The sequence below is a fragment of the Perognathus longimembris genome, chromosome 2, assembly GCF_023159225.1.
Source record: "Perognathus longimembris pacificus isolate PPM17 chromosome 2, ASM2315922v1, whole genome shotgun sequence".
NCBI lineage: Eukaryota > Metazoa > Chordata > Mammalia > Rodentia > Heteromyidae > Perognathus > Perognathus longimembris.
This window is the reverse complement of record NC_063162.1, coordinates 82,652,816-82,713,763: the sequence shown is the minus strand read 5'-3', so window position 1 is coordinate 82,713,763 and position 60,948 is coordinate 82,652,816. Positions and strand designations below refer to the sequence as shown.

At 43.5% G+C, this 60,948-nt stretch overlaps 1 protein-coding gene and 1 pseudogene across 2 annotated transcripts; both read left to right on the top strand.

Moving 5' to 3' along the window:
- The first annotated feature begins 3,105 nt into the window (after positions 1 to 3,105).
- On the top strand, positions 3,106 to 35,055 carry Mturn (maturin, neural progenitor differentiation regulator homolog). Of its 2 annotated transcripts, XM_048339597.1 has the most exons (4): positions 3,106 to 3,404; positions 18,319 to 18,441; positions 34,002 to 34,101; positions 34,482 to 35,055. In XM_048339597.1, the coding sequence occupies exons 1-4, from the start codon at positions 3,243 to 3,245 to the stop codon at positions 34,544 to 34,546; spliced, it is 450 nt and encodes a 149-aa protein (XP_048195554.1). In that variant the 5' UTR covers positions 3,106 to 3,242; the 3' UTR covers positions 34,547 to 35,055. The 2 variants fall into 2 exon arrangements, with proteins under 2 accessions (XP_048195554.1, XP_048195553.1); XM_048339596.1 differs by having other exon boundaries at positions 34,002 to 35,055.
- On the top strand, positions 25,043 to 26,592 carry LOC125346765 (annotated as a pseudogene).
- Positions 35,056 to 60,948: the final 25,893 nt, after the last annotated feature.

Genomic DNA, 60,948 nt, shown 5'->3' with positions numbered 1-60,948 from the left:
CTGGGGCTTGGACTCAGGGTCTGAGCACTGTCCCTGGCTTCTTTTTTTTGCTCAAGGCTAGCACTCTGCCACTTGAGCCACAGTGCCACTTCTGGCCGTTTTCTGTATATGTGGTGCTGGGGAATTGAACCCAGGGCTTCATGTATACAAGGCAAGCACTCTTGCCACTAGGCCATATCCCCAGCCCCTATTTTGTTTTTTATCATAAGCATTTTTTACCCTTTTAACTGAGTACTTGTAATCTCACCTACTCTAGACTTGGAGATTAAAAAAAAAAAAAAAGATTCCAGATAGCCTGGGAAAAAAGTAAAAATGTTAGTGACACTCCCTTATCAACCAAGAAACTGGGTGCAGAGCTTCACATATATAATTTCAACTTTGCCAGGTGTAGGTAGAAAACTGGCTCCAGGCAAAAATAAGTAAATAAATAAAGCCTAAGTAGGAGAACCTATCTGAAAAACGAGCTCAAACCTCAGTACTAAAATACCAGACAAACTATTTTTACTTTTGTGCCAAAATTATATGCTAATTATTGCAAGGATGCTCACAAAACCTTGTGGGGCACCTATTTTTTACAGGTATTTTGTAACTTTGTAACAGCATGTGGAATGTGTGGGCTCTCTCTCGACTTCCCCTCGCTTGGGGGGGAAGGGGGTTGTCCGCCCCTTCCTGGGTGGCCCTTTATTGCTCCCACGTGGGAGCGATGGCCACAGGTAGCCTGGTCTCTCTCTCGAATTCCCCTCGCTTGGGGGGGGAAGGGGCTTGTACACCCCTTCTCCATTACCGCTCACAAGGGAGCGATGGCCACGGGTAGCCTCGGTGGCGTGTGGTCGCAGGGTGCCCCAAAGCCACCAAGAACGACACGGGCACGTGGGTCCCTGGAGAAAACCTCTAGGGCTTCTGTTTATTCAAATGAGGAACCTCCCAGATATACTCCAAAGGCGGGCACAAGAGAGGGGCCCCTGATTGGTCCCAAGGAGCTGTCCCTTAAGTGATGTCAGACTTCCTTCTCTTCCAGTTAAAGACAGGAAGGGGAGGGACAGGCTGAGGTCAGCTGTGGCCCCTTAAAGGTGCAGCTGACCCCAACATCATGTTTTTATTGTGTGCCTATTTCATTCATTGTTCTGTTAGTTTTATTACAGGAAAATGTAAGCAAACTTAGCTTCAAATAATACCATATTTTGGCTCACAGTTCTAACAGTCAATGATCCCAGCATGGCCATTAGGGTGTCTCAAGGCTGAAATCATGGTATCAGTGATTCTCGGTTCTTGTCTGGCTTTAGGTAAAAATCTTAAGCTCAAATCTTTCAGGTCGTTAGCGGAATACAGTTCCCTTCATGGTAAGATGAGGTTGCTGTTTCCTTGCTATTGGCTGGAGATTACCCTCAGCACCTAGCCATCACTATCTTGCCACAATCCCTTTGATGTCCAAAGCCATGAGTGGAGAACCTGACTAGTAATGATCCACTTCGTGCTTTGAGTTTCTCTCCAGGAAGAATCCAGTCTCTTTACAGATTGCCCACCTATTATAGTTTCTTTATCCTAAGGTCAGTTGATTTGGGACCTTAATTATGTCTTATAAAATCACTGACAGCAGCTCCATGATTTGTGGGATTGAATAACTGGGACCGTATTAGGATCCTCCCTATCTCAAACTGTAAATTCCTTAATGACAAAGCTAGGCCTAGTACACCTTTGTCTGATATCCAGTAGATGCTTCATATATGTGCAGTAACTAAATTATTTCAAAGGAAGGAAAGTGGCATTAGAACAGTGTTCTGCTGGAGTGAATTTCTAGGTAAGGAAAACTCCCAATAGGACAAAAATTGGAAAAGATGCATTGCCCAGGACTGCTTTGGAGCAGCTTTGGAGGAATATAGTTTTGATTCACATAAGAGAGTAAATCAAAAGAGAATACCTGTTCCAGAAATGTGCCAAGCAGACAACTATGCATTGTCTTATCTATTCTGCTGAGTAAAGAGTGTGTTCACTGAGTTCATGGTGTCATAAATATCCTTTGACTATCTTCGGTTCATCGAGGTGGAACTAGTTATTACTTGTATTTATAGCCCCAGTGCCATCATCTGGCGTCTGATCCAGAAGACATACTTTAAAGATAAATGCCACGAATGCTATTTAACATGTCTCTACTGGTAGTCATTTGAGTCTTGCTGGCAAGGACTCCATTGCATTTTCTGCAATCCAGTAATGCTTATCTTGTCTAGTATCCAGCAGCCGCTGACCATTCAACAGGTGCAATCTTCAGCTGTGTATTCAATGACCTGCTCAAAGGGCCAAGGCTATAGCTCTGTAGTGGAGGGTGTGTTTAGTTAGCACCCACAAGGCTCCGGGTTGCGTCCCCACCACTACCAAAGGGGGTGGGAACTTTGTCTTCCAAAGAAACAGTGAACTATTTTATACAGTATGAATTCAAGCTGAACGGTATAGCTAGGTTTCTGAGGCTTATTCCTAAAAAACAGATCTTTGTGAGGGGTAAAACTTCCTTTCTAAATGGACTGAAGTCCTATCAGTGGTAAACTTCTTTACAACCATAGTATTTTGGTTTCTGCAAAAAAGAAAAGCTCCCTTCCCTTTAAATTTCCCCAGCTTGTCCACTAGGAGCCTCTGAGAAGATTCGAGTTGTCTGTGCATCTGTAGGCTCCCCTTGCATTCCATGGAGGAAATGCTCACTAGGCTATCTAACTCCACTTGACCACTATCAGGGCGGGGAGCAGATTGGACCTCACTTCGCCGGAACCCACCCTGCTAGGCCTGCTAGGGGTGCTAGGCTCGCGCCGTGACGTCACGTTCCCGGGATTAGCTAGGGACGTGACGTCACGTGCCAGAGCTGCCAGGGTTGGCGCGCGGGGGACCGGAGGAGGGGGAGTGGTTCTAGGTACTTCAGCTAGGTTTCAAAATCAAAGAGGTCAGTAGGGGTAGAGTGGGAGGGGAAGGGAAATCTAGAGCCTTCGTCGCCGCTGCCCCCCACCCGGCTCCAGAAGCCCAGTGGGCGGCCCCAGGGGCGGGGAAGGCGGGGCCGGGAGGGCGGGGCGCAGGCGGAGCCGCGGGCGGGCGCGGCGCCGCGCGGTCCCGGCCGCCGCTCGCCCCCGTTACACACCGCGTGTAAACAGTCGCTGCCGGCGCGATCCGGGACCGTGGAGGAGCCCGGTCGCCGTGCGGCACGGCCCGCCCTGGGAGAGGCGGCAGAGGCGCGAGGGGAGGCGGGGGCGCGGCGCGCCGCGATGGATTTCCAGCAGCTGGCTGAGGTTGCGGAGAAATGGTGTTCGCACACGCCCTTCCAGCTCATCGCCACCGAGGAGACCGAGCACCGGATGGATTTCTACGCCGACCCCGGCGTCTCCTTCTACGTGCTGTGTCCAGACAACGGCTGCGGAGACAATTTTGTGAGTAGCTGGGGGCAGGAGACGAACTGTCGGAGCCTCGGCGGCGGCGGCGGCGCGGCTCCCGAGCTCCCGTGCGGTGGGTTGGCTGCGGGCGCCGGCTGGAGGGGCGTACCCCGCTGTCGCCTGGCGCTCCACGGCTGTTTCCTGGGTCTGGGAGGCTCCAGGCAGATCGGGCGATGTCAGGGTCCCAGTAGGCCAAGTAGGGGCAGGGGCGGTGGGAGGCTCCTTTAGATCTTGGGTGGGGGGGGGGATGAGGCGAAGGCGGCGGGGGGGTGGGGTGGGGGAGTGACGTTCCCAGAAGCCCACCCCTCACCACCGCCCATCCTCGCCTGCATGGTTTCCGGGGACGACACCCGGTGCAGTGCCCAGCTTGGAGCATCCTGGGACTGTGCCCTGCGTCGCACTTGGGGCGCACCGTTGCTCCCTTAAGATTCAGAGTCCTGAGCCTTCCACACCTGGGCGGCCCATCGGGATGGGGAATCCTGTGTCTCTCCCTGGGAGGCAGACACAACTCTCGAATCGCCCTCCACTCGGGATTGTTCCCTGCTTTGCCTGTTCGGACACACAAAGCATGTGTCCATTGTAGTGAATCCGGATCTCCTGGACCCTCCTTGCAAAATTACACCCTGGATCTTAAAAAACCGTGCGCGCGCGTACACACACACTTTCGGGCACGCCTATTTTTTTTTTCCTTGCACTTCCATTGCTTCTCTTCGAGCTGCCAGCAAGCTGTGTGTTGCCCGGGCAGCTTTGGTATGGCCAGATGTCTGTGGGTCTGCCGAACCCTCAAGCTTTTACGGAGGGTGGGGGGGAAGGGGGGGTGCGGGGGGCGTGTTTGTGGATTTCCCCCATCCCAGAAAAGTCTGGAACTGCAGTGTCCAAACTCTGCCTTAAAGCTCATGCTTACTTGGCGCTGTTACTCTAGGAAGGTCTTTTAGGGGGGCAAGGGCGTTGGGATGGGAAGTAAGGAGTTTGGCACTCCCTCAAGTGTGAATAAGCACAGAAAATAAATAAAGGCCCCAAATGTAAGATGGAGGCAGCCGTGGGCTCAGGCTACCCTGTGGTCCCAAGCCCGGAGCCCGCAGTTGCTGCTGCCACTTCTGCAGATGCAGGTGCAGCTCTGATTACATGGCCTGGTGCTGGATCCTCAGGTGGGGGGGGGGGGCGGGGGAGAAAAACTAGGCCTGGGTCCTCCCACCCCCAGGCTTCAGGCCTGGCCACCCATGGGACATTGGAGGAGGAATCAGAGACACAAGGCATTCTTTCTCAAAGGGAGGGGAGAAGCCCTCCCTAACTGACCGTGACTGTTCAAAAAAGCATGCTCCTCCTACCACCCCCTCCCCAACTTTCTTCCTATGTTTGCCACACTCTAGAAGAGGGATGGCTTTGAGTGACAGTCAGATATGAATTCTGGCTGTGTGGCTGGCCAGCTTGACTGTGCTCAGGTTCCACATCCATACAGTAAATTTAGTAGTACTAGCACCTAGCAGTCTCAGATGCAAGGGCTCCACACATTTGGGATTCAGAGACATGGTTTTCCCAGACTTTAGAACTTCACTCTCTGTAACAACCTCAGTTTTCTTACCTATAAAATGGGGGTATTCACAGGGTGCTTGTGAAGAACAATTTTGTAATCATGCAAGTACAGTTTGGCTACTTAAAGATAAACAAAGAATTGTTGGGAGGAATGGGGGTGGTCAGAAAGGGATTCACTGCATTGCAAAATTGTGAGAAAGCCCCAGGGGTATAGTAGAAAAGACACTAAAGTCACATGTGCGAGTGTGATTGAGAGCCCTTTCTGGGGGCTGGGAATATGGCTTAGCAGTAAAGTGCTTGCCTTGCATGCAGGAAACCCTGGGTTTGATTCCTCAGCACCACATAAACAGAAAAAGCCGGAAGTGGCTATGCCTCAAGGGGTAGAGTGTTAGCCTTGAGCAAAAAGAAGCCAGGGACAGTGCTCAGGCCCTGAGTCCAAGCCCCAGGACTGCCCCTCTTCCCAAAAGCAGCCCTTTCTGGCTCTAGGTCTCCCTAGAGACCCCTAGCTCCCTTCCCTCCCTACCTGAGAAGCAGGGCAAGAGTCATGAATTAATGGGCTTTATAGAGAGGGTTCCTCCACACAGTGAACTTTTGGGAAATGTAGGAGACATGACTTTAAAGAGGACACATAGGCTGAGGAAGACACAAACTATTTCCATTCCTGGAAGACATGCACTCAACCCCTTCAGAAGCATCCTTTATCTAGGCCACCCATATGGAAAGTGTGGACTGATTGTTGAAGTTGAACTGGTAAGGAAGAGAGAAGATAGATCAGATAATTCCTTGGGTGGATGAGAAATTTTTCAGTTTCTGTTGGCCGTAATGGAAAAGATGCCAACTGTAATTGTCTTAACCTAAAGGTATGTATTTAGCCCAAGTTCTTCAGTCTGCCCCAAATCATGTGCAAAAAGCTGCTGCTGTGTGTCTAGTAAGTGTTCTGATTTGTTTCCTGGCTTCTACCCAGGAAAATCTGCTATAGAGGAATTCTAGCTAAATGGAATCCCTATTATTTGAAATATTTGCTAGCAATCAGAATATTACATAGCATCTCTCAATTCACAAAGCATTTTCATGTCATCTTTTTCATTCAACAAACATTTTTAGCGGTTTATTCCTTGCTGGGTCTAGGCTATTTAATATATAAATAGCACTAATGCTCCAGGGATCATTTTACTCAGCTAAGAGATAGTAGTGGTTAGTGGCTAGGAGCAAAGACAAGTCAGACATCCCAGCTTCCCACCTCTGTGTGCCTAGGGAAGTCATTGAATCCCCCTGTTCTATGACTTCCATATCCCCATTTTTTTTAACCAGTCCTGGAGTTTGAACTCAGGGCCTGGGCTCTGTCCCTGAGCTTCTTTTGCTCAAGACTAGCACTCTACCACTTGAGCCAAAGCCCTACTTGTGGCTTTTTCTGTTTATGTGGTTCTGAGGAATTGAACCCAGGGCTTCATGGATACTAGGCAAGCACTCTACGACTAAGTCACATTTCTAGGCCTTCTACTTTCTTAATATTTAGTTTAGGTCAGGTGGTATCAGATGGTATCAGTGAGTATCTGGCAGGGTTGCTTGGGAACATAGCCATCTTGTTATAATATGATGTACAGTATTATATGCATATTGGCCTGTAATGCATATTATTACTACCATCTAGTATATGTTATTACTCTCTATTTGATTGGCTCTGGCCAAAAGTAAAGGAGACATCCTTAAGGCACTTTACTGTTTCCTTTGCCCAACGCATGACACTTCTGCTGGAGTCATCTCCAGAGCACATGGATCATCCAGTTCTCCACTCTCATATTGTCACACTAGTCTAAGCCCCCCTCACCTCAACCAGCCTCTGTCAGTTCTATCATCTGCATCTGTTTAAAATGTGATCTGCATCTGTATAAAATCGAAAATGTAAGCAGTGGTTGTGCTGGTGAAGATCTTCAATCTCACTCCCTACCCCACCCTGTCCAACTTCTCATTCCTTCTGCAATAAAGTCAGTTCCTCACCCTGACCTCAAACCCTCTTAGGATGTGTCTCATGCCATATTTGAGCTCATCTTGATTCATTCTCTCTGCTTGCCTTATTCCCACCACACTAGCTTTTCTGATTCTCATTGGTTCTGCTACTCACATTCCTCTCCCAGGGCCTTTTGCTATTCTCTGGAACACATATGCCTCAGAGCTTATATAGCTGACTCCTTTATGCTACTTCGGCTTGGAAGAAGACTTCACCTCTCATCTTAACTTTTCTTATTATAGCTCTCACTATACTAGGTAGTTTCTCTGTTTTATTTTTCACTTTGCTCACTGAACTCTAAGCTCCTTGGGAGATCTCACCATGGTGTCTCAGCGCCGTGTCAGATAAGTGACAGGTGCTCAACACAGGCTTTAAGAAAGAATGAGCTGAATGAGTAATAGTCTATTAAACTTACAGAAGATAGCTTTGAAGAATGACTACTTATGTCCAGCTTACTACATATCAGACACAGTTCCAGGCACTTTACATATATGAATTGGTTGAGTCTTAGCTCTATCCCTATTTTGCAGATAAGGAAACTGAGGCATATTGGGATTTACTGACTGTTTTGCTGCTATTCAGTGGTAAAGCAGCTTGAAGCTAGCCCTATACTGCACACATAGCGTCACATGCATTGCGACGGGGCACCCAATCCAGATACAATTTAAAGGTTACTTCGGATTGGTCCTCATAAAAATTCTATGAGGGGCAAGGATGTGGCTCAGTGGCAAAGCACTTGCTAGCAAATGCAACACCCTGGCTTCAATCCCCAGTACAAGAAAAGAAAAAGACAAAAAATATTTCTGTGAGGTAAGTGTTCTCACCTCCATTTTACATATTTATTTGGTGTGTATGTATTTGAGACAGGCTCTCACTGTGTAGTGCCAGGCTCACTTCAAACTCATCCTCCTGCTGCCTGTGCTGCTGGAATTATAGGCATGCACCGTCTTATTCCCATTTTACAGGTGAGACAACTGAGTTCAGTGAGTGAGGGATCATGCAAGACTTGATCCCCAGCCCAGAGGCCTCTTCCTCATCATGCAATGTGGTTGAAGGCAAGGTCAAGCCAAGAGCTTCATAGGCCCAGGAAAATGGACTTCTTTTGGTTGTCTACCTGGCAGCTCCTGGGTTCCTGGCACACCCTCTCTTCATGCCACCTCCTCCATACCACCCCACTTTCCAATCTGCCTCCCTGACTAGGGTCTCTGTGCATAGTCTCTTCCAGGATGGAGGCGCTGCGGGGGAAAGCAGACTCTGCAGGTGCAGGAAAGGCTCAGTGTCCCTGACAAAGGGACTGGCCACTCACAGACAGGCTGAATGTTCCCTTTTTCTGACACTCGGAAGTTTCTTGAAGGTTATGGGGACAAATAAGTGGGGTGTAGGCATATACTCATGTTCATGTAAATATATATGTGATTGTGAAGTGCACACATAGGCAAGGATGTTCTCATGGTGTGTTTTTAATATGGGACTACCAGCTGCTGTACACAAATCCTACTCTGTAATCACGAAGCCCAAGGGCTAATGATTATGGACCAGTTTAATTTTTTGTTAATAGCTTTTCTACGAACCCATCAGAAATGTGTTTGGATCCAGTTTTTTCTCTAGTTTCATCCTTCAATACAAAAACATAGACAATATTTGTGATATTGTTGAAGAATAAGTCTATGGTGCCAAGCACTAGTGGCTCACACCTCAGGAGGCTGAGATCTGAGGATTATAGTTCAAAGCCAGCCTGGGAAGATAAATCCAAGAAACTTTTATCTCCAACTAACCAGCAAAAAGTGTGGCTCAAGTGGCAGAGCTCCAGCCCTGAGTGTGAAAGCTAACCAAGAACGTGAAGCCTTGAGTTCAAGCCCAGGATTGGCATACATAAACATGCACAGATACACGCACATACACAAAGGCTATAGAAGAACTATATTATTTGACTTCATATATGTGTTTGTATATATGTATATAATTTCTCTATTATTTTTTAAATTTTTTATTTAGTTGTATATAGAAGTTGCCATTTAACACATCAGTTATTGAATACAATATATCTTTGCCAATGTCATCCTTTTCACTCATCTCAGCCATCCATGCCAACCCATTCCTTCCCTTACTCTTCTCAATTTTTTAGGATATACATTGGATTATTGTCTGTATTTACCCCCTCTTCTCTTCATTCATTTACTCCTTTCCCCTCGAACACCACACCACCCCTTTTGAGTACTCGCTTACGGGTGTTTTATTTTTCTGAATTTTGATTTTTCCCTTCTAAGGAACTTCACTATTTGAGATCTCCCTCAGATCTACTGTATTTCAGTTAATACATTTGTACATACCTGCATACCACCTGACTTATTTACTTATGAGTTTGTTAACTAAATCTAGTTTCCAAATATCAGGAAAACATGGGTCCTTGGTTTCTCTGGGCCTGATTTACTTCACTTAACATAATTTTTCCAAGTCTTTCCATTTCTTTACAAATGGTACAATATCATTGTTTTTAATGGACAAGTAAAATTCCACTTGGTCCATTGGTCCACCGAGGGGCCTCTGGGCTGGTTCCATGCCTTGGCTATGGTGAATGGTGCTTCAATGAACATGGTGGTGCTGATGGCTTTACTATATCCTGGCTTGTAATCTTTTGGGTAAATCCCCAAGAGTGAATTGATGGGTTATATGGTAGTTCTATGTTTAATATTTTGTAGAACCTCCTCACTGCTTTCTAGAGTGGTTGAACAAGTTTGCTTTACTATCATCAGTGTTGCTGAGCTTCATTTAGGCCACATTCTTCCCAGCCTCTTTTGTTGTTTGTTTTCTTGATAATGGCTATTCTAACTGGGGTGAGATGGAATCTCAATGTTGTTTTGATTTGCCTTTCTTTGGTTTTGAGCATTTGTTCATGTGTCTATTGGCCATTTTTCACTTCTCCTTCTGAGAAGACTCCCTTTAGTTCACTAACCCGTTTATTAAATGGGCTCTTGGTTTTATGAGGGTTTAGTTTTCAAAGTTCCCTGTATATTCTGGATATTAGGCCATTGTCTTATGTGTAGCTGGCAAAAATTGTCTTCCATCCTGTAGGCTGTCTTTTTAGTTTGATGTAGTCCCATTTGCCCTGTCTTTCATTGATTTGCTGTGCTTCTGGATCTTTACTCAGAAAGTTTTTACCTGTGCCCAAGAGCCCTAATGTTTCTGCTACTTTTTCCAATAATAGTTGCATGGGTTTCAGGTCTTATGCTGAGGTCTTTAATTTTTTTAATTGGTGCTGATACAAGTTGATATATAAGGACCTAGTTTCACTTTTCTACAGGTAGATACCAGTTTTGCCAGTGCAATTTGTTGAAGAGGCTGTCTTCCAGCCTATGTTTTTGAATCCCTTATTAAATATTAAATGGCTGTAGGTCTGTGGGTTTATTTCAGGGTCTTATATTCTGTTCCATTGGTCTTCAGGCCTGTTTTTGTGCCAGTACCAAGTTGTTTTCATTACTAGTACTCTGTAATAAGACTTTGAACTTTGGTATCATTATTCCTCCAGCACCATTCTGCCTGCTAGGGATTGCTTTTGCTATTTGAGTTCTTTTGTTGTTCCATATGAATCTTGGGATTGCTTCCACTATCTCACTGAAGACTGATGTTGGAATTTTGATGGACATTACAATGAATTTGTAGATTGCTTTGAGCAGTATTGCCATTTTCACAATGTTAATTCTGCCAATCCAGGAGCATAGAGGGTCTTTCCATTTTCTTAAGTCTTCTTCAATTTCCTTCTTTAATTTTTTAAAAAAGTTTTTACTGTACAGGTCCTTTATAGCTTTGGTTAATTCCTAAATATTTAAATTTTTTTGAGGTTATTGCAAGTGGAGTTGCTTTCTTGATTCAGTCTTGTTCTTCTTGGCATACAGAAATGCTACTGATTTTTGTGAGTTGATTTTATAACCCGCTACTTTACCAAAGTTTTCAGTAAGCTCTAGTATTTTGGAGGAGGAATCTAGAGAGTCCTTTAAGTACAGGATCATGTCATCTGCAAAAAGGAATAGTTTTACTTTTTTTCCCCATTTGGATCCCCTTTATGTTTTTCTCTTGCCTTATTGCTCAGTAGGATTTTCAGTAGTATATTGAAGAGGACTGGAGAGAGTGGGAAATTATTGTCTCATTCCTGAATTTAAAGGGAATAGTTTTAGATTTTCACCATAAAGAATAATGTTGGCTGTGCATTTGTCATACACAACCTTTATTATATTGAGGAATGTTCCATGCATTCCTATGTTCTCCAGAGCTTTTATCGTAAAGGAATGTTGGACCTTGTCAAAAGATTTTTCTGCATCTATTGAGATAGTTGTGTGGTTCTTACCATACTTCTGTTGATGTGTTGTATTACATTTACTGATTTTCCTATGTTAAATCAGTTGTGCATTCCTGGGATGAACCTTGTTTGTTCATACTGTATGATTTTTTTTTTTTTTTGGTTAGTTGTTGAATTTGGCTATAACGCCAGAAATTTTTTTTTTGAGAAGCTTTGTATCTGTGTTCCTCAAAGAGGTCTGTCTATAGTTCTTTCTTGGATTGGTCCCTATCTGTTTTGGGGATGAGTATAATGCTGGCTTCATAGACTGAGTTTGGTAGTGATCCTTCCCTTCCCATTTCATTAAAGAGTTCAGAGAGTATTGGTGTTAGTTCTTCTTTGAAAGCCTTAAAGAATTCAGCTCTAAATCTACCAGATCTGGGCTTTTCTTGAACCAGGAGGTCTTTTATTGCCATTTCATTGCTTCTTATAGATTTAATGGGTTTATATCTTCTTGGTTCAGTTTAGATATATTGATGGTCTTTAATAATACATCCATTTCTTCCAGACTCTCTAATTTATTGGTATAAAGATTTGCCTTTCACTTTAAGTTGATACTTGCTTTTACCAGTTAGATGTATCTTTTCTAGGCTGCAGATGGATGGGTTTTGCTTTTTTTTTTTTTTTTTTTGGCCAGTCCTGGGGCTTGGACTCAAGGCCTGAGCACTGTCCCTGGCTTCTTTTTGCTCAAGGCTAGCACTCTGCCACTTGAGCCACAGCGCCACTTCTGGCCATTTTCTGTATATGTGGTGCTGGGGAATCGAACCCAGGGCCTCATGTATATGAGGCAGGCACTCTTGCCACTAGGCCATATCCCCAGCCCGGGGTTTTGCTTTTTGATTCAGCCTCTATGCCTTTTCCCTTTTGATTCAACCAGCCATCCTATGCCTTTTGATTAGAGAATTGAGCCCATTAATATTAAGTATTAGAACTGAGTGGGATGTCTCTCATGTTACCCCTCACTGTTCTTATTATATCTATCTGCTCATCTGGTAGGGTCTGTTTTCTCTGCCTGTTTCTTGTTCATGTTGGTTTTCTGTATGTAGGACAGTATCTTCTGCAGTGCTGGACTGGTAGTGATAATTGTTTCTGTTTCAGTTTGTCATGGAATGTTTTCATTTGCCCCTCCGTTACGAATGGAAGTTGGGCTGGATACAGTATTCTTGGTTAGTAGTTGTTCACATTCAACACTTGGTATATATCATGCCAAGCCCTCCTTGTGTTTTGGGTTTCAGCTGATAAATTCTGAATGGTTTTCATTTATATGTAGTCAATCTAGGGTGCTGGGAATATGGCCTAGTGGCAAGAGTGCTTGCTTCATATATGTAGTCAGTCTTTTCTCTCTGATAGCTTTTTCTCTCCTTGTTTACCACTGAACCAGTTTGAATCACACTGTGATGGTGGGAGTCTGATCTTGTTGGTTGAGCATTCTAAAGGCCTCTTGTACCTCAATGGACTTTTCTTTTTGAATGTTTTGGAAGTTTTCTGCTATAATTATATTAAATATATTTCCTATATCTTTAGTTGTCTGCTTTTCTCCTTCCTCAATATCTATCATCATCTGCAAATTAGATTTTCTGATTGAATCCTGAAGTTCTTAAAAACTCCTTTCTGGTTGCTTGGTAGGTTTGTTTTGTTTTGTTTTTTAGTTGTTGTTGTTGTTTTGTTTTGTTTTGTATGGTTACCGTCAGTTTCTCTGTTATGTCCACACTCTCTTCAAACATGCTCAGAGACACTGGGTACTCTCCTTTAAGCCTTTATGCTCAAGACTTGTAACCTACCACTTGAGTCACAGCTTCACTTCTGGCATTTTGCTGTTTAAGTGGATATAATAGTCTCATCGACTTTCCTTCTCAGGCTGACTTTGAACAGATATCAGCCTACTTAGAAGCTAAGATTATATGCATGAGCCATCAGCACCTGGCCAGGTATATTTTTTGAGAATAATTTTGATTATAGGTAGGTTGGATCCATAGATGCAGAACCTATGACAATAGAAGGCTGACTACATTGTGGTGAGATAGAGGGTTTATAGCAGTGACCTTTTTCAGATTAGTGTTCAGCTAGGAGTCAAGTCTGTGTTCTTAACATTCATGAGAATATGGCCTAGTGGCAAGAGTGCTTGCCTCGTATGCATGAGGCCCTGGGTTCAATTCCCCAGCACCACATATATGGAAACTTCTATTAGTGAAATACTGGGAAGTATAATGGCATGCTACCTTGGGATTGAGAACAATGTGTAAACATAGCTTGTGCCCTCCCACATTACCTTAACTAATCCCAAATCTCAAGAAATTAGATATTCTCATTCCCACTATAGAAAATAAAAATGCTCACACTTTCCTATTTGCAGATTACATGGTTATATGATCTTAGCTGGTTCAATTTTTATAATAAACTCTGTTCCAACTTAACAGAATGGCCATAGATGACCTACAGTCACTTCCCAGTTTTCACTAGCCATCTCTAGTAGGGAAGCATAGACTCCATGTAGGTACAATGAAGGCCACTACACTGCAGTTTATACCCATGGGAGTGTTAGAGTTCGTTGTTGTCAGTAACGGCATTGCTTAATTCTTTCAGAAAGATATTTAAGGTGATGTCACCCTTCTCCCTCCTCAGCTCCTAATATGGAATTAGTCAAAAGATTACTTAGCGTATGGTTCTTAAACTTTCCCTAGATCCATAGGGTGATCACCACTGGGAATCTCTTGGAAATCAAAGTATTAGCACCCATCTCCTGAGGTCGGTCCTGGCCATTTGTGTTGTTGTAAGCCTCCAGGTGATCTAGTGCTGACCAAAGCTGAAGAACAGCTGTCCTCCACTTGCTGATGTCTGTCTTTGTTTCTCCTGCCATCACTGGGAGTCTGCAGCCTGCCTTTGCTCCAGCCACCATATTGGAAAGTATTTTCTGTACTTGGAGTCACCTTGGCTATGTTGTGCCATTAACAAGAGCAGAGGTTCTCTGATTCCTGCTAAAGTTTCTTAACAGGCCAAAGGGGCATTTGGTTATGCATGCTTGAAGTATTTTCCCATTTGAAGCCTAGAATCTGTGGCTTCAATCACCCATATGTTTGTGTATGAGATTAAATCCTAAAATCTGTTTTCAAGAGCTTTGGCTGTGTTTCAATATACTCTTTCTGCCACCTTTGGTTTTTAGAATTGGCCCTATTTCCCTAAAAGAATACCATTCTGCCCTCTGCCCCTTGCCTATTAATGTCCCCAGACATTAATGTCCCCAGTCTATTTTTCCTGGGGATACTACCCCACAGTGCAGTGCTGCTCTCTGCATGGGCTGCTTAGAAAGGCATAGCTCTGATCTGTGCTCTATCTGTAGCAAATGGCCAGGCCCTTATATCTTGTTTTGCTTATTTTTTCTCTCATTCCTGGTTTTATATCTTTTTTCCTCCCATTATTTTCATGTTGTTCTTTTTTCCCTCCACAACTGTGGACTTACTTTTCAGGTCTTCTGGTCTTGTGTTCTGGCGCTGTCAGCTACCTTGACTGGACTGGGGAAGAATCAGTTTTAATAAAATGAAATAATTTTTCTTGTAAGATGCGATGGATATAAAACAAATACCAGATAGTTAAGTTGTGTCTTTTTTTTTTTTTAATACCAGTTCTGAGGCTTGAGTTCAGAACCTTGGTGCTGTCCCTGAGCTTTTGTGCTCAAGGCTATTACTGTACCACTGAGCCACAGCTCCATTTCTGGCATTTTGCTAGTTAATTGAAATTAAGAATCTCACAAGCTTTTCTGCCTGGGCTGGTTTTGAACTGTGATTTCATAAATCTTCAGATTTCAGCCTACTGAGTAGGTAGGATTATAGGCATGAGCCACTGGTGTCCAGCTCTCTGTTGTATCTTTTAGGTGGCATGTTCACTGACCCCAAGCCTCATGTCTTTCCTTGTATCATACAGACAGTGATCTAGTTAAAAAATTAACTCATAAAGTCAGCAAAACTGAGAAGCTAGGTTGAGGTAGAGAGGTAGATGAAGTAAATGTAGAAAGTAGGAACTTTGGTAGGTTTTGTCTTTCTTCTACATTATACATTCATAGATGAGGTATAGAGACATGAAAAATCTATTTATGTGATTACTGGTGCCTAGAAACAAAACTAAGTAAGCAGTCTGATCACCAGGGGGTAGATAATGAGATTCTGTTATGGTTTAAGTGATAAACTATTCTATTTAGTTTGCAATCTAAGGCTTAAATACACTAAAAAAAATTCAGAATTTCCATGCCTCTGCGTGTTTCTGAGTTAACCTGCATCTCAGTTGCTTTGGAGAACATTCAGTATGAAGTCACCTTACCCTTGTGGCAGGCAGAAAGCCTAAGTCATCATTCTCCAGACTCATCCTCTACAGATACAAAAGTGATTTAAAAAATAAAAAAAGGTAGGCGTTTTTACTGTTTGCTGAATTAATACACACTTCCTGCCAAGCCTAGCATTGTGATAAGCTCTTGATATCCTTAATCTTTTCCTTTTCTCTGATCTTCACACTAAGTCCAGGAGGGAAAGCTTAAAAGTTGTCTAGGGCTGGGGATATAGCCTAGTGGCAAGAGTGCCTGCCTCAGATACACGAGGCCCTAGGTTCGATTCCCCAGCACCACATAAACAGAAAACGGCCAGAAGCGGCGCTGTGGCTCAAGTGGCAGAGTGCTAGCCTTGAGCGGGAAGAAGCCAGGGACAGTGCTCAGGCCCGGAGTCCAAGGCCCAGGACTGGCCAAAAAAAAAAAAAAAGTTGTCTGATGCTAAATGTTAATCCCAATCTTTAACTTGTATAAATAATTTGAAATAAACTATAAGTTTAGAAATTTGAGGGTAAAAAGGGTCAACAGAATTTACTCAAGTAGGTCTTTGTTGTTCTTCATGAGTTTACATTGGTTAAGAATGAGATGGGAGGGCTGGGGATATGGCCTAGTGGCAAGAGTGCTTGCCTCGTATACATGAGGCCCTGGGTTCAATTCCCCAGCACCACATATATGGAAAACAGCCAGAAGTGGCGCTGTGGCTCAAGTGGCAGAGTGCTAGCCTTGAGCGGGAAGAAGCCAGGGACAGTGCTCTGGCCCTGAGTCCAAGCCCTGGGACTGGAAAAAAAAAAAAAAAAAAAAGAATGAGATGGGAAAGTGGATATAAAAGTACTTTGTACTGTTAGACTGCCACACAATGTGACTATTGCATATGTGACATTTCAATGGCTTGACAGGTTTTAGGGTCTTTACTTAGTAGGGACAAGTATTTGAGCTATTCTTTTTTGTTTGTTTGTTTGAACTAGAAAGCAGAGCTGCTGGCTTTATGAGATCAACAAAGGGAAAGATCTGGACAAGTGTGCTGCAGTTTGAACAGAGGGTGTTGGAAATGGACTTTATACCCATGAAACACAGATAATGGATATGCAAAGTTAGCATATTAGCACCCAGTTATTCTTACTTGGATCTGAGCCATAGATCTAGTTATTGGAAACCTCACAATGAGAAAGAAGGTGCCAAAATGTGTTTATTGAGTGTCCAGGATAAAACTTCAATAAGAGACAAGCATCTACATGGCCTGTTCACCAAACAGGTTTTGGTTCCTGTCCTCTTGTCTAGTTCTTGTGGGTTTTGTTTTTTCCCAATTTGCTGAACACCTTTCTCTTCTCCAGGGTTCAGCACTATTTGGGCCAGTATTGAACTGTCCACAGTTGGTGCCCTCAGAGGAGATGGTTTACTTGACATGTACCACTATCCTTGAAGCCTAGTCCTCTGCCTGGTCAGATCTGCACAGCGAAGGTTTCTGTATCCAGACCACTTGAGCCTATTTCTTGGGTTTATTCCTGGTCCTTGAACATTATGGGAGTGGCTTGCTAACAGAGATATCCTCACATAGAGAAACAGTACCTAGCCGCAGGAACAGAAGGAAACCTCAACTTAATCTCTTATTCATAGGCATCATGTTGAGTAGAATGCCCTCTTTTTTTTTTTTCCAGTCCTGGGACTTGAATTCAGGGCCTGCATGCTGTCCCTGAGCTTCTTTGTGCTCAAGTAGTGCTCTACCGCTTGAGCCACAGAGCTACTTCTGGCTTTTTCTGAGTAGTTTGTTGGAGCTAAGACTCTCACTGACTTTCCTGCCCTGGCTGGTTTTGAACTGAGATCCTCAGATATCAGCCTCCTGAGTAGCTAGGATTACAGGCGTGAGCCACCAGCACCCGGCTAGAATGCCATCTTAAAGCATAGAAAGGGAAAGAATGCTTTTAGCAAGCCTTGTTTCTCAGTGTCTTGGTGACAACTTTGTGTGTTTTTTAAAGTTCTTTTCATTTCTAAGTGAATTTACCACCGACCTCTTGTTATTGGCTGATCTGCACAAAGAATACCTTGTTTCAACTTCATAGTTACAAACTATGTTTAGTTACTCCTATAGACATCATTGAAGACAAAACTAAAAAGCTTGAAGGCAAAGGCTTTGATTTCTTTTTCCAACTTTTTTTTTTTTTTTTTTTTTTTTTGGTGTTGGTCCTAAGCAGGACATCCTGCTGTCACTCAACTTTTAAGTGGTGCTCTATCACTTAAGCTGTACTTCCAGCCAGCTTTTTCCTGGTTAATTAGAGATGAGTTTCTATGGGCTTTTCTGCCTGGGCTGGCTTTACATCATGACCTTCCAGCTCTCCCCCTCCTGAGTAGCTAAGATGACAGGTGTGAATCACTGGCATCTTTAGCCTAAACTCAGTTTAGCTTAAACTATCTTCAGTCACCACGAGAAGGTGAACAGTGGAAGTCAGAAGGGAGGATTACTTTCTCTACTGCCTTCAATTTCCTTGGAATGGATGGCCAATGGAGCAGGTAAGATTTTTGTGTGGAAAGTTCTCTGGAGATTTGACATTTTCTGGTCCTCGACTGTATAAATTAAGAATGAATGCATAGATTTCATTATGCAACAATGAAAGATGCCTTCAACCTCATGTTAAGTTTTAAAAAAATGTCTGCATGGTGTTTGGTAATCATAGCAAGGGTCGTGACTTGTGTGTCTTTGTTTTCTCCTTGCCCTCCCGTGGGTGCACAGCACGTGTGGAGCGAGAGCGAGGACTGCCTGCCTTTCTTGCAGTTAGCACAGGATTACATATCTTCCTGCGGCAAGAAGACACTCCATGAAGTCTTGGAAAAAGTGTTCAAGTCCTTCAGACCTGTAGGTTTCCACTTGTCCCCGGCAGTGGTTATATTTGAATACCATGGGTGGTGGGAGATGGGCAGAACCTGGGATGACTAATTGTTTAACTTTCATGTACCCTGTGCTATAAAGATAGCAGCTAGTGTATGGAGCGGTTTAGTGAGGAGAGGATGGTTCTAGTTCTAGCCTTGCTTGAATTGAAAATCCATGTTGGGGTTGGAAGTAAACAGCCAATCAGAGATATTGGAAGCCTGTCTTGCACCTGTAACCCTAGCTACTCAGGAGGCTGAGAACTGAGAATCTTGTTTCAAAATCAGTCTAGGTAGGAAATTCTGTGAGACTCATCTCCAATTAGCCAGCAAAAAGCTAGAAATGGAGCTATGACTCAAGTGCTAGAGTGCCAGCCTTGATCAAAACAGTTAAGGGATAGTGTCTAGGCCCTTGAGTTCAAGACCCAGTACCTCCCCTCCCCCAAGAAAAAGACAGTGGAGTTTGTCAGAACCTATTTTTAAAGTTTATCCCTCCATGTTTGTGGGTGTGGACAAGGATGAAGATGGCTGCTGGTTTTATTCTTTTCTCTTAAGTAGAATTTGCTTCTTTCCTGTCTTGGGATTTAAGGATTTATATTTGTCTGTCAGACTGATAGTTTATTTTCAGGCTAACTGATAGACATGCAAAGTGAATATTAACCTTACTTTTGAAGATTTCCTACCTTCATTGGAAGTGTAAAGCCATTACCAGCATTACAACATTCCTGGCAACTTCAGTTCTCAGCTCACCATAAGTGCTCTGTATGTTCAACAGCATTTGCTTTAGAATTTGTGCTTATTTCTTAAACCTGTGTTGTGTGTGTGTGTGCACATGCATGCCTAGGGCTGAGGCTGGGGCTTGAACTCAGGGCTTGGGTGCTATCCCTGAGCTTTTTTACCCATGAGCCACAGCTCCACTTTTGGCTTTTTTTCTTTGAGTAGTTTATTGGAGATAGAGTCTCATGGACTCTTCTGCCTACACTGGCTTTAACCCCCACCCCACCCCCAATCCTCAGTTGTCAGCTTCCTGAATATAGCCAGGATTATAGAATCAACCACCAGTGCCTGGCTTAAACCATTATTAACACTATCTGCTTCTCCACTGAAATTTTCAAGCTTCTCTTAGTTGCATAGTGATAACCTACATCTGATTTTTCAGTAACTTGATATTTGGAAGCATGTTTGTTGTTTTTATTGGGTCTCAATCCTTCTATCTTGTTTTTCTTTGTGTGTTGTGTCATCTCTGGTTGTGGGATAGTGTACTTGAAAGTTTTGATCAATTTCAGTCTATGACAACAGCATGTTTATCTTGAGAGGACTACAGTTAGCCCTGCCAGATCTTGATTGGACTGTCAGCCAGAAACCATTTTCAACAATTGAAGAATGGTAATCTTTCAGATCATTCAGGAGATGACAAGCTATGCTGCAGATCTGGTCTCTTCTAATTTATCCTTGTCCTAGGAGTGTGGATCTTCGGGGAATCCCAGCTTAAATTGAATACAGTTTAGTATGGTTCTTTGGAGGACCCTAGGCTTTTGCTTTGGTCTCCTTGACCCAGACTGAAAAATCAAGTTCTTTGGCTCTTTCCTCTAAATTATCAAAAGCGCTCAGGATGAAGCAGCTTTTTGTGTTAGGCTTACTTCCACAGGTTTTAATTTTTCAATATGTTTAAGAAAGTATTTCTGATATTTAACTTAATACAATTTCTCTCATATTTTAGTTGTTCTCAGTGAAAGAATTAGCCATTAGGGGGAGGGAGGGGGGCATGAGGGACAAGGCAACAAACAGTACAAGAAATGTATCCAATGCCCAACGTATGATACTGTAACCTCTCTGTACGTCAGTTTGATAATAAAAATTTGAGAAAAAAAAAAAAAAGAATGTTAAGGGCACTGAAAAAAAAAAGAATTAGCCATTATAAAAAATGGAATTCCAGTGGTTTTTATCATAATGTCTGCTTTGTATCATTCATCCAACTAGTTCATTTTTTGTTTGCTAATTTTCTAAACTAGTTTGCCTTATTCAAAATTGACATGTGACTTTAAAGCACTTTTCTTCAGTAAGCCTGTACTGAGTACTAAGCCTGTACTATTCCTGTGCTGGCACCATTTCCTACCTTAGTCCTACCACTTAAACCAAACAGGTGAGCCTCTGAGATAGAAGAGAACTTGCTGTTACACAAACAAGTACATTGTATGCTGAGAAGGAAAGAAAGACATGTGCACTGGGTAAGATGCATTAGGGGGTCATGAAATTTATTTGATTAAGGAATCAGGGGAGATTTCTCTGTGTAAGTAGGATTGGAGTAAAACCTTGGGAAGTTGGGAATGGGACATGAGGAAGTCGGGGGAGAGCAGTGTAGAGAACTGAAGGCCTCTGAGGTGAGGATGGACACAGCTCCATGGAGGGAGGCCCCAACATGGCTGAACAGGAGGAGATTGGAACCCTTGAGAGAGGAGCCCAGAGACTATCGGTCCTTACAGTTGGAAGGGGGCGTGGCTGTACCTCAGAAGTAAGCGATCATGACTGATGAGATCAAAGCCAGAAGGTTTGATTTTGCCATCTGAAAGGCTCCTTCTGCACATTGCAGTTAGAGGAAGCTGGTAGGGGCAAGAGTGTGGCCAATTCAGCAGTTAGTACTTTCCTCCAAGCTATTGAAATGGGGGTCTTCACTCAGTAGAAGTGGAGACAAGGTCTCAGATTCTGGAAATACCTTAAAAGGTGAGCAACTAGACCTGCTTGTAGACTGGAAGTGGAATGTGAGGAAATGAGAGAAGATGATGACTGAGTCTATTCTCTGAGCAATAGAGGAACTAATATCTGGAGAAGAATGTGGGAAGAAAAGTTTAGGGGTGATTCTGTCAGCGCTTAGCCTTAGACATGTTGATATTTGAAATGCCCATTAGAAACTCAAGGAGACACCTGTAGGCAAGCAAAAAATGTTAAGAATTTTTTTTCAAGTACTAGGTTTCTAAACTCAGAGTTTCTGAACTCAGGATCATGTACTTAGGTACTCAACCACTTGGTTGAATGCCCCAGGTATGTGTGTTTGTGTGTGTGTGTGTGTCTGTGTCTGTGTCTGTGTGTGTCTGTGTGCATGCACACGCACAGTCCGGAGGCTTGAAATCAGGCCTGGGCACTGTCACTGAGAATTTTTTTTCCTCAAGGCAAACACTTGAAGCACAGCACCACTTCCAGCTTTTTCTGAGTAGTTTATTTTAGATAAGAGTGTCACCTGCTTTCTTGCCTGGGCTGGCTTCAAACTGCAATCCTCAGACTTCGGCCTTCTGAGTAGCTAGGATTCCAGGTGTGAGCCACCAGCACCCAGCAAGACCTTTTTGCTTTAGTTATTTTTTCAAATACCGTCTCTTGTTATTCTTGGGCCTGCCTAGATCACAAACTTTCTATACATACTTCCCCAGTAGCTGGAATCCTGGCTTTTTTATGGTTGAGGTGGAATTGTGTTAACTTTCTGTGTGTGTGCCTGAGCTGACCTTGAACCACAATCCAGGCAAATCTCTGCCTCCCAAGTTTATGAAGGTCATCTATACTGGCAAACAAAACATGTAGAAGTGACACGCCTGGAGAAAGTAAGCTCCAGCCAGCATCCTTTTGGCTGATTTTCTGTTCTGAATCTTTGTTGTTGTTGGTGGTGGTGGTGGTACTGGGGCTTGAACTCAAGGCCTGAGCACTGTCCCTTAACTTTTTTGCTCAAGGGTAGCACTCTGCCACTTGAACTACAGCTCGCCTTCCATTTTTTTCCCCAGTTAATTGGGGATAAGAATTTTATAGACTTTCTTGCTGGGACTTTCTGGGCTGTTTTGAGCCTGGTGCCTCAGATCTTAGCTTCCTGAATAGCTAGGATTACAGAAGTGAACCACCAGCACCTGGCTCTGAGTTTGGAATTTTGATAACTAAGTAGCTACATGTAAGAGAGACAAAAAATGGTGCCTAAACCATCAAAAGCATAACTAAAAGGAGTTGGATAGGTTGTGGTTTTTTCTCAGATAAAGCTGTGTGTGTTATAGAAACAGATTTGATTACATGATGCTGGTTTTATTAATAAAATGGAACAACCTTACATTGTAGACTGACATACTTCTCATAAGGAGCTGAGGTCCTGAGCAGATGCAGTACTCCCTCTTGTGGACAGTTTTATGTACTGCATGCTCTCTGCTTGACTTTCCCTCTGGAATGGTCAGGTGGGAGTCCCTTTCCCAGAGTTACCATAGGGCCAAATGCATGAGAACTTTTGGGTTTTCCCCCAAAGTATGTTCCCTCATTGGATGAGATCAAGTGTAACAACCCCTTACTCCCACGGGACTGTAGAGGTAGTTTAGTAGGGAGACTTGCTCCCCTTTCATTCCCACTGTACAAGGCACTTCTTCCCAGTGATGCTGTTTGCATTTAGAAATCATGCACAGGAGGGATTCATCTACTGTTGTGGTAGTTGAAAATACTTGTGGAGAAGTTCTCACTCCAGTGCAACAAGTTTATGATACTCATTGATCAGTGTGTGCAACCAGCTGCTCTTTCCAAAGGCCACCCAGAGAAGGAATGTGTTTGCCTGGACTTAGGACAGCTGCAACCTACACTTGGGATACCTGATTTTCAGCACCAGCCCAGAGCATTCCCTGCCCAGTGTATTCTCATTTAGAGAGATGAGGACTTGTATGTTGGTAGCTTTATGCTGCCCTCTGGGGCTTCAGGTTGCATAGCCAGCAAATGACATAACTAGGATTTAAAAGAGCCTCCATGAGACCCATATCATTGAACTTACTGAAGATAGATGCTCACAGTCATGAACAGAACAGTTACCTTCCATCTTTCTCAGTAACATACCACTGCATGGCTGGGGGTCAGACCAAACCACCACGTGTACTGCCTGTGGACATGCACTCTTCTGGAGCTTGTGCTCTAACCCTTTCCCTATTTTCCCTCTTCCGAAACAATGAATATCATAAGAGTTCCTATCCCTAGGAAATCTGTCATTGAATTTTAAAGGAGAAGTTATAACTCTTAAAATAATCCTTTTCTTTTTCACCATCAGTTTCTTTTCCTACTTGACTTATTTTAAAAATGCACCAAACTATTGACAGGAGCCTATTCTGAGGATGAAGAGCAGTACAGAGCATGCCCCAGTGGATGTTGTCAGGGAGCTACTGGTAGGAGAGACAGCCACCTAGCAGAGGAAAAGCCCGGAGTACAAGACAGAGCAGGCATTTTGCTTCAGGCATTCTGTTAAGTTCCATGCAGTAGAAGCAAATGAACCCCTTTTCTGCTCAGTTTATTCCACCATGCAGGTTCCATGAGTATTTCTGAGAGGATGTTTATGAACAGGAAATATTTAAGATGTTCTTCATGGACTATTAATTAAATAATATGGAATCCAAGATCTTACCATGGTGAAGAACTCCAACTCTCTCAGCAGGCTGAGTGGGTTAAAATGTTAGTTTTGTCACTTGCTGGTGTGTGCTGACCTTAGGCAAATTTCTTTATCTCTCTTTTTCTCAATTTATTCTTTTGTGAACTTAGGAGACAAATGATGATCATTACCTTAGGGTTACTGTGAAGCTTAAATAATCCAGTTTTGGTCAAGGACTTTGTATTGTAAGCACTAAATCAGTGTTAATATTGGTGTGGATAGGGTAAAGACATCAGGCAAAAATACTAGTGAGAAGTGAGCAGAGCCTTAGATTTGTTTTATTTTTGGTGGTGAAAGAAAACAGTTTGCTGAGAGATATCAATACGTGTTTAACAGAAGCTAGAAGAATTTTTTTTAAGGTATGAGAAGCTAAAACAACAGCAATTTTGACAAAGCTATACTCACTGAAGATGTTATCCAGATAGCTTAATCCAGCTTAATTTAGATATTAGGGGTACAAAGAAGATACCAGGTGGCCCTGTTCCCCCAAAGGGCATTCTACCAAAGAGCTTCGGGGTTGTGGATAACTTTAATTTTATTTCTTCACATATCTTATAAGTTTTCCTTGATGGTCACAAGATAGAAAACTCTGTTTAAAAAATGACATGATTTAAGGGCTGGGAATATGGCCTAGTGGCAAGAGTGCTTGCCCCATATACATGAAGCCCTGGGTTCAATTCCCCAGCACCACATATACAGGCCACAAGCGGCGCTGTGGCTCAAGTGGCAGAGTGCTAGCCTTGAGCAAAAAGAAGCCCGGGACAGTGCTCAGGCCCTGAGTCCAAGGCCCAGGACTGGCAAAAAAAAATGACATGATTTAAAATGCATTAGACCCTTGCCGCCGCCCGGCTAGTGGGAGGCGGCGCGCCGCGTCCCGGCTGCAGGGAGCGGGCGGCTGCGGAGCGGGGCCGGCGGCGGCGTCCTCCCGGCCGGCTCGCTTCCTCCCTGCCTCCCTCCCTTCCGCGGCCGCGGCTCGGGGCCGCCCGTCGCTGTGCGGGCACCGTGAGGGTGGCCGGGGCCGGGGGAGGCCGTTGCCTTGACGACCGCAGCATGCGGCCCGCGGGCCCCAGAAGAGCGCGCTGGTCGAGGGAGGGCCGAGGCCCATCCGTCCGCCGCCGCAGCCGCCGGGACCCGGCGCTGACAGACCCGCCCGTGGGGGCGCCGGCGGGATGCGCGCGCTTCCGGGCCGAGGCCCCTCGGACCCCTCGGCATGAGGGGCGCCGCGGCAGCCGAAAAATTCCTACTGGCTTAAATTAAAATGCAAAAATATGAGCATCTAGGATTGGTTGGAGAAGGGAGTTATGGAATGGTGATGAAGTGTAGGAATAAAGACAGTGGAAGAATTGTGGCTGTCAAGAAGTTCTTAGAAAGTGATGATGACAAAATGGTTAGAAAAATTGCTATGCGAGAAATCAAGTTACTAAAGCAACTGAGGCATGAAAATCTGGTGAATCTGTTGGAAGTGTGTAAGAAAAAGAAACGCTGGTACCTTGTGTTTGAATTTGTCGACCACACCATTCTTGATGACTTGGAACTCTTTCCCAAGGGGCTAGACTACCAAGTTGTCCAAAAGTATTTGTTTCAGATTATTAATGGAATCGGATTTTGTCACAGTCACAATATCATACACAGAGACATAAAGCCAGAGACTATCCTAGTCTCCCAGTCTGGCGTTGTCAAGTTGTGTGACTTCGGATTTGCCCGCACACTGGCGGCTCCCGGGGAGGCTTACACGGATTACGTGGCCACACGATGGTACCGGGCACGCCAGCTGCTGGTCGGCGATGTCAAGTACGGCAAGGCTGTTGATATGTGGGCCATAGGTTGCCTGGTAACTGAAATGCTCATGGGGGAAGCCCTATTTCCTGGGGAGTCTGATATCGATCAACTATACCACATTATGACATGCATAGGTAATTTAATTCCAAGACATCAGGAGCTGTTTTATAAAAAACCCCGTGTTTGCTGGAGTGAGATTGCCTGAAATAAAGTAAAGACGCTATCCTAAACTCCCTGAGATTGTGATAGATTTAGCAAAGAAGTGCTTGCATGTGGATCCAGACAAAAGACCTTTCTGCCCTGGGCTCCTGCACCATGCTTTCTTTCAAGCGGATGGGTTTGCTGAGAGGTTTTCTCAGGAACTTCAGTTAAAAATACAGAAAGATGAAAAGAATATTTCATGTAAAAAATCCCAAACCAGAAAGAATGAAAAGGAAAAAGATGATTTCCTTAGTGAAGAAAGAAAAACACTTGTGGTACAGGACACCAACAGTGAATCCAAGATTAAGGACCCGAAACTGTGTCAATTAAAAGCGCCCAAACCTGACGGAGAAAAAGTCAGCCGAGCCTCGACTGCCAGCGGCCTCCTCCTCGACCGCAGCGGGACCCGCCCCGCCAGAGCCGCGCCCCGCACTGGCCTGGGGGAGAGCCCGGCCCCCACCCCGGCCCCGGGCCTTGCCATCCAGAGCCACAGAGTGGATGAGAAAACTAAGTATTGCATTCCAGTTGTTAAGCCAAATAAGCACTTTGACAGGAGTTTACAACTTGAACGTGGCTACTACACCAGTCACCAGGAAAGGAGGTGAAGATTATTAGTGAGTGGAGAGAAGACCCTTGGAGTCTTCATGAAAACTAGTACAGGCAGAAATAAGCCTAAACTTCCTTCAGCTTCTAGTTTGAAAATCAGCACATCTGTCCCATTCTTTATGCCCTAACTCTGAGATGTGAATAAACATATAATTATAAAATAAATAAAATAAAATGCATTAGACGTTCTCAGAGTATGAGCATGCCAGGCAATGACATCATAGAAATTCCATCATAGACTTATTCAGGCAGGCAGGGTACATTTTCACCTCAGAGTCCTTAGAAATGTCCCAGAGGAGGGAGTTGTGCTCTTGCAAATTGCCCTTCCTCAGTAGTCCTATCTTTAAATTGGAGGAATTAATCTGTTTCACTGTCTTGTGGATTACTGGGGAGTTTCTGAGTCAGACTGAGTATACAAAGAAGTGTCAGAATTCAGCCACTCTGCCCAAGTTGGCCTCTGTTTCTGGCTTGTGTATGGTTTGAAGATACACACGGCCATCCTCCTGCCTCAAGGACTCCATTCTGCTGCCTTCCAAGCACCTCTTTCACTAGATCACTGATTCCTTCCTTGTTTTTCTCTCACTCCTGGGACATTATATCCCAGAAGGACTTGGATGCAAATGGCAATGCCATCAGCAGGCACTGTTGCTGGGGTCATGTGTTTTTCTCACTTAAGTGACTGTCAGTTACTGGCTGTGCTAGATGTTGCTGGGGGTTTTTAGCCTCCCGCACTCTCCTGTCCTGCAGGAGAGATGGGATAGCACACCCCACATGGATGGGTCCAGGAAGAGGATAAGAGGGCTGACAGACTGCCACCCTGCCCCCCTCTCAACGGAGGACACACAGTCCGGGAGCCAGTCAGCGCTAAGACTCGTTTAATGTCAGCAATGAGCTGTTCTTTTAAAGGGGCCGGAGGGTGGCGGAAGGGGAGGGGTACGTGCACCTACGTAGGGACTGGGATATGATGCCTGAGCTGTCCAACAGGGTGGAGCTCTGAGAGACCTCCCTAAGGGGCAGCCTACATCTACATCACAGCCCACAGGACTGCCTCTGGGTTCACCACCAGGCGCCATTTTGGCTACACATGATCCCAAGGCTGGGAGGCGGGGCCAGCTAGAACCACCTCTTAATGATGCAAGGCATCCAGGCGGTGTGCCCCACAAGATGTCACATGACTGAGCTAGATAATACACAGTGGTGATGAGTCTCAATAGTGAGGACCGTGCTATTCCATTTTTCCTAATTTTTGTTTTAATTTGGTGTGTGTGTGTGTGTATTGGGACTTGAACTCATGGCCTTGGCACTATTCCTTTGCTATTTTTTCTCAAAGCTAGCTCTCAGTTCTATTTCTGTGGTCTGGTTATTAGCCTGGAATAAAAGGATTTACCTGAGTGAGGCTGCCAGAGGGGGTCCTGAAAGGTCAAGAAAAAAAGTACAAGTGTGAGTTTGAATAAATTCCACCCAATTCTATTCATTTAAATTTTATCATTTTCTTTTGTTTTGCTTTATTTTATAATATTGCTATCTGCTTGCATTATGATCTTGTCCTTTTCACAAAGGGCAATAGCTCCTAAAAAATAAGAGAACATCTACTACTCTTATCCATTCATTTCTGCATGGTATTGCAACATATTCAAACAGACCAGGATTCTATTATGGGTTTCTTGGTACCTGTAGCACTGTGGGCCATTAAGACAAACATTCTCAATCCCCCCAAATGCTTTAGTCTGAGTCAGGTTCTTGGAACAGGAATGTCTCGTTACCTGGGAACTGGTTGGAAATAAAGAAGCAAGTCCCACCTGAGACTCACTGAGTTAGGATCTACATTCTAGGTAGTTTACTAGGTAAATAACACACCAAGTAAAGTGTGAGAAATATTGCTTCAGGGAGTTTCTTTAAAAAGTATGCAGGGACCTTTGTAACTACGTGCTAACTAAAAAAATGACCACCAAAATAACAAACATTCATCAGGATGATCTCTCTTGAAGAGCAAATTTTATCTTTCACCTCACTCCCTAGAATCTGGAATTGATAAAGAAAAGGGGTGCTTTTTTCTTCCAAGCACATACAAGATTGGAACTCCTTATGCAGATAAGCTAAGATACATTTTTCTTTTCTTTCTTTTTTTTTTTTTTTATTGCCAGTCCTGGGCCTTGGACTCAGGACCTGAGCACTGTCCCTGGCTTCTTTTTGCTCAAGGCTAGCACTCTGCCACTTGAGCCACAGCGCCACTTCTGGCCATTTTCTGTATATGTGGTGCTGGGGAATCGAACCCAGGGCTTCATGTATATGGGGCAAGCACTCTTGCCACTAGGCCATATTCCCAGCCCCTAAGATACATTTTTTCCTGCCCTTCTCCAGACAACTGCATCATACAAGCTCTAAGGGTGATTACACATGTATGCCGTTGGCAGGGTCCACTTTGGCAGGCCACATATATATTATGAAGAATAATGACTCTGTCCAATAACGTGCCACAGATGGTTTTTGTGTATTTGGAGGGCTCTGTGAAAATGGTGACAATTGGAACTTAGTACCAAGTATTATTATTTTTTAATCAAGGCTCAGATTACTTGGTTTGTTTATGGAGATAGGGTCTCACATGTAACTCAGGCTGACCTTAAAATTGAGTTCTCCTGCCTCCCATCTCATGAGTGCTAGAATTACATGTGTGTACCAGCATGACTTTCTGTTTACTCTTTTCCCATCTGAGCAGTTAGGGGTTCAGGTAAGGTGGCAGGATAGTAGCGAGGCAATGTAAAGGAAGAAGAATGATTAAGTCTACACAAGAGTCATAACACAGGTAAGGTTGGCATCATTAGACCCACTCAGTGAAGTGGACTGAAAACAATCAGTCCTGGGACACTCACGTAACAAAGTTTTTGGGTCTTCTCAAATATGGGTGAAAATTAATTGCTCTAGACGAGTAGGTAAACAAGTAGTAGAAAAGAATTAAACACTAAATAAACAATGAAATGACAGGAGTGACAACATAACTTTCAATATTAAGCCTGAATATTGATGCAAGAAATAGGATAGAGGCTGGATTTAAAAAAGCAATGCCCAGCTGTTTTTTTTTCTTTTGCTTACAAGAAATGCACTGACAAAAATGAACATTGCTTAGAGTGAAACCATGGAAAATGATCATCTAAGCATATGAATAAAGGGAAGACTAACAAAAGAATATAGCAATTGTTAACATACATGTACCACCAAATATTGGTGCACCCAGTTTTATTTTAAAAAAACTGGGGGTGGGAGTTTGGCTTAGTGGTAGAGTGCTTGCCTAGCATGCATGAACCCCTGGGTTCCATTCCTCAGTACCACATAAATAGAAAAAGCTGGAAGTGGTGCTGTGGCTCAAGTGGTAGAGCGCTAGCCTTGAGCACAGAGAGGCTCAGGGACAGAGCCAAGCACAATGATGGTGAAAGATTTAAATACCTTACTGTCACCAATAGATAATTCATCCAAAAAACAACAACAACAAAATCAGCAAGAAGTTTCACAATTAAGTGACACTATAGACCAAATCACTTGACAGACATTTACAGAGTATTTCATTTTAGTAGCTATGCAATATACATTCTTCTTAGCAACTTAGGGAACTTTTTCCAAAATAGAATATGTTTAAAACCATAGAAGAGGGCTGGGGATATGGCCTAGTGGCAAGAGTACTTGCCTCCTATACATGAGGCCCTGGGTTCAATTCCCCAGCACCACATATACAGAAAACGGCCAGAAGTGGTGCTGTGGCTCAAGTGGCAGAGTGCTAGCCTTGAGCAAAAAGAAGCCAGGGACAGTGCTCAGGCCCCGAGTCCAAGCCCCAGGACTGGCCAAAAATAAAAATAAAATAAAACCATAGAAGAAATCTTAACAAATACAAGAAAATTAAAATAACCTATGTTCTATTAGACCACAAAATAAAGGAAGAAATGCAAAAGTCCGTGGACTCTAATGAGCATTAAAACATGACTTCTCAGAACCACTGGATAGAGCAAAGGCATTGCAGACAGGAAAAGTTTATAAGTACATCAGCTGGAGAGGTTTCAATAGCCTAATAATGCCCTTCAAGATATTAGAAAAATGAGAATAAGCTAAACCCAAAATCAATGTGTGGAAATAAATAACACATAATAAGGCAGAAATTGCTAAAATGGCTGCTAAAACAGTGCAAGGAATTAGTGAACAAAAATATGCTTGAAATGTAAAGATTGGTAAACCCTCACCCATGCTAACCAAAACAGGAAAGAGAATATCCACATCAATAAAATTAGAGAAGAAATTTCTATCACAAGAAATACCAACAAATATAGATGATCATCAGACAATACTTAAAAACCTTATGTTTCTAATGAATTGAAAATCTAGAAGAAATGTCTAGATGCATTTGGCTTTCTAAAATTGAACCAAAGAGATATAAACCACTCAAACATTTATAACAAGCACTGAGATTAAAGAATTAACAAAAAGTTGCTCAGTAGCTTGTGGCTTACACTTGTAATCCTAAGTATGTGGGAGGTATGGTTCAAGGCCAGCCTATGCAAGTGGCTTATGAGAGCCCCCTCTCAACTAGTATCTGAGTACACTAGTATGTACCTGTTATTGTAGCTACATGAGATCAAGAGCAATGCACTTTCATGCCACTCTAGTAAAAAAGTTTACAAGACCCATTTCAATAGAAAAGAGTCTGGGCATTGTGGCACATGTCTGTCAAACTAGCTATGGCAAGAAATGTAAATAGGAGTATCACAATTTGGGCTATCTCAGATAAGATTTTATCAAAAAAAGATTGAGAATAGAAAGTGTAGAGGTGGGCTGGGAATATGGCCTAGTGGTAGAGTGCTTGCCTCACATACATGAAGCCCTGGATTCAATTCCTCAGCACCACATACATAGAAAAATCCAGAAGTGGCACTGTGGCTCAAGTGGTAGAGTCCTAGCCTTGAGCAAAACGAAGCCAGGGACAGTACTCAAGCTCTGAGTTCAAGCCCAGGACTGGCAAAAAAAGTTCTGAGGCATGGCTGAAGTGGTAGAGTGCATGTGTATAGCAAGCATATAGCTCTGAGGTTGAAGAGCATAGAGAATAAAATTGTGACCATTATGCCTTTAACAGCTATTTTGCTTCTCTACCTTTGCTTGCTAACCCATGGGTAAGTGGATAGCTACTCTGTAACCACATGCCCCCCCCCACCCCTTTTGTGAACTCTGTACTACCTGACTCTGGGCATTATCTGGCGCCGGGACGTGATTGATTGTCCGCGCCCGAGCCCACTCAAGGTTGGACATAACTAAGTGTCAGCTCTCAGACCCCGGCCCGGACCAGGAGGTAGGAACTGGCTGGCTTCAGGAATGTGGCTACGTGACCACTCCTGGAGGCCCACCCTCAGGGTTAAGGCCATCTGACCCATGCTTCAGCGGGAAGACCCAGGCCAATCCTGAGGCGACCAGTAAACTAGGGCAAATGTCAACCAATCATGTACTTCTAACCAGGGGTCTTCCTCATCTTCCCTGTATTTGTCAATAAAAGTTGTGCTGGAATTGTGCTCGGGGCCTCTCAGCATCACTGGCAATGAGTGTGCGGTGGGGGGGGGGGGGGGGGGGACAGGGACCAGGTTTGAACTCTTAATAAACGACCCTTGCGGTTTGGCTTTGATTCTGGACTGATGGTTGTCTTTGGGGGCCTTAAAAAATCTGGGCATTACAAGGTCATACCCCAATATCACCAGAAAGGATCCCAGTGAGGAATAGCCTAGGACCAGATGAATTGCTTGCCTAATTTTCAGACTTTTCAAGAACACCAATTTTCCTCATCTGTTCCACAAAACAGAAAAGGGAAGATGTGTTTTTGTGTGTGTTCTAGTCCTGAGGTTTGATCTCAGTCCCAGATGCTGCCCCTGAGCTTTTCTGCTCGAAGCTAGTGTTCTACCACTTGAACTGTTTTTTTTTGTGTGTGTGTGTGTGTGTGTGTGTGTGTGTGTGTGTGTGTTTTGGTGATTAATTGAAGATAAGAGTCTCATAGACGTTCCTGCTTAGGCTCTCTTTAAACCATGATAAGGAAGTATTTTTTTATGTAATTATTATCCTGGTACTAAAACATGGTAAGGACAAAAGTATAGATGTGTTTCTTGCTGAACATAGATGCAGAAATTTTCAATAAAGTACTAATTGTAATGGAGTCCCTTCAAGGAGGGAACCACAATGTAATGGGGCCCGAGGGGGGTGGGGGAATCCCCCATCCCTCTGAGAGTCCACCACTCAGAGGCAGTCTCAAGTAAAAAGATGGGTTTATTGGGGAAGTAAAGAGTAAACTGACGGGGACTGCGTGCCCTGGGCCACGCTCGGGGTCAGGTTATAAAGGCAAACACCACATGGTCAAGCTTGCCACACGCAGGTGGCCAATGAGGTTTCAACACTTACAGGACATGCCAGGTCACACGCAGGTGGCCAATGGAGTTACAATCTTCCTCATAGCAACTGTTTGAACCAACCTATCATTTTAGTTAGACTTGGTGCACGGATTGGGCGGGGCTCACATGATGCAGGTGGATATGCCTACTCATGGAGGGCACAGGTTTAACCTTGAATATTCTACAACTCAGGTGGTCAAGCAGTTTACACAATCCTATCACAGCTAAAGGGAACTTCCCTGGTTAGGGCAGGGGAGATCTTAGTGAAGATGGAGTTGGCTTCTGCTCTCTTTAATCTGAGATAGAGTCAATCTGACACCCCTCAACAGCCAATGATGGCGCTGGCCAGATTTGACCTCCATATTACACTAATGACATTCACTACATTAATGTGATCAGATTAGTTTCACTTCAAGGCTGCTAAGATTGTTTAACATATACAGATCAATGCATATAATACAGCACATAAACACACAATTAAGGACCAAATACACATGCATGATTACCTCAGTAAGTGCAGAATAGCCTTTGGCAAAGTTCAATGTCCTTTCATGCTAAAAGGCCTCACTAGGAATAAAAGGACTATGTGGCAACATAATAAACATTGTACTAAAAGCAGAAAACAAAATATTTTCTGTAAAGTCAGAAAGAGACAAAGGTGTCCACTCTTCCCATTCTTAGTAGTACTGGAATTTCTAGCCAGGACAGTAAGAAAAGAGAAAGAAAGGGCATTCCAGTTGGATGGCCAATTTTTTTTTTATTGGTGATACATATATAGATATACCTGAGCTTTTAGGGAAGAAGATAGAAGTCTATATTTGGCATCTTGATGAGACATCTGCACTCTTCATCATATACTACCACATATATCCTAGATGTAGAGATATTAAACATCTCTGCAGATGTAATAGGTTTTTTTGTTTTTCTCCAACACTTAGATAAATATAGAGACTCTTTTAGCTTCCTGTTAAAACTGAGCTCTTTGGGGACTAATTCATGAGGGATTTGCATTTTTTTTAAGTTTGTTAAAAACAATCCTAGTTCACTATCTTGGGAATCTTAGCTGAGTTGCTATTGAATTCAAATGTGATATCTTTAATTGTCTTTCTGCCTTTTGTTTTCTTCCTACAGTTGCTGGGCCTTCCAGATGCAGAAGATGATGCATTTGAAGAATACAATGCAGATGTGGAAGAGGAAGAGCCAGAGGCAGACCACCCCCAAATGGGGGTTAGTCAGCAATAACTCCTCAAGCACACCTTCTGGAAAAGGATAAGGAGCCTTGTGGTACCCTAAGTGAGGTCACTGCTCCGGGTGTAGCCTTTTGGATTAGCACTTTGAGACGGGACATCTGGCTCCCAGCATCCAATTAAAATGAAATACTTTGATAATGACCACAAGGTCTCCATAAAGAGCTGTGTCATCACTTGAATTTAGGTTTTACTTCAGTGAAGTTTCTATGGAATTGTCTCGGTAGGCTTTGCCACTTTCAATTTAGAGTCCATTTTGTGGCTGCCTGTTTCTCTCTTGAGTTTATATTGGAGGATTAATATTCAGTGATTAGAAGGAAGAGAACTCAGAATGTATTAAGGATTTGTTTTGAGTTCTCACAAGTGTCCTTGCTGAGGAAAAGCATGGTAGAGGAGGTAGTCAATCTACACTTTTTATATACGTTTTAAGTGTTCACAAGTGAAAGATTTTGCTTATAAAGCATGAGGTTTAATAACTAATTGTTAAACTACTCAAGTAAAAATTCACATGCAAAAGCAGAAAAGATTGCTTTGGATTAAGATGGTAAGAGGCGAGGAACCTTGGGAGAGCGTCTCCATTACTGAGTTACTTGGGTACGTAGCAACTGGTTCCTGGTTAGGTGTAAATTGTTACTTGCATGGTCAGTGGTTTCAAAACATGCCAATTACAAAGCCACTTTAAAAATCTAATAATGGAAAATATAAAGGGTATGAAAGACATAATTTACTGATTTTTAAAAATCTGTTTATGAAATATCTCACATATAAAATGAAACATTTACCTTCATAATAAGATAGCAACTTATGAAATCATGAAAACACCCAGAATCCAAATAAGTGCTACTTAAACTTTGAAGCCATAGATAAATTTTTAAAAAGGAGAGTAAAAAATTTAAAAATTATCATGGAATCCTTTACTTTCTTAATCTTTTATTCTTTAAAAAAAAAAAGGTCAAGAAAAAGTTCCCTGTGTAATTTATTTAAATTATACCCAAGTACATTAAGGTACCAAATGACAGTAAATACTTAAAGTGCATGAAAGTAGGAAATTTCATCATAGAGTAGCTTGTTTAAAAGAGGGTGTTGTAATGAAAAAGATACTTGGGCCAATCCATGGCTATCATTTAGCCATCAATCATTTAGACATCTTCTGTATTCGTTTTCTTGGATCCTCTGCCTCTCTGGTTCTAGTAACTTAGGATGTGGAATTCCTTCTCTACAGCACTTGATTTCTCTAAGTTTGGAAGGTCTAGGCCATTGACATTTGGATTCAAAATGAAACAGGAACCAAAAAGCTCTATAGCAAAGGTCACTGAACCCATGGGAGTTGTGTATCTTCCAGGCATGTGAGGGGAAATTTGCTTGTCTCAGCATTTTCTGTTTAATTCAATGATGCTCTGAAGTTTGACTGCTTGTGGTCAAAAAGTGTACTGTAGTTTTTAAGTCATGAAGTAGAATAACACACTGATTTCCATCTATGCTTTGGAACTCACACTTTGTTTCTTTTCCTGGGAAAACATAAAGGTTAAATTCAAATAATAGGAATTTCCTTTAAGTAGCCTATTAGCAAAACCAGACTTACGCTTTTATCCATTTCATTAACCCAGATCCTGCCCTTTGTATCCCTGACTATGTTCCTACTGGCTTTACTTACTGGCAGGAGGCGGCTCTGTATTCTGTAGCTCCCACCCAGAGTTAGTGATCTCTATTTTAACTTAATAGGCTGTTAACAATGACCTCAACAACCTTAATGAAGCAGCTGAGTAGCTTCCTTCACTCTAAGGCAAACTAGAATTTTATACCTAGACAATTCAATCTAAATTTACCTATGTTTGGAAATGGAATGAACATTACTATAAAATGTATTTTATCAAGAAAGTATTTAGACTTTGACCAAATATACTTCCAATATTTTCATGCTAATACTCTATAAATATGTGCCAGATTTTGCCATCCAGTGGGATGGTGAGATTTCTGGTCTTTGTTCTGTTCCAGGAATAGGGGAAGAAAATGTCACTGTCAGTATTTCCACGTTAAAATCACAAAGGCATTCACAAATCTGTTGGGTTCTTCTCAGACCTCTTTTTCTCTGCTGATTGTATCCCTGCCAGCACTCACATACACACACATGCACATATACACACATACACACCCTTATACTCACACATTGGGCATTCTTCTGGGGCTGAGTGGTCAGGCAGGTAATGAAGTTAGAGAACCTTGAAAGGGCTCTAGAGTGAGACATGCCAGGAAGCAATAGAGTTATGGAAGGAGCTTCACTTAGAAAGAAACTAGGAGAGACACTAGGTTCTTTTTTTTTTTTTTTTTTTTTTGGCCAGTCCTGGGGCTTGGACTCAGGGCCTGAGCACTGTCCCTGGCTTCTTTTTGCTCAAGGCTAGCACTCTGCCACTTGAGCCACAGTGACACTTCTGGCCGTTTTCTGTATATATGTGGTGCTGAGGAATTGAACCCAGGGCTTCTTGTATAGGAGGCAAGCACTCTTGCCACTAGGCCATATCCCCAGCCCCAGACACTAGGTTCTGTTCTTGGGTTTTGTTTTGTTTTTGTTCATCCTGGGGCTTGAACTCATGGCCTGGACACTGTCCCTGAGTTTTTATGCTCATGGCTAGTGCTTTACCACTTTGAGCCACAGCTCCACTTCTAGTTTGGGGATGGTTGTTGGAGATAAGAGTCTCACAAGCTTTCTCTGCTCAGGCTGGCTTCAAATTGCTGTCTTCAGATCTCAGCCCCTTGAAGCAGCTAGGATTAAGGCATGAGCCACCAGCACCCAGCATAGGTTCTATTCTTGACTATGGCATTGATTGTGTGACCTTGGTGAGGCAGCTAACTAGCCTCTGAAACAAGAATACTGGCCCTTCCCGTTTTAAACATTGTCTTCTGCATGCATTTAAAAATGTGTGTACATATGAGTAACAATCAAGGAAACTTAGAGACATAAAGAAGGAAAGATATTTACAATATTGCCAAAGATTCTGTCCTTTTATATAATGCCAGCTAGTGAGGCTACCTTAGAACTTGTTGGCCTCCTAGTTTCCAGTTCCCCAGAGACTTCTGATCTGATGTGGCTGGTGGAATTTTATTCCTTAAAGGAGGGGGTAAAGATGTGTTTGTCTCAGCTGCACATGTTCTTACTATAGAGGACAGAGCTTCTCTTTGTGCTCCAACACTGGTGGCTTTGGAGCTGTGAGATTAACTGAGAGGGGAGAGCTTCATGAACAATAGCTAAAATATAGTGAGAGATGAGTACTTTGACCTTTATTTGCCATGTCATTAGGAGAAAGTATGAAAGTACAGTACATAAGCAAATGGATCTGAATGTGAGTGTGTGTATGAGAGAGACAAAGGGGAGTGGGGAGGGAGAGAAACAATGGAGAAGGGGAGGGAAAGAGAGAAATACATAGACATAGAAGTAGAAAAAAATAGAGACAGGATAAATAGGGAGATGACTGGTTGCTTGTTGGTTAACATGGCCAGGTGTGAAATCTGAATCATATCTGTGATAATATGACAAAGCTAGATCCTGCATTTGAGTGAATCCTGGGGACATTTTTCTATGGCTGCCTGGATTCTTTCCCCTGCCTGCTGATCACACTGAGCAGGCTTCAGGGAAGCCAGGGAGGAGGAGGACACGCTCAGCAGGGCCTGGCACTGCCAGGCATTGGGTTACACTGTAGTGTCCCTTAGTGTGCCCCAGGACCACAGCAGCACATAGCACATTTTGTTTTTGCATGAACAAAGCACACACGCACACACACACACACACACACACACACACACACACACACACTGTTATATAGGAATGTTGTTCTCTACCAGTACCAGAACTCAGTTTTCAGTGTACTTAAGTTAACTCTTCTCTTTCTCATAGTGATCTCCATTGTTCCTCTACAGATAGAAACAATTCTCTAGCACAACAGGCATCTCTTAATATTGTTTCAGTCTAAGAGCACAGAGTGTGGTCCTGGGTGAGGTGTGATCCAAGAGAACCATTGCAGTTTGTTTTAGGAACCAGTTTTGCATGTTAGAAGGTAGGCATTGGGAAGTTGGTATGAACAAAATGGTGACAATGAGAGGCATGCAAAAATGAAGAGAGGCAATGGGAGAATTAGGTCTTAAAATCGGGTCTGGTTTTTTGTTTTTTTTGTTTTTTTGTTTTTTTAGGAAAATGTCAACTGCCATATAAGGCTTAGAAAAACTTTTATTAATTGTCTCGCACTGTCGGCTTCACTTAAAGAAACTGGCTCAGTCAGTGTGGAGGGCTTGTTGGTGAAAGCCTTATGAGTTAAAAATGTGCCTCAGCCAGGGCCGTCACAGACATACTGTGTGTCTGTGGAATCGCTGGGTGTCAGCTAGGGAAGCCTGGCTGTCAAGCAGGCTTACAAACCCAAGAAGGGCTGCAGTGACATGCCAGTGATGCAAACATGGGTATCACCAGAGCTGCATGATGTCATGCCCAGGAATGTTCTGCCACAGGCCCAGAGCAGGCCCACCTATACTTCTGCCCCACAATGCTTCAGGGTTGTAGAAGAGCACAATGAAAACTCAAGGCAGAGGGCAGGCGAATCTATTCCCTAGTTGTATATGCCACTGGGAGTTGTTTTGTATGCAGCGAAGTCTAAAACTATCTTTGCATAAATAGTCCTCATTCAGAAACAATCACTGATCTTGGTTGAATAATGACAGGTATAACATTTAAAGTTGAAGTTTTTTTAGATTTTATACAGAAGAATTCTAAACTTAATCAGGATCCTAGCAACCTGTGGTGGCTGTAGCCAAGTGCTCTGAACATTTCCTATTAGAAACCTCACAGCATCATAAAGCTGAATAATTAGGAGCAGTTATAAGTATGTGCTAGGCCACATAAAAATCAATGTTCAGTTTGCTTAGAATCACTTTCATCTCATTTGCTAACATAGAGAAAGCTAATGTTCTATTTGTAAATTGTCTTGCTATGTTTTTTTCTTGCCTTTTTTTCCCTTTAAAATTCCTTACCATGTCTTTTATGGTAGTCTTATGACTTAAAAATGTACCCCAGCCAAACAATGCTCTGTACAAATGTCAGCTTCTGAGGAGGAAGTCAATCTTCTTGCTCGAAAGATCTGGAATTAATGTTAATCTAGTCCTAATTTGTGGGTATGAACAAAATAGAGCCATCTATGGAGACATACAAAGCAAGGGAGAAGCAAAAGCAAGTCACTTTTGTTTTCATTTGTTTGGCAAAAATGTGTTTTTAGAGGGGTGTACGTGCTTTCTTTGCCTTCATATTTCCTTTCAAAAAAAATCTTTTGTGAATTACAAAACTGTCAAATGAGTTTCCCAAAACTGTCATCCTTTGTTAGATGTCTGGAATAGTGTAAATTCTCTCTTGGACTCTGTCAACATCTGTTCCTCCCCCATCCCCCAAGAGTGAGGGTATGATCCAAGGATGTAATCATCATACACTTGCATTAAAGAGCCTTTCAAACTTTGGTGGTAATTGCCTCTTTCTTTACCCTCTCCACAAAGTTAGTCTTATAGAACACCTAATGTGTTTTTACAAATGAGGAACCAGGATATCAGAAGAGGTGGCATAGGGAGGAAGCTGGGCAGGGAGCTCTATGGCTGGTAATCCACAGTTTTCCACTTTTCCTTTGAATTGTTTATTTTAGTTTTATATGCCAACATTTCTTTTTTCTAAACAAGCAATAAATCCTAAAAATCTGTGATCACATGACACCTGAAGGACATGCCTCTCACCTCTACGCCCATTCTTTCTATGTATCCAAAGATGGAATATGAAGAATTGATCCCCACCCTATTGTCCCAGGAGCATACAGACACCCGGCAAAATCTCAGGCATGAGCAGACCTGTTTTTTAATGTACAGGCAGGGTAATTCACCTAAATGGAGCTGCAAACAGTCCATTGTGGGCCCAACCAAAAAGCCCAAAACTTCCCAGACCTAATGGCTTTTTCATTAACCTCTGCCTTTGTGCTCAGACTCCTTATAAGCCTGGTCCCAAATTCATTCTACAACCTCCAAACCCATGGGAAGATATGTACCCCTCGCTGTTCCTCAATAAACAGTTCTCCACTGTTGATCAGTCCAGCCTATTATTCCTTTACATTCTCCTCCATTTTCCTAACAAAACCATTTCCCCACAACTTTTCTCCCAGTTGCTGCTCAGTAATCAATGACATTTCAAGTTGTAAAAATCTGAAAGTAGGAAGGAAGCTTCATTATAGGAATGGGTCTCCATAGATTGTTAACAGGATCCTGTTGATCTAATATAAATAACTCACTCTTTGGGATTCTTTGTCTTTGGTGTGGCTGCTGTCATAGGTATTAATGATATGTGAGTATCCCAAACTTCTTTTGTTCAAAACTGACTGCAGCAAGCTGGTATAGACAAAGCATATTTTATGGGACATTTCCTTTGGTGCCTGTAAGTTGATTGCTAACAAATATATTTTATAAAGCACTGACCGTCCTTTTGCTATTGCAGAAACTAGCATCCAAATACCTTTTCCCTTTGCAGTCAGTCCTTCTGAAAGTAATCCGTAGGGTCAAAATTCTATCTCAGGTTGGTTCCAGATGGAGTTCTTTTGTCCCTGGTAATACCTTCAGTGCTCCAACTGTTGCATTTGTTTCTTCATGTGTCCGCATAAGCATGAGGGCCTTGTTACTGGCATTAGTCATGAATCTTTGCATACCATGGAGTCAATGTGTGTTTGCATTGTGGGGGGAGGGGAAGTTCAGTCACAAGGGGATATTATCTCACAAACCCATAGTGACTGGCATAGGCAAGCCCTTCTTCCATTTGAACCTGGCTCCAAAAGATCACTTAGAAACGAAGGCCCTAGCCAGGCACTGGTGGCTCATGCCTGTAATCCTAGCTACTCAGAAGGCTGAGAGCTGAGGATTGCTGTTCAAAGCCAGCCCAGGCAGAAAAGTCTGTGAGACTCTTATCTCCAATTAACCACAAAAAAACAGGAAGTGGCACTGTGGCTTAAGTGGTAGAGCTCCATCTAGCCTTGATCTAAAGAGCTCAGGGACTGTGCCTAGGCCAAGAGTTCAAGCCCTATGATTGATTTAAAAAAAAAAAAGAAGTGAAGGCTGTGAATACCAAGGAAAAGTGTAGCCCCCTGAGCTCCTAGAAACAATAGGGCTTGTAAAATTTCACTGTCTTAGAGTTTACTCTTAGCATCTATAACTCCATTTTGGTGACTATGCTACAGGGCTACACCCCACTGGTGAGACTAGTTCCTTGTAGTTTAACATTTTAACATATATGTAGCCCTTGTTCCTCTCTGTATCTAGGTATCAACCATAGTAACTGATTGTGATCATAGTAATAGATTATAGAAATAATCATAGTAGTAGTTACAGAAATGCCATGGCAACTGTCAGGTTGGTTCACTTATGATTGAGTACTGGATTGTTTTAGCCCACTCATGCTTGCTTAGTTGATATTAGGGGAACATGCTAACAATTGTTAAAATAAAATTGATAGGTCAGCCTGACTGCAAAATTCTGCTTCTGCAAACTGCTTGCTTAACTCGTTTATGACTTGCTCTACCCGCTGCATTGACCCCTTGCGTCTGTGCTATGTGACCACCTGCTGTAGAATGCATAGCTTCTACCTTTAAAAACTCAGCCCTGGGCTGGGGATATGGCCTAGTGGCAAGAGTGCTTGCCTCGTATACATGAGGCCCTGGGTTCAATTCCCCAGCACCACATATACAGAAAATGGCCACAAATGGCGCTGTGGCTCAAGTGGCAGAGTGCTAGCCTTGAGCAGGAAGAAGCCAGGGACAGTGCTCAGGCCCTGAGTCCAAGGCCCAGGACTGCCCCCCCCCCGCCCAAAAAAAAAGAAAAACAAAAAACTCAGCCCTGCAGTGGCTCATTGCTGTTCTTTACCTTCCCGATGGTGAAAAGCAGATGCTGTACACAGCTAAATAAAGACTCCTAGCCTGATTGAGTGCTGGTGATTTGGTTGTCATGATTTCAAACACTGGGTGACCAGGATATAGCAAAGGCCCTAGGTGACATCATGTTGTATTATTCAAAATGTCTGTCTTTGAATGTTTCCTCTGGCATTCCCATAGCTCCCCTTCCTTTATGGTATGTATTAAGGACTCAGAAGTTACAGAACAGACAAAATAGGTATCTTCCTTGGAGATATGTGGGGACAGTTTTGTCTCCATAGTGAAGTTGGTGGAGGGTGGAACTTGGAGTGTCACATGGTTCCCAGAACACATAATGAGGGGATGTACAACATCAGGAATAAACCTCACTTTCCAGTGTGTGGCCCACTAGGGCTGAGCCTTGTGGATGTGCTATAGGCACACAGGTGTGTCTAGGACAAACACAGTTTTGCCTGGTTCCCTTTTGAAATGGGTGACAAAAAGTTTCTCCTACCTCAGTTTGACAGGCTTGTTCATCTGGTAGTTGGAAACTGGGAAAATTCCCCCTGCAATACCTGGCTCTGTACTTTCCCTGTTAGTACCATAGAAGACCAGGAAGCTGAAATGCTTTCCTTGTCTCTGATTGACCTCCCTTTTCCTCCCCCACCCCTTTTTTTCTGTAGAAAACACCATGTTTATTTTTTTTTAACCCAGGCAGGTTATAATTTGGCATCTAAAGGACAAGAAATCTCGGGAGCATAGAGAGCAAAGATGCTCTCTGGCTCGTTTTCAGGAGAAGTATTACTGCAGAAACGGGGCCGGGGGTGAATACTAGCATTGAAATGAAGTGTCCTTTGGGATGCTTTCTCATTGGAGGCCACTAGAGGTCAGCACCACATTACAGGAAGTGCTGAGGCCTCACATGCTGCTCACTTTGGAGCCACTGGGAAAACCGGACAGCGACTTTCCAGAGTGGGACCCGAGAAGGGCCTAACTCAGTATTGGATGGAGAGGGAGATGCAGTGTGCTTCCCTTTAACATAAAACTCCTGGTATTCGACTCCCTTCCCACCCTCTTGCATTTTTCTCACTTGTCTTTGTAGCTCATCCTGCCAGCTCACGTAAAAAGTGTGGAATTTGACTCATTCTGTGAGGTTCTGGAGAAATGCCAAAGACTGAATTTTGTATTGGACAGGGGCAAGGCTGCTCTACATTTGGCTTTCTGCTTGTAGGTTTTGCTAAACCCTGAGAGTCCCAACAGACTTCAGAGTTCCTGAGGCAGAACTGAGATGATGGGTTTTCACTTAGAACCCATAGTTAGGTCCCTGAGACCTCTACTGCTCAGGGGCCAGATAAGGAAAGGACTTGATCATCTCTAGGAAGCCAGAATTGAGATGGTGAGTAGCTCAACACTTAGGGGCTGGAGGGCACTAGATGAAGAACATGGCTACAGGCTTTATAGGCTACTTGTATCCAAATGACAAATCATAGGCAGTTTTGGACATCCCCAGAGGTTCCTATACTGGCCCTGAGTTTCCTTTAATACTGACAAAGAACAGGAAAACAGTGATGCTTCCTTCTCTTTGTTTTGCCTCTTTGGTTCAGGTTTGCCTGTCTGCCTGCCTTTGTCTCCCCCCCCCCCCCCATCTCCCTTTCTTCCTTCTTTCTTTCCTTCCCTCCCTCCCTCCCTCCCTCCCTCCCTTACTTTTCCTTCCTTCCTTCCTTTCATCAAACCAGCCTCCTGGGAAGACAGCCTATGTCAGAGTCAAATGGCAGTAACAGTTGTTCTTTGATAGAGGACTGGGATGAGTCTGGGACCTACAAACTGAGAAGGGGCATTGATGGAAAGGACAAAAGTTGTCACAAGCACAAAAGAGAACCAGGCTTTCTAGAAAAACATTTTGACATTTTGTGACCTAACAGCAATTTCACTAATATCATTAAATTTTAAAATGATGGGTGTTTTTTTTACCATAGTCAAATTTTGAACAGCTTGGTAACTTTTAAAATAATTTTGTCATGAAACAATAAGGAATAAAATTAAAAAATTGTCATGAAGAAAACAGTGCTTCCTATGTGAATATACTCATGCTGTATATGCTATTATATATAAAAACATTCATAGTCCTTGCAGAGTAGCAGGTACTATACTAAGCCTTTTTATTTTCTTTGTGCCAGTACTGGATCTTGAACTCTGGGCATGGATGCTGTCACTTAGTTTTAGGGTAGCATTTGACCACTTGAGCCACAGCTCCAATTCCAACTTTCAAGGTTAACTGAAACTAAGCATCTCATGCGTTTTCTTCTGTGGGCTGGCTTTGATCTGTGATCCTCAGATCCTAGCTTCCTGAGTAGCTAGTATTACAGGCATGGGCTGGCTTGACACTAAGTAAATTTTAGCTACTTTAATTGCCAGGGCCATTTTTTTCTCTAAGGTGAATATAATTAATATACTTCTTTTAAAATAGAAACTAAGAGGTCCAGAGAAACTAACTCAGAAATGACATACCTAATGAGACCTTGGAATCAATCATTTGCCTTCCTTTCTGGCCTCTTTCATCTAGTTCTTGCCTGTCCTTTGCTCAGTCCTTTACTAAAGCAACTTTGCAAGTTGTTCACAGGGACCACTGAGTGAGGCCTTTTCATGATGAAGGATTTCTACTCAAACATCCCCTGAAGCAGTAAATAGCTGAAACTCTCCCTTTAGTTGAGCCATAACATGAGACCTAAGGAAAAACAACATACCATACCTGAACTTCCCTGATCTTGTCTGATTTGGGAAGCTAAGCAGGGATGGGCCTGGTTAGTACTTGGGCAGGAGACTGCCTGGGATTACTAGGTGCGGTAGGCTTTTGCCTTCTCAGTTTCCCCCTCACCCCACTTCCTGGCCCCACCTCTTGCCCCCATCCCTGCCTGCTTCCTCCCTGCTTCCCACAATCTCAGCCCAACTAGTCTGCTTCTTCACACCACCAGCCCGGACCTTTCACCCTGGCTTCACTCCACTGTCTGGCCCCACGCTTCCACATCGTACTCTCATGCACACAACCTATCCCTCCACTTTGGCGTATCCTGCTAAAAGAACAATAAACTTCCAGCTCCACGCTAGGGTTAGGTCTAGGGTTAGTGTTAGGGCTAGGGTTAGCCTTATAGTTAAGGCTAGTGCTAGGGTTAGGGTTATGGTTAGGTGTATGGCTTGATTTAGGGTTAAGATTAGGTTTAAGTTTAGGGCTTGGGTTTGGGTTAGGGTTAGGCCAAGTGTTAGAGTAATAATGGGTTCAGGGTTAGGGTTACTGCTAGGGTTAGGATTGGGATTTGGGTTAGGTTTATGGTTAGGGCTTGGTTAGGGTGAGTACTAGGTTTACCTTTAGGGTGAGTGTTGTAGGTAGGGTTAGGACTAGGGCAAGGTTTAATGCCCTAAAGTTAGGGTTTAGCCCTAAAGGGCTAAAGTTAGGGTTAGGGCTAGGGCTAGATTTAGGTTATGGCAGGGTTAGGGTTATGTTTAGGGCTCTGTTTAGGATTATTGGTAGGATTAGTGATAGGATTTGGGTTTTGTTAGGGCTTGTTTTACTGTTATTTTTATGGTTAGGTTTAGTGTTATGGCTAGGTTTGGGTTAGGGTTTGGGTTTTTTTAGGGTTAAGTTTAGCCTTTGGGCTAAAGTTCCGGTGAGGGATAGGGCTAATGTTTGGGTTAGGTTTAGAGGTAGGGTTAGCGGTATAGCTAGGGTTAGTGCCGGGCTAACTCTATACCTCCTTCTATGTAGATCCCAGGCCTATTTGCCCCCTCTGTGTGTTCCTCTGTTGCTCTCACACAAGCCTCTGGCCAGTAGGAAGTAATGCGGGAGTGAGGGCCATGGGTAATTTCCAGACCGGTTGTAGTTGCAAGATCGCCCTCCCCTCCCCCTATACTCGTTGAGAATAAGGGGGCCAGGTACGCGTTGGCAACTCGGGGTAAGCTTCAGGAACTTCCGAAGTTTTATTCAGGGGAGGGGTTTATATAACAGTAATGGCGGCAGGAAGAGGAGGGACTAACTGGGTATTAAGGATTGGCTGATGAACTGTCCATCACGGTGATGTCACAGAACTTCCCACAGAGGTGGACATCACAGTCCCCCCAGGACCGGCTCCCTGGGCTCAGGCCGGCGCCATTATGAAACATGTGCTCCAAGACGAGAGGCGGGGCTGGTTTGGGCCAACTTTCTGGTTCCAGACGGGGAGGCGGGGTCAGAGGGGGGAAGGTAGGAGTGGTTAATAGCCATGCAGTCCCAGGTCTTATAGGTATAGCCATCACCGACAGGTTAGGGTTATTGTTATGGTTACAGATAGGTCTAGGGTTAGCTTTAGAGCTAGGGTTAGGACTAAGTTTCTGGTTTGGGTTATGGTTTGGGTTAAGGCTAGCGTTAATGTTAGGGTTAGGGGTAGTTTTAGGGTTATGTTTAGGGTTCAGGTTTGGGTTAGTGTTTGTACTAGGGTTAGGTTTAGGCTTAAGGTTAGGTTATGGCTCAGGTTAGGGCTAGTGTTATGGTTATGGTTAGGTTTATTTCTATGGGTATTGTTAGGTTTAGGTTTAGGGCTATGGGTAGGGGTAGATTGAGGGCTAGGGTTGGGATTAGGGTTAGGGCTAGGATAGGTTCAGGGTTTGGGCTAGGGTTTAGGTTGGGTTAGGTTTAGGGTTAAGACTAGGGTTAGGCTGGGGATATGGCCTAGTGGCAAGAGTGCTTGCCTCCTATACATGAGGCCCTGGGTTCAATTCCCCAGCACCACATATACAGAAAGCAGCCAGAAGTGGCGCTGTGGCTCAAGTGGCAGAGTGCTAGCCTTGAGCAAAAAGAAGCCAGGGACAGTGGTCAGGCCCTGAGTCCAAGCCCCAGGACTGGCCAAAAAAAAAAACAAACACACACACAAAAAAAAAAAACAAAAAATACTAGGGTTAGGGTTAGGTTTAGGATAAGGTTTGGACTATGGTTAGAATATGGGTTACAGCTAGTGTTAGGGTTATTTTTAGGGCTAGGTTTACGGTTAGTGTTAGTGCAAATGGCTTCTTCGGTAATTTGAGGAAGAACAAAGTGCACCATTTAATAATCTAACATCGTCAGTTCCATTAAGTATTTGGACGAAGTTTGTTGGTTAACATCTACCTCTCTCATTTTCATTGTTTCTAGTAATGAAGTGCAGGAGTAAAGGGTAGTCTAGACTGAACTTCCTAGCTCCTAGCAATCTCATTTCCGTCAATGTGATTTGTTGCTGATCTTCTCCTGTGTAAACTTTGATGTCTGCAATGATCTGACTTGTAGGTGAAAGTATTTCCATATTTGCTACATTCATAAGGTTTCTCTCCTGTGAATGCTCTGAAGCAAACTCAGATTAAACTTCTGTTTAAAAGATCTCCCACAATTGTTACATTCATGAGGCGTCTCTCCTCTGTGTATTTTCCCATGAACATTGAAGTTTCACTTGTAGTGTACTTTCTACTTTTTTTATATTCCTAAGGTTTCTTTTCTGTGTGTTCTCTGATGCTGTGGAGATTTGATATCCATCTGACTTTCCACGTGTATTCCATTCATATTATGTCTTCCCTGTGTGTTGAAAAACTGGCCATATATTTTTTTACATTCCTATGGTCTCTCCTCTGTGAATACTCTGATGTGTAAGGAGAGTTGACTTCTGGATTAAAGACTTTCCACATTGTTACATTTATAAGATTTTTCTCCTAGGTATACTCTGATGCATGTGGATATATGACATTTTTCTGAAGGATTTTCCATATGTCTTACATTCATATGATTTCTCTCCTGTGCGATCTCTGATGGCTAATGAGGTATGACTTCATGCCAAAAGACGTTCCACATGTGTTTACATTTATATGGTTTCTCTCGTGTGTGTTCTTATGTGCACTGAGGTGTGACTTGTAGAAAACTTTGTACATTTGTTATACTCAAAAGGCTTTTATTCTGTGTGTGTCCTCTGATGCTTCTTGAGGTGTGACTTGAGGATAAAAAATTTTCCACATGTGTTAAAATCATACGCTTTCTCTCCTGTATGTCTCCTCTGATGCTTCTTGAGGTGTGACTTGAGGATAAAAGACTTTCCACATGAGTTACATTCATATGGTTTCTCTCCTGTGTGTATTTTCTGATGGGCATTGAGGTTTGACTTGTAGAAGAAACACTTTCCACATTTGTTACATTTGTAAGATTTCTCTCCTGTGTGTCTACTCTGATGCAAGAAGAGAGAGATGTGATATCCATCTGAAAGACTTTCCACATGTGTTACATTCATATGGTTTCTCTCCTGTGTGTGTGCCCTTATGCACATGGAGATGTGACATCAGTCTGAAAGACTTTCCACATATGTTACATTCATATGGTTTCTCTCCTGAGTGTGTTTTCTGATGTGTGTGGAAATATGACTTCTGGCTGAAAGACTTTCCACATGTGCTACATTCATATGGTTTCTTCTCTGTATATTCTCTGGGGCATACTGAGCTGTGCTTTACATTTGAAACTTTCCACATAGATTATATTCATAGCATTTCTCTCCTGTGTGTCTTCTCTCATATGCACTGGGGTGTGGGTTTTGATTGAAAGATTTTCCATGTGTGGTACATTTATGTGATTTGTCTCCTGTGTGAGTTCTTTGAGGCCTGCTGAGATCTGACTTCTGGTAATGACATTTCTTGTATTCATAGGGTATCTTTCTCATGTGAGTTTCTTGCCATACAGTGAGGTCTGGTTTGTAGTAAGATTTGCTACATTTTTTACACCTACAAACTTAATTCTTTCCTCCACTGTGTTGCTATTGGTGATTGCAACTGGAAACAGATGTCTGTTTGGACTTTCCTGGCACATTTTAGTTGAGGCATCCACTTGCTGGACATCTAAAATGTTGAACAAAACAATAAAATCAGGATGGCATCCATACACTTCTTAAAGAAAACTCATGTACAGGAAAACACATTTACTCTCATCCTACTACTAAAGATTCAAAAATAATAGCAATAGGAATAGATTTATGAGAATGGTATGCATTTCTCCCTAATGAGTTACTTAAGAAATACATAATCATATTCCTCTCTGGTTCTTAAAGTTTCATTTTCTATTTTAATATCAGAGTAAATATACAGAGTCAAAATACTCAATAGCTGACTGCTAATGCATTTAAGCTGAAGAAAAAGAAGCTGCCAATTATTTCCCTTCCTTTCTGTGTTTCAACTCTGTTTTAGGGAAGACTTTGGTTTTGTTGGGTTTTTTTTTAACCATTTTGAATATTTTGTGCACATTTCTTAAACTTTACATTTGAAGATAGCAGTGTGTTCCAGGATCAGGGAACCTAAGGATGTATAAAAGGGGAAATCATCTGTCATCTAAGTAGGAGTGGATTCTGAGAGGGAGGATTTATGCATGTTGGACAAACTCTCATGTCTCCCTGAAAATGCTAGTTGACATCTATGAGGATTTTTTCAAGTCTCTTTTTCTCTGTATTCTAGAAAATGTCTTTCAAATTCCTATTTTCATAGCATTGCCTCCCAGAATCACAGCCCACATGGGAGACACCAGACACCAAAACTTGGTCCTGTTCTTTTCATTTAAAGCTTTGGTTCTAAATACAGGTTACTGCTCCACCTTTGAGAAGTATTTATTTTTCATATATCTGAGGCTGCAAATCTCCTGTCTTCCTTACTTCCTGATACCTTCTGGCTTCAGGGTCCATGGAAAATGCATCTCCTGTAAGATTCATTTTCTTTTTTGTTTAAGAATGCTTTCCACAAAGACAAAAGAGAAATGCTAACCTTAAATATTTCTGAATAGATTTTAGGATCCTCCACATTAGTGTTGGTCTGAAGAACTCTTTCTCTACCATACACAATATGGGAAGACTACAGCCTGGTGAGAACTATGCGTACTTGGAGAGTGACTGATTTTGGCAGACAACTGATGGTTTTATGATTCCTTATCCCGTGTTTAAGTAAATACAGGATTATGTTTGTCTAATCTCTGCAATAACCCTGTCAAAGACAGGAAAAGTGCCTTTGGGCACTTATCTGATTGCCTTCAGACACTGTATATGTTAATGCTTAGAATATGCCCTTTTGATCTGTTCCTGTAATTCCCTTAAACTATCCTTAGTCACATCTGACCATAGAAAAGCAGGAAAGGGAGACTTTTTCTGTTCTCATACCAAGCAGTTAAATTCATCCCTCCTCTCATGGTATTATTAAGAGTATGGCATATCTTCATCCACTGCCCTAATACCTGCTGGAAAGAACTAGCAACACAGGAATCCAGAAGCTGGGACATGAATGAGAACATCTCAAGATAGTCACATCTTCTGAACTCTGCTCTTTTCAACATCCATGTCCACTAAACACTGACTCACCTGGGATATTTTATCTGGGGCTTTTCCCCGCAATGGCTCTGCCCCTTGCTCCAGCTTAACAATCACTTCAGGTTTAAGAACACAGTGCCCTGTTAATGGGAAATAATCGCATACTGCCTGGTAAAGACAGCTTCTCCTGAACCTAGCTTCTCATTTCTCATCAATTCTAAAGATGACCTTCTCCACAAATATGTGCTTTTGATCTCAAATACCAGTTTTAAATTACTGACTTCCAAATTCCTGACTGAAATAGTGATTTATACTTTAACATAGATTGTATATCAACCTGTATATTGCACATCAAATTTAGAAAAGCAGCACATTAAAATTAAGCTATCCCAAGGGAAACAGCAAGAGAAAATGAGGTATTGTTAACACTGTTCAAACAGTAATGTACTTATTTCCTGACTTATGAAAACTGTACCATAAAACTTTAAAAATAAAATGAAATTAAGCTATTCCTAAGTAAATATTATCTCTTATTTTTTTTCTCTGGCTCATCCATGTAAAACTTTCTTTGTGGCTCTCATCTCACAACTAAATGTTTTGTGTTTCTTTCTGCTGAAAATAGTATAAGTTCCTCATAAGGAAATACATTTGATTTGTCTTGCTGCCCCAAAAGCTGGTTGCCTCCTCTTTCAACTCCTCTCTCTGCACCATTGTGAGCCTCTGCCTCTGCCTGTGGCTCTGGTCTGACACACACCTGCTAAGGTGGCTTGGCAGACTTGATGCATTGCACCCACAAGCCACAGCCTCTGCCAGGGAGCCTGCTGCTTTAGCCAGCGCTCAGATCACTGCTGCCCCGCAATGGTACTCCCCACCCTCCGCTGGTCTCCGTCCCTCTCTCTCATCCTCGCTCCCTCTCTACCCCCCAGTCTCACGAAGGTGGAGAGTGAGAAGGCCATGTTTCCTCCGCAGAGGCTCACCCTCCATCCTACCCCACAGCCTGGATCAGGGGTGCAAATGGAAGCACTGAAGGCCAGTGGACTTGCAAGGTTCACCCGCCACTTGTCTTCAGCGCCCACCGGGCTACCAAGGGACCGATTTGATATTTGCATGGGTGTGCATAAATTGCACTGCTTCGCCACGGTCTTGATCTCACTCTCTTGCCTCCCCAAAAGACCTTGCTTTGCCACCGGCCGCGGACTGAGGGGAGGGCTGGACTTTGCAGAGAGCAATGTGGAATTCCCATCTCTAGTGCTGTTGCAGAAGGACCTAACCCAGAAACCTAGTCCTCAACTGAAGCCGAGGTGGAGGGAATCGATTCATAATGAGCGTCCCATTCCTCACCCCAGCAGGAACCCTCACCCAAACCCTCAAGCCCATTGAAAGTCTGCCCTAAGCCCACGCCTATGCCAAGTGTCACCCTACCCCCAAACATTCATACTGAAATCACACCTCAACCCTGTCCCCTTACTCTTGCTAATGCCAACCCTAACCCCGATTCGGACCCTATTCCACAGCCCAAACCTCACCCCCAAATGAACTCCAACCTTAACACCTAATTGGAGCCTACCATGGAAGCTCTCAGCAAGCCCCATTCTATGGCTACTGCTTGGCCCACCACAAATTGGCATCCTGACTCTGAGCAGAGCAGTAGTAGCCTTAAGGCCTAAGGCCACTGGAAGCCCTCACCTCACCTTTCTGGCTAAGGCTACCACTAACGCTACCCTAAGCCCAAACCTCACTCTAACAGGAACCCCTACCTTGTCCAGGAGTGGAAGCCTCCAAACAAAGACAAAGGTACTGTGTGCTTCTGAATGCAGAGCTTCCGGAGTCCTGGCAGTATTTGTCTCAGAAGCGCAGGCCGGGCGGCGGTGTCTCAGGCCTCATTTGCCCTATCTATCCTGCCCTTGGTTTCCAGTTCTGGAAAGTGCACCCCATGGAAAGACAACCTGTGTTCCTCCTAGGTGGAAGTCAAACAACAAAGAAGCAACCAGGGTTTGTCTTGTTTTCCCAGCACTTGGGCAAGAACTCAGGGCCTGGCCAGTGTTAAGCCAGCTGAACCTGTCAGGGCACACCTCTGACTGTCTGGTTAGATTGGTCCATCGATCCATGGACGGATGCGTTGATCCTTCCATCCAGCCGGCCCTTCATCCACCCATCCATCTGTCTAACCATCCATCTACCCACCCACCCAGCCATCCAACGAACCCCAAATCACCCAGTCCAACAACCAAGCATCCTCCAAGCAGGCAGGCGGGAGGGCAAGCAAGCCATGAGGTGTATACCTTGAGGTTTCACACAGGGTCTGGCCTCTGGCTTGCTAGGCAGGCCATTCAGTCCCTGAGCCACAGAAACCCTAGTGGTTTTGGTTACGACTTGCTTTTCAAGTGCTGGGAGCATGTGGTCACGGTTCCAGGAGCAAGACAAGGACAGGTGCCTTCCAGCTGCTCCAGAAGAACTGGTTTAGAGGCTACCTCCTGCCCTTTCAAGGTCTGACCTGTCCTCACAGGCCAAGCTAGCCCTGTGGCACCAAGCGGCAGGCACCCCAGCCATGGCTCTTTCTGCTTTTCTTAGGAGGAAAACACTACCTGTCTCAGTTGGACCCCCATCTGTCCTTTCCCATCTGGCTGCGTCCATCTTGGCTTGAAGGCTAGGTGAGAGCAGTCAACCCCCAAGTATTCTCTAGTCACTACCTACAACCAGTTCCCACCAGAGCGGTCAGACTGTTGGCCAACTAACCTGTGTGTGGCCATGGCACCTGCTGCTCGGTGCTCCAGGGTATCTTCAGGTAGACCTAAATGCACAGCAGGTCTCTAGATCCTACCAATGCCTAAACCCAGGAAAGCGGTGCCAGTGGCAGGGGCAACCAGGGGAGGACAGGAGTCCCCAGGATGGTGCACTGAATGGCAGGTCCCCACTGTGGGAGAGCAGGAGTACAAGGCTGGTGCCTTGTCTCTTCTCCACACATCCAAACCAGGCTTGCCATGGCTGCCAGCACCATTGTGTGCCGGGCTCAGGTCGCCTCCCCTGGCGCGGGGATTCAGGCTCTGTTTTACTCTAACCGCTCCCTTTCTCACCTTTTCCCCTGGTCACCCGACCCGCAGGTAAGGTCAGAGTGGAGTGGGGGGGCTCAGGAAACACCTCAGGTGCACACGGCTGTAAGAGATCGCTTTACCTCCCTCCTTACCCGTGAAGAAAGCCAGGCATACGCGGATCTCAGAGACGCTTCAAGAGCAAATCTGATTTAATAAGGGAGGGGCTTGCAGCTGATATAGTAGAAGGTGACGAGAGAAGGGGTCATCGACCAGAGAGCTGGCGATAGGCTGGCGAGCTTGTCATAGGACCCCCTCATGAGCTAACGTCACTTGCTTAGCACCACCCCAGGGGGAAAGCCCGCGAGACTAGGGGGCACATGGGCTGGCGAGAAAGCTGGGGGGCTGTTCGCAAAGCCAGTTCTTCTGGTTCTGGACCCAGAGAACTGTGGCCTGCTTCCGCATTCCCCCAGGGCTGGGGGAAGGGCGGCGTCTCGGAAGCGCTCTCCAATGCCCTTCCCCCTCAAGGCCAGAGCTGAACCCCAACAATTGTGCCTTTGGGTTTGGGGATAACAGGAGGGGTGCTTCTCTCTCTAGCTCTCTCTCCCTTTCTCTCTCTTTCTCTCTCTTTCTCTCTCCCCCTCCCTCTGTCTCTCCCTTGCTTGTGCCCAACTCAATTTCAGGCTTCACCAGAACCCACAGGAGTGAGGATGGCCTGCATCCAGGGAAGTGACTGCACAAGGTCCCCAGGGACTCTGTCCTTCAGAGGACAGCCCGCCTCCTGTGGCAAGCCTGCCACTCCCAATTGTGCTGTGTGGCAGGGATTGAGCATTCTATCCCCGGTGGCCAACTGCTTCTTCTGAAGGCCAGTGTTCTTGGGGACTTGCTCCACCTTCTTTTCAGGTGGAAACCCTAGATGCTCCCAGGCCTTCTCCCTTGTGCTTCTTCACAGGGGGCGGGTGTGTGTGTGTTGGGGAGGATGTGTGGTGGATACAGCCCGGGTGAGATAAAGGAAGGAATGGGGACAGAGGTGGGGCTCCATCCACCAGTGTCCCCAAACCAAGCTGGTGTCCTCCCGCCGATCCCACTTTGCAGCATGTGCCTCCCAGGGGAGACTCCGTCTCCCAGCCATGCCTGGTCCCCTCTGCACCTGGGTAGGCACCCACGGCTGCTCTGCCCTGGAATCTCTCAGCCAAGTTGGCCCGCTGGATCTGCTGACAGCCGAGGCTCCCCTGGGGGCTTGTGGACTGGCTCAGCAAGACCACAGGCACAGCAGGAGGCTTTGTTATCTACTCAAGCAACTTTGTTGAATTTCCTCTGTGTTTCTGTGTGCCCCTCTTTCTCCTGAGGTAGTCAGTGGTGGGATGGAAGCTCGGGGTCTTCAGGCTGCTAGGTGGGCTGGCAGGGGGGGCGTGCAGGCAGGGAAGGCTTTTTTGTTTTTTGGAACACTTGAGCCAAGTCTCATGTCAGTGCTTTCAAGTAATCTCTACCAGGGCTAGGTATCACCTAAAGAGAAACCTGAGCAGAGCAACAGAGAAGTCCCTCATGAACCCACGGGGCCTTATCACATCTACTAGAGGGGCAGGATGACAGGTCAGGGGAGAGAAGCTGCTGGCCAAAGGCTAGCCATTATTGCAGACAGAAGTGGGAAGCCAGCGAATGAGATCTCTGCGGCCTCTGATTTCTACACCATTGCCAGTCTCTGCCTCTGCCTGTGGCTCTGGTCTGACACACACCTGCTGTGGCTGCTTGGGGGACTTGCTTTGGACGTAATAGATCAAAACAATAAAGGACCCAGTGAGCTTTAAAACTGCAGAAAGCCCTAGAGGTAGTTATCTGATTAGATTGCAAACAATTAAATAGTTCTCCTGCTCCAACTGGCTGGTCAGTTGACTTGGCTAGGGTCATGTGATTTGTTTTTTGTGACTGAAATTTGTTTTCCTATAAATGGTACCTGATAATGTGTTTGGTGTTCTCAGAACCTGCTCTTGCTTAAGGAATTATTTGATTCATGAATACTTTTTTGTTGTTGTTGTGGAGGTGCTGATGATGGTATCTGTTCAAATAAATTCTAACAAGTTTAGTTAGTAAATAAGTTGTTCTTTTTTTTAACCTTGGTGATGTAGAATGTTTTTATTTATTATCTACACATTTTTTCTGATTTGTTTCATATCTACATACAGCATGCCTCTTAATTGAGTTGTGTTTACTCTTGAGGATTTTTTTTTTCCCCAGTTCTGGGCACTGTGGTTAGGCTTACTTTGCTCAAGGATAGCACTCTTTTGAGCCACAGCACCACTTCCAGCTCTGTTTTTGTGGTACTGAGGAATTGAACCCTGGGTTTTATGCATGCTAGGCAAACACTCTACCACTAAGCCACAGTCTCAGTTTTAAGAACTATTTATATAGTCTAAATATGAACACTTTGTCATATATATGACTTGTAAGTATTTTCTATGGGTCTATTTTTTGTCTTTATTCTTTTTACCAGTTATTCAGAAAGCATGCGATTTTAACTTGGAAAAAATTCCATGTTTTAATTTCATGTGTTTTTCTTTTTTTATTGTAGTGTTCAACTTCTTTGCTATACTAACAAATCATTGATATCTATACTGGAAACTGATATAATGTATAGGCTGCTGAAGATCTGGTTGTTTTCAATCGTTTCCACTGTGTTAGTCAAGTCAGTTGACATCTATTGATCTTTCAAAGTTGCTATCATTCATTTTCATATGCACTCTACACTTGAGCATCTCTAGTGCATTACTTATTTTTATTATACATATATTTATTATTTATACATATATGTATGTACATACATATACGTGTGTATAGATATGTTTCACATATGGTCCTATAATGTATTGCAGGCTTTCTTTGAGATGTTTCCCCAACTGTTATTATTTTTTGTTGTTGTTGTTGAACTTGAGGCCTGTGCTCTTGCTGAGCTCACTCTCTCACTGCTGGTGTTGTGCACTTAGTCTACACTCCCAGTTAAGCCTGCTTGCTGGATAACTGGAGATGGAGTATGATCCTCAGATGTCAGCCTCCTGAGTAGTTAGGATTATAGGTATAAGCCACCAATGTCTGGCAGGACTTCTATACAGTCCCCTAAGGAAGAAATTGAAACACTTCATAAAAAGACATCTAAAAAGGGGCAGAGAATGGCAATTTATTATAAGATCCAGGTATGCCTGTTGTACTGGAACTCAAGGTCTGGTGTTGGGATGCTTTTGGTTTTGTTGTTCTTAGGGCTTGAACTCAGGCTCTGTGTGCTGTCCCTGAGCTCTTTTGTTCAAGGATAGCACTCTACCACTTGGAGCCACAGCTCCACTTCTGGTTTTTGAGTGGTTAATTGGAGGAGTCTCACAGGGGCTTTTTTTTTGTCCAGATTGACTAGGAACCATAATCCACAGATCTCAATCTCCTCAGTAGCTAGGATTATAGACATGAGCCCCCAGCACCCTAGCTTTGGGTGTCTTTGAAAAAGTAACAAATATAGCCAAAATTGGGGGTGAGAATCCACACACTGTGGCCTCTGCAAGGAGATCAGGCTTGGTAATCAGGAAAAAAAGATTGGAAACTTCAGCAAAGCATTAAACCAAATTCATGAGGAGGGACAATCACTTCCCCAGAGCAACCAACTTGTAATACTCAATGTTTACTTCTCAAAAAAGTATAAAGCCGGGCTGGGGATATGGCCTAGTGGCAAGAGTGCCTGCTTCATATACATGAGGCCCTGGGTTCGATTCCCCAGCACCACATATACAGAAAATGGCCAGAAGTGGCGCTGTGGCTCAAGTGGCAGAGTGCTAGCCTTGAGCAAAAAGAAGCCAGGGACAGTGCTCAGGCCCTGAGTCCAAGCCCCAGGACTGGCCAAAAAAAAAGTATAAAGCCCAGAGCAAAAAGCACAGTTCATGCACAAGGATCGCAGTTTTGACAAAAGCTATCCATGAGAAAGCCCAGAGATTGGGAATAGTACTCAAAGGAAAACAAACATTGGTTTAATAATTCTCAATGAAGCTTGGCACTGGTGACTCAGGCCTCTGTAATCCTAGCCACTCAGGAGGCTGAGATCTCAGGATCCTGGTTCAGACAGGGCAGAAAAGTCCATAAGACTCTTATATCCAATTAACTACCAGAAAACTGGAAGTGGCACTGTTGCTCAAGTCGTGGAGAGCCAGTCTTGAGCTAAGGAGCTCAGAGACACTGCCCAGGCCCAGAGTTCAAGCCCCATGACTGACAAATGATGATGATGACGACGATGATGATGATGACGAGTTTCAATAACTTCAAGGAAACCAGGGACCAAGAAATTCCAGGAACCAAGCAGAAAGACATTTCAGACACTGAGAATTTCAATATGGAGATTGAAATGATGAACAGAAGCCACACATTCTGGAAGCAAGATAAGAAATGAACTGAAAAATTCACTAGGACATTCCCCCAGCAGACTTGTGGGGGCAGAAGCATCATAATAAAAAGATGACAGAGTTTGAGAGTGAGTGATACCTAATCCAGCCCCAGAAAACACTACGGGGACTCCCTGCCTCCCTGTGCATGTGACCTCTGAGGCTGGACTTTCAAGGACATAAGATGACCTTACTACTGCCTTTGTGCACCTATGGCTTTGGGGCCTCATCCAGGAATTTATCTCTGCTCTGAAGGCGACAACTATGCCAGCTTCTGAGTTCCAAGTGCAAGGGCGCTACAGCCCTTTCTTGGCATGATGGGGAGCAGGTCTGTATGTCTGTCTTCTCCCTCTTCCAGAGGAGGGCACATTCTGGGTGCTGGTGACAGGCATGTGCATGGCACTGTGAGCTACATGACCTCCCATTAATTTGTGACCCTGCTGTGCTCTCCAGATCTAGACTGAAAAGGACCATTCCCTTGCTGGCACCTGAAGTACCCCTCAATATGAATGAGTCTCTCTGACCTACGATAAGAACTCAGAATGAAAGGCACTATGCCAGGCTGCCCTCTGTGACCACAGGCAGAACATGCTTGGCTGTTAATAAAACTCCTGTGACAATGCCTAGCAGACATGCCTGAGTGGCAAAGGCCATGGGAGCCTGATAAAATTAGGCATGAATGAAACAGGAGAGGATGAGGGCCTTAGGCTTGGAAACCCAGTCCTAGGCTCCACAGTAGAAATGAGGGTCAGCAAGCCATGGGGTCACAGTGACACTTCCTTCACCCTCTGGTTCCTAGCAACACAGTGGAGTGGAAAAACTATTTAATCCACCGTTCTCCCTTCCTTCAGTGCTTCAGTACCCACCACTTGCATTTTTTCGGGACTGACATTACTAATTGTTAATTTATTTGCCTCACTGAAATTTTGAAATGGCTTTTTCCTCCTTGTTTATTCAGGGTCCTTATGACTGTGAATGTATACACCAGTAAAAATGCATAATCATTTCCATTTTCTTGGAGGAAAGCAGGTAAAAGGAAGCAGTGAGTCAGATATGCTTGCTGAGAGTTTAATTTCTAGAGTGAGTGTATGGAGGAGTGACTTTCCACAAGTTGGCTTTTTATGTGACTTTTATTTATATGTTGGTACTGGAGCTTGAATGTAGAGCTTCATGTTCTCACTTCATGTTTCCCTCCAAGTTGGCACAATACAACTTGAGCCACTTTTCTACTTTTGATATCATCTTTTTAATTAGAAATAAGGATTTGTTTGTAGATGTGTCTGACCCAGCTGACTCTGACACATAATCTTTCACATATTGGCCTCTTGAATAGCTAGGATTATAAGCAAGAACAACCAGTGAATGCCATCCTGTGTCTTTCAATAAAACAAATATTCTTTTGGCTCATGTTCCACTCCAGGATTATTGGGATTCAGATATTATTTTTGTGGCAATTTCAATTTCAATTTGACATGGAAATTAAGTCCTATCTCCTCTTCAGTTACTTGATAGAATGTGTATGTGTGTGTAACTGTGTGTATTTTCCTGTATTCTCTTCTCATTCTTTTTCTTCACATACTTCATGGGTTTTTATTTTTCTCCTCAGTTAGTTTTCCATGTATAATTAATTGTGCTTACTGAAAAAAGAAAACAACGAAGGACTTAAAAGGCCAGGGAAAAAACAGGCACTGGGACTGGGAATGTGGCTTAGTGGTAGAGTGTTTGCCTAGCATGCATGAAGCCCTCAGTTTGATTCCTCAGCACCACAAAAACAGAAAAGGCCAGAAGTGGTGTCATGGCTCAAGTGGTAGAGTGCTAACCTTGAGCAAAAAGAAGCCAGGGACAGTGCTCAGGCCCTGAGTCTAAGTCCCAGGACTGGCCAAAAACAAACAAACAAAGCAGGCACTGGTAGCTTATGTCAGTAATCCTATTTCAGCTAATGAGCTATTCAGAAGGCTGAGATCTGTTAACATTATTCGTTTAGTTACTAACTGAATGAATTACTATTCACTCAATAGAACTAAACATAAACTTCAAACTAGATTCCTATGTCACCATTTTCTTGTCAACGAGGATCATGGTTTAAAGTTCAGGCAGGAAAGGCTGTGAGAACATTATCTACAATTAACCATCTGAGAACTGGAAGTGGAACTGTGGCTCAATGTGGTAGAGCACTAGCCTGGAGCAAAAAAGTGAGGAGACAGCATTCCAAAAAAAAAAAAAAAAAGCAGGGGATAAACTCTACAAACCCATCAACCACAAAACCTTCAGAAATGTGAGAAACAGGCCCAAGTAATGACCTATCTTTTGAAGAAAGTAGGCATCACCAGGGGGGTATCAAACAATGTTGATTTTAATTATATTGTCTCTCTGAGGGATCTGAGTAATTGGCACCAAACAAATCTGTATTCTGTACCTTGAACAAAGATCTTCACTTGGTGCTCAAAAATAATAAAATATTTAAAAGTAGTCTGGACCCTTACTGAGGCTCTGACTTCAACACCTAAGACCAACACACAAAAAAGGTACTTTGACCATATTCACCAACAGTGACTATCTCCATTGTCCTTCCATCTAACACCCATCTCAGCTACCAACAGAGATTGTTTATTTGCCTTTCATACGTTCTTTAATTCATTGCACACAAATTTTTCACCATTGTATTTCACACATACAGCTTTAATAATTGAGTCTGGCTAACCTTCTCTATTGCTTTTTTTCCTTATGTTCCTATGTCCCCCTGTGGTTCAAACACTTTCAATGAGATTCCTTATGCCACTTTCACACAGGCATAATGTATTTTAAAACTTTTCCTACCGCTTTCTCTTTCATTCTAGTTCTGGTAAACAATCCCAATATCATAATCATGTCTTATATATCTGCATGTGCTTGCATGCGTGCATGTAGGCATGTGCTCATTTGTGTGTCCTTTTGGTCTAGATTCCACAAATGAATGAAAACATTATTTAGCTTTCTGATGTTGGTTTATCTCCTCGAGATCCACCTAATTTTCTGAAAAGTAAATGCTATTGCTTTTCCTTTATCACTTAAAAGCAAATTTAGAATTTTATTTTAGAAATTTTACTCCCTTGATGTCTGCACTAGGAAAAGAAAATCCCCAGTATTATACACATATCTGAACTGCATGTGCAAACTGAAGGA

Excerpts from the sequence above, each read along its gene's own strand:
- Mturn (XM_048339597.1), top strand. The coding sequence starts at position 3,243 with ATGGATTTCCAGCAGCTGGCTGAGGTTGCGGAGAAATGGTGTTCGCAC. Across the intron at positions 18,442-34,001 it reads TGTTCAAGTCCTTCAGACCT|TTGCTGGGCCTTCCAGATGC; the intron begins GTAGGTTTCCAC and ends TTCTTCCTACAG. Across the intron at positions 34,102-34,481 it reads CCACCCCCAAATGGGGGTTA|TGTCCTTGCTGAGGAAAAGC; the intron begins GTCAGCAATAAC and ends AGTTCTCACAAG.